General features: G+C 38.5%; 3 protein-coding genes and 2 long non-coding RNA genes across 5 annotated transcripts; 2 read left to right on the plus strand and 3 right to left on the minus strand.

Moving 5' to 3' along the window:
- Nucleotides 1-2,871: 2,871 nt before the first annotated feature.
- LOC133878684 (protein SENSITIVE TO PROTON RHIZOTOXICITY 2-like) lies at nucleotides 2,872-4,654 on the minus strand. The gene has a single exon (XM_062317268.1). The coding sequence runs from the start codon at nucleotides 4,453-4,455 to the stop codon at nucleotides 3,283-3,285; it is 1,173 nt and encodes a 390-aa protein (XP_062173252.1). The 5' UTR covers nucleotides 4,456-4,654; the 3' UTR covers nucleotides 2,872-3,282.
- A 2,281-nt stretch (nucleotides 4,655-6,935) lies between these two features.
- LOC133877234 (uncharacterized) lies at nucleotides 6,936-7,810 on the plus strand. Its single transcript, XR_009901703.1, has 2 exons — nucleotides 6,936-7,030; nucleotides 7,386-7,810. It is a non-coding gene; the product is annotated as an uncharacterized LOC133877234 (long non-coding RNA).
- Nucleotides 7,811-36,439: 28,629 nt separating this feature from the next.
- Nucleotides 36,440-41,614, plus strand: LOC133877257 (uncharacterized). The gene is made up of 3 exons (XR_009901711.1): nucleotides 36,440-36,517; nucleotides 37,372-37,414; nucleotides 41,441-41,614. It is a non-coding gene; the product is annotated as an uncharacterized LOC133877257 (long non-coding RNA).
- A 7,135-nt stretch (nucleotides 41,615-48,749) lies between these two features.
- Nucleotides 48,750-49,731, minus strand: LOC133876781 (uncharacterized). The gene is made up of 2 exons (XM_062315027.1): nucleotides 49,493-49,731; nucleotides 48,750-49,296 (listed from the first exon to the last, which is right to left on the minus strand). The coding sequence occupies exons 1-2, from the start codon at nucleotides 49,729-49,731 to the stop codon at nucleotides 48,750-48,752; spliced, it is 786 nt and encodes a 261-aa protein (XP_062171011.1).
- Nucleotides 49,732-62,609: 12,878 nt separating this feature from the next.
- Nucleotides 62,610-63,782, minus strand: LOC133876782 (uncharacterized). Its single transcript, XM_062315028.1, has one exon. It carries the CDS (start codon nucleotides 63,780-63,782, stop codon nucleotides 62,610-62,612), a length of 1,173 nt encoding a protein of 390 aa, XP_062171012.1.
- Nucleotides 63,783-72,089: the final 8,307 nt, after the last annotated feature.

Here is a 72,089-nt window from a genome sequence, read left to right on the forward strand (position 1 = left end):
TATTTTTTGTTTTTTATTTAAGTTGAGGGTATTTAGGTCATTTTTTAAAATTGAGTTATGGTATTTTAGTATTTTCACAAGTTAGGCTGACAAAAAAGGGGCAAACATATAACTGTGGTAGTTGAATACTCTTTTTTGGTCAAATTGGTAGTTCATTGAGGTATCGCGCATTTTTTGGTAATTGATGGGGGGAAAAGGTAATTACCCCTAATTAAAAATCATATGTTTAATCGATCCTTCACATGTCTATAAAAGTGTACTTTGAGAAGCCATCAATTAATCAGTGACTTGGGTATTTTGAGTAGTAAGCACCTCTATTGATGGATTATCATAAATCCATATAGTTTAATCGATCAACTAATCATATCACAAATGATCTGACTTATTAACTACGATTGATCTGATATTCGATCAAACTTTTAGTCATGTCATGTTCAACATATCATGATTGATCAAACTAATGCACTAGGATCGATCGGTACTGATACACAAGCATAGAAAATAAAAAATCCATATAGTCCGATTGATAAAACTAATGTACTAGGATTGATCAGATTTTCGATCAAACCTTTAACTGTGTCAAGTTCAATCAATCATTCGATTGTATCACAATTATTCAAACTAATGATCAATCCTTCGATCGATCATACTAATGCGTTAGGATAATACAAAATCCAAAGAGTTTGATCAATCAGACTAATGCATTAGGATCGATCAAACATTCGATTGAACTTGGAATTATGTTTAAGTTCGATTGGTCTTAAAGAAGATCATGGTTTATTTGATCTTACAATGATCGAACTAATGCATTAATATGGATTGGATATTCGATCAAACTTTTAATCGTGTCAAGTTCAATTGATCATTTGATTTGACCACGATCAATTAGATTGATCTTATAATGATTAATCAGACTAATGTACAAGTATAAATAATACAAAATCCTTATAGTTCGATCGATCAAACTACTTCACTATTATAGATAGGATGTTCGATCAAACCTTCAATTATGTCAAGTTCGATTCATCAAACTGATGTGTGAGGATCGATCAGATTGATTGAATTGATCTTATCATTATTGATCGGACTAATGTACATGAATAAATTAAAAATAAAAATTGAAATAGAAAACTTTACTAATAATATGAAAATCATTAATTTTTTATAGAGTTTTTTTTTTTGCCACCCCTTCCTTGTTTATATATATATATATATATATATATATATATATATATATATATATATATATATATATATATATATTTCCTATTTTCTTCATTTTTATGTTTTTTATGAAACATATGATCACGTGGTAGGTTTTGATTGGTCTGACATGAAATTCCATTTATGATACAAATTAAATAAAACCTAGTTATAAAAAAAATAATGTCGTTAAAACCCAAAGATTAAAATGGCATTTAACCCAAAAATTAAAAACTAAAAAAATAGAAAAACTTTTCTAATAATATAAAAAGAAGTGTTTTTTACTATAGGTTTCAATTTTATTTTTAATTTTTTTTAAAAATTTAATAGGTTTATATGTTTTTATTATGTTAGTGCATCCACACTACTTGTGCTCAATGGATATATATTGAGGTTTCTCTCAAGGAGGGTAACACATTTACTCTAATCTCATCTCTACTGTCTTCCCTACTTTGATCAATCAGAAGTCTCTACTTTCATGATTAAGATAGATCATCAAGATCACCACAAAAAAAAAACACACACACACACACACTTTAGAGTTGCTTAAATAGTGTTGTTTAAGGCAAAAAGAAAAAAATGACACTATTTGTTTAATGTCATTTGAATGGTATTGTTTACTAGACGACGCTAAACATAGGGTCAAGAATCCTAAGATGTGGCATTTATTGTTTAAATTGTGCTATTTAAAGTCATTTGAGCTCAAATGACACTAAATTATAATTTAAAAAAAATGAATAATAATAACTTTTTTCCCTCCCTTCTTTTTTTCCCTGTTCTTCTTCTCCAAACCTCTTTTCATCTCTTGCAAATCTCTCTCTCTCAAACACTGTAAACAAAGTGAGCACATATATATCTAAATTTTTCATTACAAAATTTAGTATCATTTGAACAGTAAACGACGCTAAAAAGCGCCGTTTGATACAAATGACACTAAAACAAACGTCACTAAATCCCTTTTTTCTTTTTTTCTTTTTTTTATTATTATTTTTATTATTTTGTTTATTTCTTCTTCTTTTTCTTTTTTTTTTTTTTTTCTTTTTTGTTTGTTTGTTTTTTTGTAGTGGATTGACATGTTAAAGTCTTTTTAGATGGAATGCCTAATCCCACACAATGTATCATGATTTAGTAATTTCATTAACGCACCTAAACTATATTCAATGTAACAAGACTTCTTTTTAGTAATAAAGGATTACATACATAGATATGCACAATGTTTTAATTGATCTCAAAAAATAAATAATTTTATTACTAGAAAGAAAATGTGACACAAAATAAATTGGATTTTAGTTATTACCCAACTTGTTTTTTGAGAAATCATGTATTTCCCCTTAGGACCGGAGTGTATTAACTTGATAATACAATTATTATCAATTTAGAGGAAACGTCTTCTAAGGAAAAAAAGAAAGAACAAAAGAGGAGTGGGTAATGGACATCCAAACGTCTTCTAATTAAGGAAAGAAAAGAAGAACAAAAGAGGAGTAGGTAATGGATCGATCTACATCCAATAACCAATATAGTACTGTAGCGGTTACAGATATATACTAGCAAAACTAACAATTAGTATAAGTCAAAAAAAAAAAAAAAAAAAGTAATACACGAAGTTTTGAATTCATCGATCTATTTGCTTAACATGACATCATAAAAGAGAAATCAATACAAAAAAAGTAATACACGAAGTAACTTGCTTTCATATATATATGTTACCAGCTGCACGTAAATCAATTAGTATATCTAGCTAGTCCAGAGTTCCTTTTTTCTGGATCAGTAATTAGAATTTATTAAAAACATTGAAAAAACAAAAAGAAACCACAAACAAACTCTACGAAACAAGACGGCCTAAAAGCCAACAGGAGGCTTTAATTATACAAGCAATGCCTACAAAGAGGCAAACATGCGTGGGAGCTAACTAATTTAAAGAGGACCCAAATTAAAATATAAAATCTTCGAAATAATGCACTGTTTCTCCTAAGAAACAATCTAGCACGCATTAGCTGGAAGACTTCATTATAAGTACCTCAAATTTAAAACGTATAGCAGACAAAAGGGAAGGGAACGGTGAGATGATCAATATCATATCTAATATAGCATTTGCAGTGCTTGGTGGTGGTCTTCTTTTACTAGTTTCGACAAAGGCTTGCTTGCCGGGGTGTGCCCCACGAACAAAGCAACATGCCCCATAAGTTTGTCTTTCCTAGAAAACGTTGTACCGCATACGCATTGCCACTTCTGATCCCCGCAGTGCTTCTCATGCGTCCTTAAATCCGACAGAACAGAAAACTGCTTCTGGTTGCATCGCTTGCAAACGTACATCTTCGGGCAATGGCTCCTCTTGTAGTGATTCTTCACGCAAATCATTGATTTCAGAGGCTGGAACTTGGCATGCTTTTGATTCCACCGACACCCTTCTTGCGGGCACGAATATTTCCTAGGAAATTTTATCAGATTACTGTCGTTGTTATTACCTGACGGGCTCCCGTTAATATTGTTCTTCATGGGGTTGCTTAGAGCAGCGCTTGTCTTGTATTCGTCTCCGTGGGCCCTCATGTGCATTCTCAGATTCGCGTCTCGCTTGAACCCTTTCCCACAAACTTTGCAATAATGCGTGTACTTTGCCAACAGATCCGCAGCATCCAATTCAATGATGTCGTAGTTCTTCGGCAAAAGCCCTTCTAATGTTTCGCTGTTATCACCCGCTTGAAGCACTTCTCGATCGCGATCTCTCCCTTTCACCCTATTGACAACAGTACTCCGATTATCTTCCTTGTTACTGCAGTTGTTATTATAGGCTTCACCATACAGGCAGTCGAGCGTATCGGTAGAGTAGAAACCTTGCGCCGGCCGATTGCTGCCGAAGTTGGGTGGAGGAAATCGGATTTGACGCTGGTGGTGCGGCATTTCGTCGGGGCTAGCGCTCCTTGGAGACGAACCGAGGGCTATTTGTTGGCAGGTGAACATCATGGAGGAGGCTGCCATGATGATTTCTTGGATTGCAGTGCTCATGCTGGCGACGGCTAATGATGTGGTTGACTCGCTAGTTTGAGTATATTCCGGGGAGATGAGGATGCTGACGAGGGACTGCACCTGGTGAAGCTTGTCCTTGAGAATTGAGAAACTGTAGAGGAGAGAGGTTGGATGAGATTCTGCGGCGGAGTTCGCTTCAAGAGACGAGGAAACAACGTCTTCGGTGATTGAGTAGCTCTCCACGCCTTGTGGGACATTTGGGAAGGAAGAAGTTGGTCCTAAAAGCATTTTCAAATCCTTTAATTTGCTGCTAGCTTTCTGCTTTTCCGACCCTAGCCTGCCTGCCTTTGATTAGTGTATGTTATTAGATTGTTTCTGGAGAAAAATTCTAATGGAATATGGGGTGATTATATAGGGTAAGTTTAAGCAGTCCTTTCCCTTTTGGCAACGTAACATTAACATATCGTGGCAGAGAGAGAGAGAGAGAGAGAGAGAGAGAGAGAGATCCAAGTCAAAATGCAGCTAGCTAGCTTCAACTCATCCCCACTTGGAACCTCCCTCATGTGAACCCGTAAGCAAACTTACTTGTATAGATTGTCAACCGACAATTTCTTACATGTTGGACATTATAGATTGTTGCATCGATCACGCCCAAGAAATAAATAATATGAGACTCTTTCTTTTAATCAAGATGTCAAAACTGTGAATCCTTGCGGCTATCAAATGGGGAAAAAAAAATGCTTACGCATGGGATGATGGCAACCTTTTCAATTTCGACGTCAGCTGAAAAATCTAGCAACTGAATGTCAGCCTGAACTGTCGCCAATTACAATATTCCACACTAATGATAACTCTTTCGGTCACGTAGGAGCACGTACGCAGCTCTTTTTTTTCAAAAAATAAAAAGGAGCACGCAGCTCTTGGATGAACCATGCGCGCAGCTTAAACAATTATTTAATCCCTTAATTTAATTACCGGGCTGCCAAACTTTTGTTCTTTTCTATATCTTCTGACCGTTTCTTGTAGCCATGCAAAAGGTCCAAATGGAATTTGGATCCTCTCCGGTTCAAATGAACCGGAGGAAATCCGATTAGTATTATTTAAAGAGCTAGTAAGATTGTCCATAAAAATGCTTCCCGCTGTACATTATAAGTTATTGCCACTTCCAAATCCTTCACACTGATGTTGACATTTGATCTTTCGCCTCACAGACTAATTTTTTTTAAATTTCATTCAATTTGAGCTTTTCGTATCAACAGACTTTCAAAACATTAATTTCAATATATAATTATATATACAATATATCATTTTCAAATTCCAGGTTATTGTTATGCATGCAAATCACACCTTTTATTTATTTATTTATTTTCTTGAAGGAGATCGATCGATGTTTTAAGGAATTAATTATTTCCTGTTAATTAAGGTTTTGGCCGGTATGCTTGTAAAAATCTTGAGCAGCATTAGGGATACGTAGTGCAGGAGTATATATACGACTTTGAATTGGTTTCCGTGACTTCCTATGGTGTTAAGAACTTAACATTAGAAATATTTAGTTGAAAATATAAAATAAGTAATTAAATGGCTGAAAGTCGATTATATATGAGTGCATTCTGATGATCCTCTCTTCAACCCTAACCTCAAGATTTGATATAAAGTAACGTTGAAGGAATTCCCATGGCATCTTTTAATAATATTTCCCATTTTATATTTTCTCTCTTTATTATAATAATAATTCTTTCCTAAGATCGAAGGTGCGCACGGGCGAGGACCACTGTCTGGACCACCTTTGCTATTAAAAAGGCTTTTGAGTAGAACACAATGGCAATGAATATAAAATTGGCAACTAATCATGGTTAACTTTTAAAATAAAATCCACTTCAAAAAAAAAAAAAAAAAAAACTTTTAAAATAAAAAAAGAAGACTATGATTTGCATACTTTTTATAAATAACACTCTAAACAAAAATGGAAAAATTCATTTACCTCCTTGAAGGATAACAGTCTTACAATCATAATTTTGAATTATCAATTTTTGCAATGTTGGTATCTCAGAACACGCCGCTTGGGTTTTAGTTTTTGAAAGGTAATTATATATATTTCCCGGTAGTCCTCGTGAAAACGCCCTATTTCATATATATATATATATATATATATATACTCCACGGCATGTCTTCCCAAATTCTGATGATATAATTAAGTCTCTTTCGTTTTATGTAGCACGCGTGGTTCATACCAGATTATTCAATATATTCGTCACTTTCGCTTCTTTAATTAATCAATGCTCTATTTTATTATGTAAAGAGAGGTGGGGGGTTCACTGCATGCTCACCAAAACTTTTTTTTTTTTAATAAAATTAATTAGTCTTTACTTTCACATTATTTTAATATTAATACAATATTCTATTTTCAAAAGAAACCCAAAGCGTGTGCGCGCGCTAGCTTCCATTAGAAAATACGTATAATAAGAGAGGATTGTCTTGTCCTCTAATTCTCAAACAATCATGCTCGATCATCTTAACCATTGCAATACACCATTAGTCTTGTCCTTTATAGCTTTTTTTTTTTTTTTAATAGATCTTTTTACCTATAGTTTTTTTTTTTTTTTTTTACTCGCAAGTTACTGCTGTTAGAGTACGTAAATGACCAACTTCAGATACCTCAGCCTCTAAGTTCAGATAGACCATTAAAAAAAAAAAAAAAAAAAAAAATTGAGATACCTAAGTCCTTATCCATTTGGCTCGCTTATAAGTAAAACATCACGTCCATTTGCCTCTTTTTTTCACCCCTTCCAATCCAAAAACCCTAGGAGAGAGAGAGAGAGAGAAGAACATGAGGTGGATATTTAGGTTTCTCTGATCAAGGAAGGTAACAAATTTTCTAACCTCGTCTGTACTGTCTTTATTACCTTACTCTTCCTGTGTCTGTGTTCTAGTGATTGCTTTGTAATGTTAATTAGTGTTTTGTTGATAGTTTAAGATATGCCTTGATAGATGTTTTATGATTATTTGCTTTGACTTTGCAAATGATGAGATATGCTTATTGAATTGTGTTTAATATATGATGTTAATGGTTACATGAGTATGAAAGTAATGTAAAGAAACATTTTATGGCATGCATCACGAATATATAAATGAAAAAGTAATATACACATGCAAAACAATAATGAAATAAAGATAATGATGTATGATGGATTGACAAATATAGTAAAAATTCCTGGTAGGTGTGAGCCACATCTGTCCAGCAAAGGGGTTGGACAAGCAGGAAGAAAGACGCTGGTGGGGGGTGAGCCCCATTCGTCAATGATGTAAGATATAAAGACAAGCATGGTAAAAAAATCCTGATGGGGGTGAGAACTATCCGTCCAACAAAAGGGTTTGACTAGCAAGAAGAAAGATCCTAGTGGGGGTGAGCCACATCCGTCAATATGTTATAAGATGATGTAAATGAATGAGTAACTAAAGCATGCATAGCATTGTATGCTATGTGATGATGTTTTATGAGGTGATTTAAGAGGGATGTCACACTAGATGTATCAGTATGTATATGTTTCTGGATGAGACATGGAACATATGTATGCCGTTACAACTGGAGTGCATATGATGTGTTATGGTTTCTTGCTTAGATATGCTTATATGCTTGTGTTTTGCCTGAGGTTTCAGATCGCAAGTAGATGGTTGCAGCTCAGTTATATAATTTATAAATATGTTATTACTTTGATGGGTTTGTATGTGTATGTTTTCGAGCGTGAGTTTGGAACGTGCACATATACACATAGCTAAGATAATATATTTTAAAGGTTTTCACATCTACAATGTATACTTAATTCATCAGCTACGAATTGTTAAAATTAATGTTAAACTAATGGTAGTTGATGTGGTCTTTTGTTTACCAAAATATATCAATAATAAAAATAATCATTCACAATAGAACAAATCTTTGTAGGATAATGCTATAGAGAGGGTGTCGAACCTTAAAGATTGCTGGAGTATAGTTATCAAGTTTATGAAGATTAAAAATAACTAAAGAAAATGTTGTTGATTTTGTTGTTGACTAAAGTGCATAAAATAAATGCAAAAGATAATTGAAATATAAGAGAGAGAGAGAGAGAGAGAGAGTAGAGTATTGACTTCACCGCTATCCACACATCAATGGTTAATCATATTTACTTAGAGAAATTCATTCTATGCATGTTATAAATAAACAAGAAATTACCATATTAAAGAATAAGTACAATCTATCTTCGGTTGGCACGGACCGTCCACCTAACCACTAAGATGCGGTACAACCTGTCTTCCCTAGGTATGGATTAACTATGGCTTGAATATGATACATATAATCAATGGAATAGTATAACCCATCTTCGGTTGACATAGATTGTCTACCTAAATTACATTCAAATATGGTATAGTACAATCCGTCTTCCCTAGACATGGCCTATCTAATCCTCTTGATCATATATCAATTAAGCCCATTGTATAATCATCATTTTTACAATCACATAAAATAAGAATGATTTGAGTTCAAGAAAGGTAAAAAAAACTTTCTAAGCCAAGAGAAGAATTCTACCAATATTGATTATGAATTGAAGAACAATTGCATTAAAAGATGAAGAACAATATCAAATTGTAGCAATTTTCATAATTATACAACCAATATGCATAAACTAAAATTCTCTAAATTAAAATACAATCAAACTATTGTGCTTGGATAGGGCTACATCATTACCCTACAAAGATTTTTAGCTGCTCATAGCGCTGCTGTAATGGCCTTCAGAAATGATTACTTCTCTTCAACTCTTCAAGTCTTCAAGAAGTATTCCTCTGAATTTGCTATAGGTAGCATTGTGTCTTTCTTCAATGTTTAGAGGTCTATTTATAAACATTATGAGAGGCCTAAAAGCCCTAGAAATCCTAAAAAAATAAGAACTTAGTCTTTTAGTCCAAGTAGGGGATTGAAAATTCAATCCAAGAACGAAAAGGATTCTAAATTCGTCCAGATTTATGGTCTTTTATTGCGGGGCGATTTTGACATAGTAAACGTCTGAATTAGGAAAAACAGTAAATTCACACCAGCTCTTAGATCTAGGAATGCTTTATCAATCTCACTCTGTCCAATGATACATGAAATTGTAAGGGATCTAGGATCCTTGAACTTTGGAGGAATGTTGTGCTGAATTAGGGAACTCACGTGCTCAGTAAGAAGAACTTTTTTGGGAATATAATTTCTACTTTTCCTTTTCTGGGTACACAAGTCCTTGAGGAATTTTTCATAGGCAAGTACTTGCTTGATGGCATCAAGGAATGGGAAGTTGATTTTTACCTGTTTGACTTATCTATTGCAAGGCCTGGCGATCTTGCTGAAATCCTGGATGAATCGCCGGTAGAATCCTGCATGGCCCAGAAAAGAACGAACCTCCTTCACTGTACGTGGGGGTGGAAGATTGGAAATCAGATCAACCTTCACTTTGTCAACCTCAATCCCCCGATGAGAAATGACGTACCTTAGCACAATACCTTGCTTCACCATGAAATAACATTTCTCCCAATTGAGCACCAGGTTCTTCTCCTTACACCACACCAAAATCAAAGTGAGGTGGCGCAGACACTCCTCAAATGATGAACCGAAAATGGAGAAGTTGTCCATAAATATCTCTAGGAAACGTTCTACCATATCAGAAAAGAAGTTGATCATGCACTGCTGAAAAGTAGCGGGTGCATTGCATAACCCAAAGGGCATGTAACGGTAGGCGAATGTCCCAAAAGGACAAGTGAAAGTTGTTTTCTCCTGATCTTCGGGGTCCACAGAGACCTGGTTATATCCAGAATAACCATCAAAGAAACAATAGTACTCATGCCCTGCCAAGCGCTCCACCATCTGATCAATAAATGGGAGTGAAAAATGATCCTTCCTAATGGCAGTGTTCGACTTGCGGTAGTCTATGCAAACTCTCCATCCTGATTGAATTCGAGTTGGCACCAACTCGCCATCTTTGTTTTGTGCCACCGTCACTTCAGCCCACTTAGGAACAACATGAATCGGGCTCACCCACTTGCTATTAGAAATTGGATAGATGATGCCTGCATCCAACAACTTAATCACTTCTCCTTTCACAACTTCCTGCATAGCTGGGTTGAGTCTCCTCTGTGGCTCCCTTAATGGTTTGGCGTTCTCCTTCAAATGTATCTTGTGCATCACCACCGAATGGCTGATTCCCTTGATATCCTCAATGGTCCGGCTAATAGCTTCCTTGTGCTCTCTAAGACATCCAATAACTTCTCTTCTTGAGCAGCAAGTAAATATGAAGCTATAATCACAGGCAAAGTCTCTGTTGGACCTAGAAATTTATACTTAAGATTGTCTGGTAGGGGCTTAAGTTCCTTCTTGGGAGGCTCAGGTACTGCTGCCTCTTCCTTCTTATTGCTCTCCAAAGGAGCAAACTCCAAAATGTCATCTTCTTGCTCAAGTAGCTCATCCAAGTCCAAATCCTCTCCAAACTGAGCAAAGCATGCCTCCAGGGAGTCCTCATTGCTTGATTCTTCTACAGTTTCCTCAATGATCTCCTCAATCAAGCATGCATTTCCGATCTCATCACACTCTCTTGGCTTCTTACTGATATCAAAGATGTTTAGCTCCACTGTCATATTACCGAAAGAGATCTTCATTACCCCTGTCCTACAATTGATTAGGGTGTTAGCCGTAGCTAAGAATGGTCGTCCTAGGATCACCAATATCTGAACTCCAACATTCTAAACCGGTTCCATGTCAAGCACTATGAAATCCACGGGGAAGTAAAACTTGTCAACCTTTATCAAAACATCCTTGATAATTCCCCTTGGTATCTTCACCGATCTGTTAGCCAATTGAAGTGTCATGGAGGTGGGCTTCAATTCTTTTAACCCCAATTGCAGGTAAACCGAATAAGGCAAGAGATTGACACTTGCTCCAAGATCAAGTAAAGCCTTCTCAATACCGTTGACTCCTATCGTGCAAGAGATAGTAGGACACCCAGGGTCCTTATACTTGATGGGTAGCTTGCATTGGAGGATAGAGCTGACCTGCTCGGTCAAACACACTTTCTTCGGGACATTAGTCTTCCGCTTAACAATGATCAAGTCCTTCAGGAACTTGGCATAAGATGACAACGGCTTGCACATGCTCCTGCCCGTGCACAGCATTAGACAAACTTCCACCACTGAACTGCAACTTCAGATTAGGTAGGGGCTGACTGGGGAGCTTTCCCTTCTCTCTTTCACCCAGGTGACTAGCAATTTGCTCAATCTAGGGCTCCATCTTGGTAATTGCCTGGGTGTTCACCATGGTAGCATTCTTCATGTCATTGATAGATTGGCATGTGAGCCGCATGAAGGCTTTGAGAGTGTCCTCCAAGGTAGACTGTGAATAATAGGTTGGGGCTTGAGTGGGTGCTTGGTACGCAGGTGCTGGCTGCGCTGGACGACCTTGATTGCGAACCGGTTGATGAAATCCGAGGGGGTATTGAGTGTGAGCATGATGAGTGCCCCCATTGATTCATGGGTTTGTTTTGCTTCCACGAAAAATTAGGGTGGTTTCGCCACCTAGGATTGTAGGTCTCAGAGAAAGGTCTATTGGCTTGCTTTCTAAAATCATTAAAAGTGTTCACTTGTTTTATCGGAGACTCAACAAAAGTCTGCAAAGATGGACAAGTCTGTGCTAAGTGCATAGGACTAGCACAAATGGAACAACAATCGCTATTGAATGTGTTGGCAACATTGATGGACTTTCCTACTGCTAGAGCATCAACCTTCTTTGTGAGAGCATCTATATTCATCTTCAGCTCTATGTCTTCCTTCACCTCATAGATGCCTCCTTTCTTGGGGATACAGGCAGATTTATCCCGACAACTCGAAAAATCCCACTGTTGTGAGTTGTCGGACAACTAATCCAAATTCCTATAGGCTTCCTTTCCCGTCAAACTCAAAAATGCTCCTCCATTCATTGACTCAATCATACTACGGTTGGCTTGGGTCAATCCTTGGTAGAAGAACTGCACAAGTCTCCACTTCTCATATCCACGTGGAGGGCATTTTATCAACATATCTTGAAACCTTTCCCAATTATCAAAAAACTTCTCATCCTCCTCCTGAGTAAAAGATCTTATCTCCTTTTTGTACTCATTCACTTTGGACATTGGGAAGAACTTATTATAAAACTTGTTCAACAGGTTCTCCCAAGATGTGATAGACCCAGGCATGTTTGAGTCCAACCATGCCTTGATTCTATTGTGAAGAGAGAAATGAAATAGTCTAAGGTGTACAGACTCCTCAGAAAAATTTTGAAACTTGAATGTGGCACATATGTCTTTGAACTTTTTCACATGGCAATAACGATTTTCAAGATCTAAGCCATAGAAGGAGAGTAGGAGTTGGATGACATGAGGTTTAAGATAAAAGTGAGTAGCATTGGCAACACTATACACGAAGGAGAGTTTGTCTCAACGGGTGCGAACAAATCCCTTAGTGATCTAGTATGATCTACATTTTCTCCCCTATGCCGCTCATTTTCTCCCGCATTCATGTTATCTCACATCTCAAGAGATTGTCTATGCCTTCTCCTAAGAGTCCTTTCTATTTCGGGATCTAAAGATATCAAGTCTAAGTTCAAGGATCTCCTACCAAGCATACACCAAACAAAAACTAAAGTAAAGTAAACTAAAAAGAAAAGAAAAGAAAAACAAATAGTAAAATAGTGTGAAACAAAAACAAAATATACTAAAAACAAACTGAAAAGATTTTTTTTTTTTTTTTACTTAGTTGCTTCCAATTTGCTGCTGGCTGCAAAGGGTGCTCGAGCGCAATGCTTAGAGGATCGAGCGCAGCTGCGTAATTGCTGGCTGCCCGAATGCACTCGAGTGTGCTTGAGCATGCTGGCCTTGGCTGGATGCACTCGAGCGCACAAGGCTGTGCTCGAACGGCGTTACAATGACTTGAAAATCAACAGAAAATGCAGAAACAGAACCGAAAACACACCAAAAAAAATTTTCTCATTTTTTTTTTGTTAGTTTATAAAAATAGAAACAAAACAACACCTACAGAAAGCAAAAATCTACCTAACTGGTAAAAAAAACAAAATCAATCAAACAAAAATCAATATTTGAACTGATTTCCCCGGCAACGGCACAAAAAACTTGTTGTGAGTTTTAAAGAGTACTCGCAAGCACATGAATCATTTGCAATATAGTGTGTGCAAGTGCGAGATCGAATACATAGAGAAATGGTCAAAAATCTGTTTCTTGTTTAACTAATCCCATTTTAACCTAGTTCCAAATTTTAAGGCTTAAACATGCAAAATAACAAACGAAAATTAAAGACCATGAAGATAAAAAGATAAAAAGAACTAAGGTTTAAGAATCCACCAAACCAAATCTAACAACACACTCTTGTGTTCTATTTAAACACCCAAAGAACATTTAAGCTTTACTTGTCATTCAATTCCTTAACCACATATGTTAGAACTATTCAATGAATCCAACTCAAAGATAAATCACAAAGAGTACTAATTTGAAATCAAATCATCCATTGTATCCATTCAAAGAACAAATCACAGTGGATATCCTCTTTCAAATCGATAAATCGATGTATCCATCGGTTGAAACACATTAAATGTCCTATTACTTCAATAAATACACATTCAATCTAAGACATGAAGCATTAAAGTGAATGAAACGTGAATAACATATCAATAAAAATTAGAATGTACAAATAACATAACAAGCGTGTGAAAATTATCAATGGTGAGGTTTCATCCTCAACCTTAGTTGTGGGTTTTAGCCTACCATGACTAAAAACACCACAAAAGCTTGAAAAACTAACATTAAATTAAAGGAAACTTAAAAGAGTAAAGTAACAAAAGGAAAATAGTTGCTGAACTAAGCTACAAGAAGAAAGAAAAATGACCTAGTTGCTGCCCTAATTCGTGTTCCTACAAGGAAGCATAGCTATGGCTTTATGGGGGGACATTAGGGTTAGAGGCTCAAGTAGAATGACACATCTACCCCTCTCTAGGATTCCCTCTCTTGCAAAAGACAAGCAAGAACACAAATGTTGTGTGACCTGCTGCAAAAACTAGAGAAAGAGGTGCTTTTGGCATAAGAAAATTGCTGGTTGGAGATCTTGTACGAATCTGCATTTTGCCAGTTTTGCAGCGTGTACTCGATCGCACTCGGGCATCGACAGGCACTGCGCAGCGCAACGTGCATGAGTGCTACTTGCTACTGCGCCGCTTGTGCGCTCGAGCACGACGAGGATGGGCTCGAGTGCACTCCCGTGGAGTCCAATTTTTCCAGCCTTCTAAGCATTTTTACTTGAAAAATTGCCAATTTCTCTCAATGTCTTGCAAAACACTAAGACACTAAAACCAACTAAAAACATTAGAAAATAATAAAACTAAAGGATTAGCTCATGCAAATTAAGGGGTCAAAATATGCAATATTTGGCACTCATCACAATGCTTCCTTTCTCATGCCTTTTGTGGTGGCTGACTCTAGAATCCTTGGGGCTTACACCGGTGGGCCGTGGTAGAGTACCCACGCTACTTTCATTGGTGGCAACGAAGCTTCTAGAACTATGGGTATTCTCTCCATACTGTGAACCTTTCTTCTTGCTAGCCTCACAGAACCATTTACGCATTCATTGCTTTCTTGTTCTCTGCTGCTCATGGATTAGTCATGTTTGCCTAGACCATAAAGAAAACATACCAAAATTGCTGGGAACTGGAGGGTAGTTGGGTAGGGGTTGATCTAGGGCTTCTTCTTAGAGCATTGAAGCCGGGGAGAAAATGACAACTCTTTAAAGCCTTCTGGCTAAGCCCTGAGGCCACCTCCCATTGCTTGGCTCTTCCGGTGATATCCGGATGGGTGGCTTCAGCGTGCCGGTGGATAAGCTTTACTAGTGATATCTATGCCGTCCAAATTGCTGACCTGCGAAGAAACCATGCTACTCAGATCCAAGCCTAGGTGGAGCCGCCGTACTCGATCCACACGTTAACCAAACAGCCGTTGTTGAGATCGATCTCTATGCTGTCCAAAACACCAACCTATGACAAACCCATGCTATTCAGATCCACCGGAACACACCTGATCGACGGTCTCATTATTCAGGCAAATTACAAAAGCGAGCCTGCCGTCGCTGCTGCCAATCCCCGGCCCTAAGGCCACTGGTAGGCCACCCCCTCCTGGCCAAACACCAATTTTCTTTTTTTTAAAAATAAAAATAAAAATAAATAATAATAATAATAATATATTTTTTTAATTTTTTAATTTTTTTAATTGAAAAATGATACGTAGCAAGGGTAATATGGGGATATTTTGTCAAATTGGACATTTTTCAAAGGTTTTGGTAGTTTGGGGGCTACAGTTAGAGTGTTGGTAGTTTGTGGGGCTAGTTGCAAAACGGTTGGTAGTTTGGGGGACTAAACTGTAATGTTCTCTAACAATAACAATCATTTTGAACAATTCCAATAACTCTTAAAAAACTATGTTCTAGTTTGGGTATACAATAAACCTACTCATAAATGTGCCTTCCGAGAAGGCAAAGAAACATACCCATCCTCACAATCAGGATTTATGGAGCACAACATTTCACATCTTTTTTTTTTTTTTTTTTTGTTTTTGAATCGGCACAACATTTCAGATCCAATTGAAACAAGATGAGCCTTATAACGCATCTCATGGAGCTCAGGTACAATAACCACCACCATCTTTATTTATTTTTTGATAAGTCACCATCTTAAAAATAATAAGTGAAATATGAAGTATCTCATCATAGTATAACTATAAAAGCATGTTAATTCATAACTTCAAAAGTAGTATCTCAACAAAGAATAAGCATGTCAATTTTAAGGTTGAATAAGATGGATATACTTCACAACCATGAGTTTTGGCACAACAGAGCTAGAACATCTTTGCACTTATCAAAGATATCAATTGAAATTAAATCATCATACCACTGCAGTGGAATACACATATATTCTTAAAATTATACATGATATCTAAAGTAGATTATTGCTGCATAGTTTCCCAGTAGCAATGATCCCAAAGCATTTAAACAATCATTTGATGACAGTATGGCTCAACAAGGTACAGACAGTAAAAAAGTTAAATTAAAATGTGAGATACAAATAATAATAATAATAATAAATATTCATATTTATCAATAGTTTAGAGTAATAAGAGTTAGTAAAAAGTATCTCAGGCATGCATATATAGAACTCATAAATAATTAATGCTACTTACCAAAGAAGAGATAAGTAATTTCAACTAGATGGACATAACAAGAGACATAAATTAAAAAAGATCACATAACTCAACTAAGCTTTGATCCCAACTAAATCGGAAAAATAAAAAAGGCCAAGTGAGTGACAGAAAATGTTGGTCTGAATAAACTGAAGTAAACAATTAGAGGATTAATCTCACAAATAAACATGGTAGAAACACTGAAAAACAACCTTGGTAATCAACACTAATGCATGACTAGCAACTATGAATTCCAAATAATAATATATATATATATATATATATATATATATATATATATATATATATATATATATATATATATATATATATATATATATATATATATATATATATATATATATATATATATATATATATATATATATATATATATATATTTTAAGTAATAAAAAAAAGATTCATTGAAACTAACAAGGCATGTACATTTCTTTTTATGCTATGATTCCCTTCATCCCATATTAATAGTCCTCTATTTCATTTTGGATGTCCTAAAGTATTATCTACTTCAAAAAGTCAAAAAACACAACTTCAGTAGCTTTCCTAACTTACCTTTTGCTTTATTTGAAAATTTAACACCCATTTTTCATTTGCTTTATTTGAATTTGAATTAAAGAGGATAGTTTGGAAGCAATTATAAATTTAATTTATTTATTTAATGATAGTGCATTAAATGATGTCATCACAAACAATTGGATTTTATAAACAACATCAACAATATGGGAAGGAGGAAGAATTATTTTATTTGCAAATAATGAGGCTTTTAGCCAAGTGATCCAAGCCTTAAAATGTAGATAGATAGAATGGGTAATAAGGTTTATTAAAAGGTGCCGGTTTCAAACTAATTCTATCTGCAGGAAAGGAGGCCAAGATTGTTGCATACCTAATAAATTATCAATCAATCAAAATAAATTAAGGGGACAACCAATGTTTTCAAGCAAATGGTTATTTACTGCTCACTTTAACCAAAGCAATAGTTTACAACACGCATGCATCAAACAATGATGTAATGTACATGAATGATACTTTAAGAAACACTTCCAAATAACTGAGATTAGAAAAAAGGATTAAGCACTTCAACTTTCCACCTCAGTATCCTATAATAGCCTACACAATTGACCTTGTAATTTAGAAAAGACTTAAATTATTTATGCGCTATGCAATGGACATAAAGCATATTTATGTTCCAAAACTTACCAGTGTTTCACCGAAACTGACAACATAACAACAATAGAAAGTGGTAATGAAAGAAATGATCTACAGATTAATGTTCTTTAGTTTCATCCAAAAAAAAAAAAATGCGAGAATTTTTTTTTTTCTTCTTTTTTTCTATCACAAACCATTCCATTAGAAAGTAGAAACTAAATGTAACCCAAATAAACATAACCATAGGTGAAGGCAAAGTCAGTTACTAGGTTAATCCCAGCACAATATGATTTTCAATTCTTTATAAACGAGCTAACCCCATGCCAAAAGAACCCAACTAGTGCAACTTATATTCCATCATTTTTTATAGCATAAATTTTAATCTGTCAAAGGGTCTAAACAGAATTTTTCTTTTTAATTTCTCTAAAATGGCCGCAAGTTCACAAACATCTATGAACATGAGAGTTTTACATTTTGTTGTCAACCACAAGAAAGTTACAATTGAAATGATTCATATGTTGCTTAAAGGTAGTATAACATTCAGTTATCTCTGAAATCCGGGAGTTCTAAGGTAATTTATGTTTAGCATGATGTATGACAGATGTGCAGTATCATGTATTACAAATATGAAGTAATCCTAAACATACTTGTTCAAACCGAAACAAATCAGTGTAAAATCATGAATCAATGAACTTAAAACACAATTTGCACTGAAGTCATTAACCTAAAGTACAAACTATGTGTACATGCAATAGCTTTTCTTGTGGAACGGTTGCTATGTGCTGCAAATCAGTGATTTTGGTGAAGGGACATTAAAGAATCTATACAAGGTAGAGGAGCAACAGAAGTACATTTAAGCATGTGTCATATGGAAATCATTCTAAACCAAGAGATAGTAATGCAATAGAGGACTATTAATATAGGTATGTCTCACATTGGACAAACAAAAATATCAGAAAACTTTTTTCCTTTTTCTTACTTCAGATGACAATAAAAGCTACAATTTTAAGCATATAGAAACTAAATCAAAAAAGTACAAGTTGTAATAAATTTGCCCACACAACTCTAATGCTTAAACTCCCTCACATGGATCTAATGCTTAAGTTCATAGAGATTGTTAAACTTTAAAACCGAAAACATGAACAATGTAGGAAGAAAAGAGAGATGAATCATTATTGAATAAAGTATATAGTATACAAGACCAACAATAAGTAAAATACATAATTGAAACTTTGTTTATTATCCCTACGTGTAACCTGTCAAGAATCACTTACAAAAGCAAAAAGAAAAAAGAAAAAAGAAAAAAAAAACCCTACAAAGAATATATACAAATCTGCATATCCAACAAATTTTTTATACCCTCAAATAAAAAATATGATAATACCAAACCAATTATCCACCCATCCTTCTTATTCTCCATTATTAATTACGTCCGAAAGCTTCCAGCATTGGTCGACATCAAGAAACCCTAGTTGACCAACATCAAAATCCCAATCAATTTGTAATTTGATGTTGCTAAAGAAATCATCGTTGAAAAGCTTTGGAAATTCATCCAAATGAAATATTTCATCCATGAAATTACCTGTTAGATGCTCCTCTACCATATTATTAGGCACGTAGTTTCAACAACTACAACATGTTGAGCATCGGTTCTTAATTTACCTTCTCCAGCCTCATTCTCCAAATTGGGAGAAACAAGGGTGATGTACTCAACTGCAAATAACTCATATTGGTTTGATGTAGTTGTGGAATCAAACCCCATTGGAGTTGCAGCAACTACAGAATTTTGAGTATCAGTTCTCAATTCACTTATCCCATCCTCATTCATCATATTGAGAGAAACATGTGTGGTGTCCTCAGCTGCAAAGACCTCAGAGTTGTTTGATGTAGTCGTTGAATCAAATATTGGTGGAGTTTTTATTGGAGAAATGCAGGATGAAGTTGTAGGTGAACAAGAATCTGGAAAGTTGAGGCGATCACAAGAAGTGTACAGTCCTTGCAGCTTTATCATAAGAAAAGGGCAGCTTCTAGTGCGTTTCAAAAGTACTAAGCCATATCCTCTTTCCCCATATGGCTGCCGAATTTCTGCATCCCACTTACCCCACGTCCTCTGTCTAACTCCTCTATATTAGCATTTTGAGTTTTCAGGCCTTCCCTTTCCTTTCGTGCATCCTTTCTTCGACCCAATAGCTTGAACTTTACAAATGGGTTTAGTGTCAACATTACAAGAGTCAAGCTGGGTCTAATTCTCTTTCCACTTAGCAAGAGTCTCAACCACGGACATAGATCCCTCATCTTTACTATGTGACTTCCTCTTCCTGAAAAAACAAAAGAAGAAAATATTTAGCCATCTTTGAAAAATTCTATACAATGATATTGTTCAGCAGTATTTCATAGAAAAAGCCAAGAATCAATCAAGTGATTCAAGCAATAAGGTGTTATTCCCAATATGAGAATCTAAGTATTTGTACAAATATTGGGAGCAAAATTTCACTAAAAAAACCAAAAAATGAAGAACGAAACCTTAAGCAGCAACAAAGTTACACAGATATATATATGTAGCGGGTGTTTCTATAATATATATATATATATATATATATATATATATATATATATATACATACACACACACACATATTGGTTAGTAAAACTTAAAAGAGCCATATATATTAAATGTTATTAATTTCTAGGCACCCATTAAAACAACACAATCAAAACCCTCGAAAAACAAGAAAAAATTTTAAAGGAAAGATACCTCGCAGTCGTGGTCTTTGAAGACATGGCAGTGAAAGACAAGTTTTGTTGGTGAGAGCAGAGAATGAGAATGTGAAATTCAGAAAGCGGTGATTTCAGACAATGTTTGATTCTTAGAGACCAAGAAACAGAGTAACAGTGATCAGAAAAGGAAACAGAGTAAGGGGAGAGAGAGAGAGAGAGAGGGAGAGAGAGAAAGAGAGAGAGAGAGAGAGAGAGAGAGAGAGAGCGAGTTCTTTTATAACAGTGTCTAGATAGTTGATGACGTGGCGAATGTTTATTGGCCCTATGCCCTTTGGGAACCCTAATTACGACCAAGTGCCTAGGGTAAATGGCGTGGAAGTACGCATTTCAATTGTAAAATTACTATTATGTCCTGAGTTTTGCTAGTATCTTTGTTTATGCCACTCAACACAAAATTCGCTGTTGTGGCCTGTGTCCTTAGACAATAAATAATTAGCATTTTTAGGAACAATTTAGTAGTACTAAAGAGATACGGAATCATGTCAGAAGGATTGAAACCAACATCAGTTAGATAATAATAAGACCAAGAAAGCCTTTTTTTTTTTTAATTTTATTTTCTATGAAGCTAGCTAGGAGCCTAGGAAACATAACATGTGTCTCTAAAATGCCTCCAGCAAACAAATGATAGAAGTAAAAATATGCAAAATGTATTGTGGATAACAAGCGTATGTTAGTAATGACTGAGCTGCTTTATCTTCATTTCACCATTCGAGCTTGTAGTTTCCTTGATAGTTCTTTCTCTAATTTTTGACACTTGCTTGCAATTTCTGCTGACAAATCCTTCTCTTTTTGAACATTTAACTTTAGAAAACATGGTCCTGGCTTTTGGCTTCTGGCTCCATGCTAGAGAGAGTCTAAACTCAACAACTTTGTTTTTTTTCTTTTGCAACTCCTCTAGCCAACTTCCATTCTACCTCCTTCAGCTGAAGTTGGGATGTCTCCAGTTCAATTTTCTCTTTTCTAACTCAACTATCCGACAACTCATGGATGAGGAAGAAGTTCAAAGAGCATTTGAAAAGAATGTAAAAAATGTAGCAAAAGAGTAAATGATCAAAGGTGTGTCTCGATGCAAGTGTAAGTGTGGCAGATTAATTATGATAAAACTTGGCAACTCCGATCCCATCAAATAGTTGGAAGGCACCTAATAAGCTTGAGTTTTATAAGGAATAGTTAGCGTTTTGTTTTGTATAAATAAGGTTGTGCGTTTTGTACGGAATGGTGGGCGTCTTTCTCCCTAGTCCGTAGTCCCGTTCAAAAGAGTGATGGAAAACTAAGAAGGAAAAACAAAAGAGAAGAAAGTGTTTGATAAGACATGCATGCCTCTTCATTCTTTGTCATTATCTTTTGCCATTCCAATAAAAACGTAGATATTACAATTTTTTTACAAATAATAATCGAATATTGTATTGGAACTTCACATTTTCACATTTACTTTACTTTTTTTTCCTTGTTTTCTTTATATATATATATATTGCTAAGAAAAAAAAAATCAAGTTGATATTGCAACATATCACTAAATTAATAGTAATACTTTTATTTCACCATTATTTTACTTTGGTAAATTGTTATTATTCAGTCTTTAAAAAATCATATATGGTTAGAGACTGTGGGTGGTCGAACTCCCACCTAGGCATTTTTGGGGGTGGGTCAAAGGGGGTGTCTGAGTTTTCTCTTTTCAAGTTTTTTTTTTTTGTATTTTTTTAGTATTTTTTGTATTTTTTTGTATTTTTTTTTTAATATTTTTTTTCTTTATATTTATAGGAATTTTTTCTCTAGTTGAAAAACTTTTAGAGTTATTTTTTTCTTTTTGTTACCTTTTGAGGACAATGACAACTTTTTAGTAGTTTGGAAAAAAGGACGGACATTATCTTAACCTAAAGTAAAAACTTTCTTAATTAGAGGGTAATTTGAGAGAGATATTGGATTTTTCCTTAATTGATATTTTGCATGCATCTTATGTGACTGAAAGTGGTGCATTATTTGATAACAAAAAATTTATTGATCTATTATTATTATTATTATTTTTTTAAAAAAAATTCTTACAAAATGTGTGGCTGACATCACTTCCTTTTTGCCCTCATTTTTTTTTTTTTTGGGGGGGGGGGGGGGGGGGGGGGAGAGGGGAGGGGAGGGGGCAGAGAAAAGTACACATATCCCCTCAAACTACCACTCAATTGTGAATGTCCCCCCAAACTACTAATTGTGTCAATGTCTCTCCCCTCAAACTACTAAAACATGTCAATGTCCCCCCCTAAGTGCAACAAAAAGACAAAAATAACTCTAAACTTTTTTCAATAAGAGAAAAATATCTTTATAAATTTGAAAAAAATAATGAAACTAAAAACTAAAAAAATAATTTTTTTTAAAAAATAAAATTAAATGAAAAATGAACAAAAATAATAACTGAAAAGTATAAAAATAAAAATTAAAAAAAAAAGAGGAAAAAAAAAAGAAGAAAAACCCTTATTTAATTATTTATTTTTGTATAACTTTTTGTTATTTTAGATTTTTTTAATAATTTTTTTAGTTTTTTTTTTTAAAAAAAAAATTAATAATTTTATAAATGATATTTTTGTCATTAGGGGGACATTGACATTTTTTGATAGTTTAGAAGGAAGATTGACACAATAGATAGTTTTTTTTTTTGGGAGGGGGGGAACATTGACTATGAGATGGTAATTTGAGGGAGTTATATGTATTTTTACCTTTTTTTTTCTTATTTACTTCTTTTTTGCCTTTTGTTGTTGTAGTCTTTTTTTTTTTTTTTAACAGAATAATCATCTTATCTTCATTAAAAGCAACCAAGGAAAACTTGATCCCAACAGAAGGATCTAGGGATAAACTTGTTTCCTAATAACAATACTTGAGATACTCTTAGGAATATCTTCCAACCAACATAAATCTGCCTTATTTTTTGCTGCCTCATTTGCAAAAACGTGTGCAGCAGTGTTGGACTCTCTATGAACATAAAGAAATTGAGCAGATCGAAGACCTTGTAGCTCTTGGATGATACTCTTGATAAAGTGACCGATCTTTGATAAGTAAGGAGGATCCGAATGGAGTTTGAAAACAACCTAAGCTGCATCACCTTCAAAAATAACTTCAAAAAAACCTTCTTCTTTACTAAATTGCACGGCCCAAAGACTTGCCATAGCTTCTGTAGTCATGGGATCTACCACAACCGGCTGCATCATACTTCATGCTCCCAAAAAACCTCCCATGCAATCCCATGCAACAATCCCCAAGCCAATGCACCCCTCCTCACTGTTAATGGAAGCATCCCAATTAATTTTAATAGCTCCATTAGGAGGAGGTTGCCATATAAACTGCATTGTTGTTTGTGCCACTTCTGCTATCTGATTGGCTACATTTCCTTTCGGTTGCATTGTTTGAACTCCTCAAGGGAACCAACTGCTTCTGCATAGACTTCATTGGGGTGCCTAAACACTCCTTCAAAAGCCAAAGAATTCCTTTGAAGCCATATTCTTCGAGCAATAATTGCCATTAGGTTCACATTTTCCTTACTAAACCGTTGTAGGCAATACTCAAACAGTTTCATGAAATTTGACCTCTCACTTCTGCAGTTCTGAAAACAGGAGGAGCTACCACCCCAAACATCTTGAGTCGCAGAGCATGTCCACAGAGCATGTAAAACTGTTTAAGTATCTCTACCACAACAAGGGCATGTTGATTCTTCTACCACTTTTCTTGTAAATAAATTTCCCTTCGTGGGTAGCAAATTATGGCATGCACGCCATATGAATAATTTAACTGGATTTGGAACCTCTATCAACCATATAACCTTCTAAACACCTTGGTCCTTATCCATATATGAGCTTTGACCTCCAGCCCTTTCCAGAAGTTCCTTGCCCAGGTGATAAGCACTCTGCACTGTAAAAACACCATTTTTTGTACCCCTCCACATCAACCGGTCTGGTGGCAGAAAATGGTTCAAGGGGATGTTTTTGATCACTCGAGCTTTATTTAATAAGCTCTACATTCCAGCACCGCCTCTCTGGATTAATCAAGGCTGTGATCATGGCATTATCTACAAGGACCCTGGGAGGGGACTGGACAGTATGAGTTATAGGTGTTGGTAGCCACCTATCCTTCCACACCTTTATCAATCTTCCATTGCCCACTCTCCAAATTAGACCTTGTTGAAGCAATTCATTGCCATTAAAGATGCTTCTCCAAACTAAATAAGCCGGAGACCCTAGAGAGGCCTTCAAGAAAGAGGAGTGTGGGAAGTACTTAGCTTTTAAGATTTTAGCCGTTATAGAAGAAGGATGTTGAATTAATCTCCACCCTTGTTTTGCAAGTAGAGCCCTGTTAAATAAAACTAGGTCCATGAAACCAAGACCTCCCACTAATTTGGATCGTCCTGTCTTTTCCCAACTCATCCAGTGAATCTTGGATGTTTTTGCCATATGACTCCACCAAAAACTTTGCATCATGCCATTTAATTCCTTGCATAAAGAAATGGGGAGCTGAAAAACACATATACAATAAGTTGAAATCGCCTGGACCATGTCCTTCAACAGCACCTCTTTGCTAGCTTGGGATAAGAATTTCACCTTCTAGTTATTGAGCTTATTCCACACTCTCTCCTTGATGTAGTTGAGAGCTTGATTTCTAGAATTTCCAACAAAGGAAGGCAGCCCGAGGTAAGTATCTATTCGGTGAGCCTTTGTCAAGCCTGAAAGTCGAAGAATTTCTTACTTTCTTTCATGACTTATGTTGCGGCTAAAGAAAACTGAGGTCTTTTGCAAATTGAGTTTTTGCCCCAAGCCCGCTTCATAGGTACCCAAAATCCTCAACAGCCGTCTCCATTCTACTGAGTTAACTTTGCATAAGAGCAAGTTGTCGTCAGCAAAAAATAAGTGGCTTATCTTAGGACCATTAGGGGAGGTTGGAACCCCTGTGATTATCCGCTTGTATTCAGCTTGATGGAGTAATGCACTAAGAGCTTCCACACATAAAAGGAACAAATAAAGGGAGATTGGATCCCCTTGTCTTATCCCCCTGGTAGGCTGTATGTACCACACTGGGTTATCATTAACTAAAACTGAGTAGGACACTGAGCAGACACATGTCATCACCAATTGAACCCATCTAGCTGTAAAACCCATTTGAAGCATAGTAGCCTCCAGAAAATGACATTCCACCCGGTCATAAGCTTTACTCATGTCAAGCTTAATGCTTATGTAACCAACTTTGCTCCACATCTTGATCTGCATTGAATGCATCGTTTCGTAGGCAACTAGGATGTTGTCCGAAATCAATCTACCTGGAATAAAGGCACAACGTGTACAAGAGATAATTTCTGGCAACACTACTTTGAGCTGGTTAGCAAAAACTTTGGAAATCAATTTATAGATCACATTACACAAACTTATAGGTCTGAATTCAATGACACAAACAGGGGATTGCAGCTTAGGAATAAGGGCAATATGAGTGTTATTTAACTTACTATCCATCACACCCATGTTAAGTGAAGAATGGCAGAACATACCTTAGAATGGACAATGGCCCAATTGTGTTGATAGAAACAGGCTGAAAAATCGTTCGGTCCCAAAGCCTTCAAAGGTGGCATTTGGTGCAGGGCAAAGGAGATCTCCTCAATTGAAAAATCTGCCAAAAGCTTCTAATTCATCATGGGGGTAACCTTTCTGTCAAGTGCTCCAATGCAAGCTTCCACATCCAACTCCTCTCCCACAGTGAACAGCTCTTTGTAATAGGAAACAAAGGTTGCTTCTATATCTTCTTGAGAGGTACACATTCGGCCATCCTTATCTTTGATCTTCAGAATCTGACTCCTCTTCTTCTGGTTTCCACATGCATGGTAAAATTTTGTGTTTCTATCCCCGAACTTGAGCCAATTTTCTTTAGCTCATTGCTTCCATTTTACCTCCTCTTGTTCAAGGAGTGCATGCAACTCCTCCTTGATAGGGGCATCTACAATTGGTAATTCACTATTTTCAGCCATATGCATCGAGTGTAGTTCCTTGAGTTTGTCTTGAATTTGTTGCTCCACCTTGTTGCCTTGTTTACATACCCATTGCTTCAACGTTCTTCTGCAGCCATTTAATTTGAACTGGATAGTGTGCCAAGGGTTGTCCATACGCTGTTCAACTCTCCAAACTTGCTTGATAAGATCTCCCTGGTCCTTGTGTTTTGACCAACTAGCGTCATACCTGAACATTTTGCATTTACTCCAGCATATATCTTTTGTATTGGAAAATGTCACAAACAGTGGATTATGATCCGAACTGCTACGTGCCAACACAGCTACTTCCACTACATTAAATAGAGTACACCAACCTTCATTTGCCATTGCCCGGTCCAGCCTCTCTCTAGTGTAATCACTGCCCTTTCTCCCATTGAACCATGTGAACTTAGGCCCAATGAAACCCAAATCCGAAAGTTTGCTATCTTCCAAAGCCCTCTAAAAATCAAGCATTTGAGACATGGGTCGAGTAGTGTTGCTAGACTTCTTTGAAGAAGAGGTGATCTCATTGAAATTGTCTACACATAGCCAAGGCTCTGGAGATAATTTGGCTAAGTGGCGAAGCAATGGCCAAGCTTCCGCCCTCTTTGCAGTAACTGGATGGCAGTAAAAAACTGTGAACTTCCATGGGGGCTCGTCATTTTTGCTCTGGATCACGGCATTAATATGTCTTCTATTGAAATTTTGAATCTCCACCTGGGTAGTCGCATTCCACAACAGAATGAGGCAACCACTTTTACCTTTATAATGAACAACAAACACCCTGTCAAAACCAAGCTTGATTCTGACAAATTCTACCTTCCTCTGTATCATCTTGGTTTCCATGAGGAAAATCAAGATAGGCTTCTTTGCCCTCCCCAATTGGTTGAGGGCTTAAACTGTCTAGGAGTTCCCAAGCCTCCGGTAGTTCCAACTCAATAAATTCATTGTAGTGGGTGGGGCTGGTCTCCGGCCTCCGCCTGTTCCCTCCGTGCACGAGGGGAGTTTGCCTTTATCTTCCTACCCTTCTTAATAGAATCGGCCTCGCCATCCTCAGCCAACACCATTACCTTTCGCTTTCCTTTTGCCCCACCAATCTTCTCTGTATTATTTTCCAAAAACTGAGCTACCCAGGCTCTCTTCTTTAAGGTGGAACTAGCTTCTAACGTTCTTCTTTGGCTTCCCGGCTGTGTCAAAACCATGGCCTTCTTGTCTAGAACCTTCTGTTGTAGCTTTTGAGTCAACTAACATACCTTTTTTGGAGATAGATCAATTTGTGGTGGAGAATCTACGTGGGCCTGGCCCCCAAATCCTTTCGGTCCAGCTTCAACATGTGGGAAATACGTGTACTGAGCCTAGGTCCTTTTCCAGCTGGATATTTTCTCCTTCCCCCAAGTTATGCCATATCATCCGATTTAAAACTGAATCCCAATGATCCACAAACTTTTGAGGAAGCTTTCCACTATTAGCCCAATTTGAAACCGCTGGATTTTCAACGTCCGACTTTCCATTTTGAGGTGATTCAATATCTTTGCCACCCCGTAATTCTCGTGTATATTCTTCTGCAGATCCACCAGTTACGATTCTCCCAATATGGTAAGTATCTTCCTCATTGATTCCCTCCCGTAACTTACACTTCTTGTCCATAATGGGCGACACCACCAGTCGGCTAGGGTTTCGACCTATACTGTCATCAGCGCCGCCTGCCCCTGAGTCTTCATCCATGGGGCTCATCCTAGTGTGGCAACCGACAGTCGCACCAGTTCTGTGTGTCTGAGGAACCCCTTCGTTCCCGGTTGCTCTGTTTCTGCCTGAGCGTGGGTCACCTCCCATCCCCCTACGCGTAGGGAAAATAACTCGTAGCCAAGGTCCATAAAGTTGTTCTTCTTCATTGCTTGGAGATCGACGACTCCCAAATCTACTGCACCCCAGGCGTCCATGTATGATAACACCACACTTATTACAGAACTTGGATAGTTTTTCATACTTGAAAGCTATCCATATTGATCGATTTTGGACATGCAGCATTCGTCCTCTGGCCAAAGGCTTTGATAGATCCACCATTACTTTAACTCTTAGATACTCTCCCCATCCTGGCTCATCATCATTCACGTTAACTTCCTCTACCAAGCCAACCAATGCACCTATCTTCTGCCCAGTGTCTTTGCCCATGCAAGCAAGTGGCAAATTATACATTTCGCCCAGAAAGATGCCTGTTTAAGTGTAATAGTCCCTTAGTAGCTGGATGGGCTTAATTGTGGTAATAGGCTTGGCCCATTCTAATTGTTAGAGTTAGCTTAGGGCTTTGTCTATATAAAGCCTAATAGTCTAATTGTAGGAGTATCTTGGATCATTTTGTATTGTTCTTGGAACAAGAGGAGATTAGCACTCTTGAATGTTGCTAAGGAGACCGGCAATCTCGAATTTGCCATTATTATTACTACTTGATTCTCTTTTAATTGTTCATCTTTTCCCTCTCCAATCTACTTCCATTTTCATATTTCTTGTTAAATTCCGTAACAGTTTAGGGAACTGTTACAAGTGGTATCAGAGCATTCGATCCACGGAAATTTCCACTGCTTCTGCTTGTTTTTGTTCAATTACAGAGCCTTCAATCCTACAAGAATGGATCTTCACCATTTTGATGGAAAAAACCTTTCGGTTTGGATGTTCCAGCTTCAGCAAAATTTCCTCTACTATAATACTCCCAACGATCTTCACAAATATATGATGGCCTCATATCACATGGAAGGTGAGGCTCTAACTTGGTTGGAAACAATGGAGAGAAGTGGAGTTTTTACAATGGATGCTGATTGGGAGAAGTTTGTGCGACTCATTCACCTTCGATTTGGACAAGAATCAGTTCCTGAGAAGGAAAAACAGCTAGAAAATGTCAAGGAAGGAGAAGAGGAGAAAAGAGATGGAGAAGCAACTGATTCGGTTGAAGCTCCCTACCACCTGTTCGATGAAATTTCTGGTGAAGCACTTCCAGAAGCAACCAAGGAGCACACCGACAAAGAAATACTCAAAAAATTCAATGCTGAAGACGATGAGCTGCGAGACGATGAAGCTACATCCACTTTTATTCCAAAACCAGATCCGACGGAAGCTACGGATCACACAAAAATTCCAGCAATAGTTTCGATTGAAGACGCCTATCATCTGTTTGACGTAATTCCTCCACAAATTTCTGATATTCTTGAGGTGCAGCAGTTTCCAGTTCGGAAGGGTCTGGATTATCAAATTCCAGATCGGTATGCAGAGCACTTGTTTGTTGCAAATTCTGTTGACTCTGGGAATGGAAAGCACAATCCGCGCCGGGCTGAGATTTTGGAATGGGTAGCACCGCAACAACGTGGAGGCTATACAGTATCGAGGGTGAACATTATGGAGACCTCAATTCACATGGTGAGTACCTTTATGTCTCATTATTCGTATTGGAATGGGGTGGATTTCCGGGTCCGGAAGCACAAATGGAAATGGAAAGAAAGGATAAATGTGGTTGGAGATACCTATCACCTGCTCGATGAAATCCCTCAACCAAAAAGGTCAGAATCTCTCTTGGGGAAGCCATTTCAAAATTTGGTTGATGGTGATATCAATGAGCAACACTTGTTTGATGATAAGTCGGGAGAGTTGGAATTGGTGGTCCGGAAGCATAGATGGAGGTGGAAGCAAGTGGAAGAAACTGCAGCTTGGAAAAATGATGCTCTAGTGTTTGAACAGAAAGGAGCTACTTCTAGAGAGCAGTTTTCCAAGATAAGATATGAGACTAAAGAAATACAAAATCCAGAAAATGTGCTTACGGGGGCGGTGACGGCAAAAAACTTTGGATTAAAGCAACTTGAAGAAAAATTGGAATTGTTAAGGGTTGCAGCAGATATGACAGTTGCTGACAAGCCTGGAATTCTGTTCTCAACAAAGAAGCATCCAAAAACAAAGGAACTAATGCCAGAAGATTTCTGGATTGGTGAACCAAAGCAAGGGATTGTGGTCTTAGCTCTACCAGGCGAGTATGGTCGGATTGAATTGGTGATGGACCTTAAAGTTCATTTCCATGACAGCCGAGGCAAAAGAAAGAGGAACCCGGATATTGAGCTAGAAGAAAAAGAAAAAAGAAAAGATGAGGACAAGTGGCATCCGGATATTGAGAAGGGAAGAACTTGGAAGCTGTTGTGTGTGAAGAGAGGCTACTACGTGGCAGTTGCAGAACTAATGCACCTTCAAGCACATTTTCCAAATGGCTTATTTCAAGCTGTTACGTGTCAAGAAATCCAGTGGGAGTGGACCGAGTGGTTGCCTATAGCTGGAGTCACTAGACAAAACGGTGCATATGAAGCATTGAGAAAGACGGTGCGTTTAGAGTGGCTGGCTGCACTGATGGGTAATTGTAAGTTTGCGCCAAGTCTACTCGGGTTCATGAGGTCTAAACACGTCCTGCTCGTCTCACACGAGCTCTCTTTCCTCGGTGGACCTTTACTGTTGATGGAGCTGGCTTTTCTGTTAAGAAGTGTTGGTGCTGAGGTTGGTTGGATTACAGTCCAGAAGTTGGCAGCAACAGATGAGGTGCTATACAGTTTGGAACATAAGATGTTGGTCCGGGAAGGCAAGGTCTTTCTTGGGTGCGGCTGCTGGATTTTTGATCCAGGAGGAGAAAGAGCACCACGCGCAAGAGGAAGAGGAAATGGGGCAGACGCATTTCAGTCCAGTAGTCTGAATATGATAACATGGGTTTTTATTTTTTCCCACGAATGTTTGACTCCACAGTCGAACGGCAGCTCAAATGGTGCCATCTGGGTTTTTGATCCAGGTGGAGATGTTGTCTGTTGTGAGGGAAGGTTCAGGAGGTCAGGCTGGTGCAGAATCTGAAGATTGTGTATTTTAGTCCAAACTCAACGTGTTGCAATCATGTGGTCCCATTACAGAAGCCAAGTTCTCTAACATGGAAAAGAAAGAAGTTGCTTTACATGTGGCAGCTAAAGGCCATCCATTGACTATACAATGCGTTTGGCAATTGCTAAAAGAAACCACTTGTGGTTCATGCAGTGTTGACCAGCACTTTTGCTTTGTTTTGTTCATAAATAATTCATGGCTTCCTTTTGCCTTGTTCCACCAGCACCTTGAAGGCAAGGTGCTCTAAAGGAGGGAGTATTTTCACATGTCTATTATGTGAAGTAACATGGCAGTTTCTAGAGCAAGCAAAGTGAAGTGCAGTCCAGCTGAATTCTTCTAGAAGGGATTAAACGGTGTGTTTTGGGCCAGCTAGAAATAGGACACAGTGGCAGCAGGGCTGAAGTGACGAGAAGAACCTACAAGCTCCTACGTGGCAGCAGCAGCAACGTGAAGGTTGAAGAAAATTCAATAGTGGGCTGGCTTTGGAGTTGTTGGGCCGTGAATGCAAAGTTCAGCCTAGAAGAAATTTTGCTGCAAGTGGCTTAAAGTGGGCCCAGAAGTCTATGGGTTGGCAAATAAATAAATAATGGATTTACTTTTGTTTTGTTCAACCCGCACCTTGAGGGCAAGGTGCTTTTAAGGGGTGGGTAATGTAATAGTCCCTTAGTAGCTGGATGGGCTTAATTGTGGTAATAGGCTTGGCCCATTCTAATTGTTAGAGTTAGCTTAGGGCTTTGTCTATATAAAGCCTAATAGTCTAATTGTAGGAGTATCTTGGATCATTTTGTATTGTTCTTGGAACAAGAGGAGATTAGCACTCTCGAATGTTGCTAAGGAGACCGGCAATCTCGAATTTGCCATTATTATTACTACTTGATTCTCTTTTAATTGTTCATCTTTTCCCTCTCAAATCTACTTCCATTTTCATATTTCTTGTTAAATTCCGTAACAGTTTAGGGAACTGTTACATTAAGTGCATCTCTGCTGGAGGTGTTATACCATCAAACTCCGCCAGAGAAACTAGGTTCCCGTCAAATAACCATGGTCTCCCTTCCATTATTCGTGACTTATCCCACTCGTACTCAAACTCCGCAATGAACATATTTTCTCCTATCACTTGGAATGTTACCGCATGCATAGGTCGCCATGCCCTAATCAAAGGGCCTTTGAAAAACTCCTTCGGAACAATTCGATCCGCCAACAGTTTCCCTACCAAACAAACTTTTCTCCTATGAACCATAGGTTCTATCTCTGAGGCATCCAACGATACCCCTGAGTTTTCATCTTCCATTATGGAAAACTTTCCCCACATCGCGGATAACTCTTTCTCCATCTACAAGCACGCCTTGATTATAAAAAACTCCAGAAAAAAAAAAAAAAAAAAAAAAAAAAAACAACTCCAAGCCCGAGAGGACAAGAGAAATACAGCTTCACCCCTAGGTTTCAGAGAGAAAACGTTGGGGGAAGAACTTTTACATTTGTAAATACGCAGGCCAATATTGATTCATGCCTTGACTGGTTGTTTGACTTCATCTACTTCAATATTGCCATTCTTTTTTTCTTTTTTTTTTTTTAGCAATATTACCATTCAATTTGTTAACTTTTTTTCTTTCCCCATGTTCTATTTCCAACTGTTGAAGGTTTTGAGAAAAAAGCCTCGCCCTAAGTTCTTGAAATTTAGCATTTTAGAGGAGTTCAAGACAGTATAATTACCACAAATCCCTATAGTATCAGCAAAAATTAAGGAAAAACTTTACTTACTCTCATAGTATTAGGATTGACAAATTTTACACGACTCGGGTACTCAAGAGGAACCCAACACGAAATTAAACGGTCTGTGTTGAAGAGTCTGACCCGTTTAATAAAATTGATCAGATTATGGTTGATATGTATAGTCTTAAAGCATTAACAGTAGCTTCCCTTTGATTTTCCTTATATCAATTAAATATTCTTTCTTTACATATATAAGTTTATACCTACCCTCACATTTTTTACAAAATTCCAACACAATTCCCAATAAAAGGCAAAAAGATGAGAGATGAAAGAAAAATATTTTGTATTAAAATAATGGATAGGGAAGTTTTTTTGGTTCCCTACACATTGGGGAGCACTGTAGCATCTTTTTGTGTTTTTTGTGATTTTTTTTTTTTTTTTTTGACATTTTCCCTATATTTAGAGAAGAAAACTACCTGTAGGGTATCTCCTACTAGTGTTCTTCTACTTATGTTTCGACACAACCTGAACTCGACATTCGACATAATGACAAGCAATTTTTGACATGACCCGAGAACTCGACATGAACTTAATACAAAATTAGATGGTTATGGTTTAGGGGTTTGACCCATTTAATTAAATGGGTCGGGTTATGATTGACGTATATAGTTTTATACCGTACTGCAACACAACCAAAACTTGATATGCGAATACAAATTGTCACCCCTACAAACTACCAATCTAACTGCAATGTCACTTTTCAAATTTTAATTTTTACAATGTATTCTGCTAAACTATCAAAGGGGTTGCAATTTTTCCATCTTAATAAAAATGACAAAAATATTATGTGCATAAGATTAAAAGAAATTAGGATAAAGTCCACGTACATACCCCATCAAAATACTATCTAATTGACAATGTCCCCCCATACTACAAAAAATTGTCAATGTTTCCCTAATGACAAAAATACCCTAAATAAATAAAAAAAAAATACTAACTTCTTTTTAAAAAAAAAAATTTAAAATTAAAATTAAAATTAAAAAAGAAATACATAAAAACTAAGGATGGCAAAATTTAAAAACTAAAAGAAAAAATAAAAGGTTTTCTTTTTCTTTCTTTTTTAAAAAAAAAAAAAAAAGTAAATTTTTTGTTTTTTAAAGAAATTAAAATTTGTCTTTAAAAAGAAAAAATTGTTTCTTTTTATTTTTATTTTTTTTTTGAATTTATAGGGGTATTTTTGTTTTATTGAAAAATTGTAAGGTCTTTTTTTTTCTTTTCTTTTCTTTCTTTCTTTTTTTTTTTTTTTTTTTTTTTTTCAGCCTTGGGGAAACATTGACAATATTTTGATAATTTGGGGGAGACATTCTCCTAATTGAAAGGTTGGGAGGGACATTATCAATTGAATGGTAATTTGAGGGAGGTATGTAGACTTTTCCTAAAAAATTAATTGTAGTGAAGACTTCTTCTTTTCTTTTTCTTTTTTTTTTTAATAAATATTTCTAATTTCATTCATATAAACTTGAAACAACTAAAGCATCTAAGGCTCTAAATAACCAGAGTAGGACCTTTGATAGTACAATCTCATGAACGTAACACTCACCGAAATATAATCAACCCATATCTGATATGTGTCATGATTGAGTCCCTCTTTTGCAAGCCTATGAGCCGCCAAATTTGCCCCCCTTTTGGTATGACATACTTTCCAACTCTAAAGAGTGCGGAGGACCCCTTGAATGTCTGTCACTATTTGCCCATATGTGCTCCAATTTGTACCAGCTGTGTGTACAACATTCATCACTTGTAAAGAGCCGTCCTCCAAAATAATCTTCTCAAGACCCCTGTTACGACTGAATTCAACCGCCCTCAATGCTGCAATTTCTTCGGATACTACCAAGTCTGGTAGTGCACTTAAAGACTGACTAGCGGCAGCAACCAACTTTCCTGTTGAGTCTCGCACAATGAGTCCGATTCCCATTCTCCCCACCTTGGAGTCCAAAGCAGCATCCTAGTTGACTTTGTAAACCCCTATGGGTGGTGGTCGCCATTTGACAAGTCCTGCTATTTCTGTATTCTCCCCCAGATCTTGTCTTTACCATGGCCTCTCTATAGTTGGCGATAAAGGTAGATGCTGTTTGGACCAAAATGTTAGGGTGGGTGAACTCCCCTCCATGAACCACAGTATTCCTTCTAAACCATATTCTACGGGTAATCTCAACATGAAACTCTACCTCTTCTTTTGTGCATCTTTCAACCAAGTTCTCTATAACCCCTGTAAAATTGGTATCTTTAATAGTGCTCTTTTGGACTTTCCTCCCACATGCCCCCCATACATATGTAGCCGAGGGACAATCCCATAAAACTTGCTTCATCGTTTCCCTCTCCTTATTACAAAACAATCATAAAGAGTCTGGTACAATGCCTCGCTTGTGCAGATTTTCTTTGATGGAGAGGATATTATTGCAGGCTCTCCACACGAACATTTTTACTGAATTAGGCACCTGCATCCAACAAATTGTCCTCCAAAAGTTATCCATACCTGATTTTTGAGAGCCCTCTCCGCGCTACACTTCTTGGTGGTCTTTTTCCATATGATATGCACTACGGATAGTGAATTCGCTTGTGCGAGACCCATGCCAGATCATCAAGTCTTTTTGGCCATATTTGCTAAGTGGAATGCTAGAGATGACCTCAGCTTCCTCCTTACAAAAATTTGTGTGAATGAGTGGCCCGTTCCATCATTTGGTGTCGGGATCAATAAGGGCACTGACTATTGCATTTTCTTGGAGAATCTTCCTAGAGGATTGGATGACATACGTCGTAGGCATAGGTAACCATTTATCCTCCAAACCTAAACATCTGCCCCACTCCCAATTTGCCATAGCAGACCCTCCTGTATAAGATCTCGCATAGATAAAATACTTCTCCATGCAAGAGAAGGTCTTCTACAAAGAGTAGCCTCCAAGAATGACTCTCTTGAGAAATATTAATCTTTTAAAATCTGCCTTGCCAAACTGTATGGGTTGTGTAAAAGCCTTCATCCCTGTTTTGCTAGTAAAGCTGTAACGATTCCGGTATTCCTTTAAGGAGATTTATGTACTTTCAGTAGCCATGGACAATTATTTTCTTTAAGAGAACAAAATTTTTAAATTTCATTAATTTATCAAAATATTGATCAATGAACAATTAAATGTCTAAGAAAATTTTAAAAGCTGCATTTAAAGAATTTTAATACGGTTTCACAATTTAATTTTTCCCAAATCTAAAAGGAGACAATAATTGTTTTACATAAAAAATTTCAAGCATTTACAGAATTTTATCTATTATTCTTATTTTAATTTCACTATATTAAAAATAGTCCTCATTTCATCTAAACCCTAATGGTAGGAGAGAATAATAATATAGAACCCTAAGCCTTATAAATACATCCTTTAGCCGTCGTTCGCTCTTCTCATCAAAGAAATTTTCACAAAAACCATCTCCCTATACCTCTCTCGCAAGACGGCTCGGTCGCAATCTCTTTGTTTCTAGCTAGGAAACACTGCAGGTATGTCAGCATCTCACCATGTATTATTGTTCTTCTGCCTCGATCTATTCTTTTTCTCTGTTTACCGTAGCCTTCACAGCATGATTAGCCTTGATTACTTTCTTCTTTTCTTTTGGTTATTTCATTTTGGATAGCATAGTCTCCACACCTGATTTGCTTCTTATTGTTTATTTTATTTTCCTTCCTCTTCTAAGCCGTGTACGTATCAGCATGGCCTTACCGATTTCTCTTGTTTTTCTTTTGATTGATACAGCCGAGTGGGAATTCCCTTCTTTTCTTTTCTCTGATTATCGCTTCATGTCCTGCCTATTTCTCCTCTTTATTTTGTCTCTTCTTTTCTGATATCAAGTCACAGGAATCAACATGATAGTAGTTTTTGTCCTTTTCTTTTCTTTTCTTTCTAAACCAAAGTACCGTCCTTTGCCCCTTGCTTATTATTATTTTTATTTTTTATTTTTTTCTCTCCTATTTTGTATCAACGTCAGGTATAGAAGTCGTTTGTCCTTTGATTTTTTTTTTATGTAATTGATAAGTTCTATTTTGTATTTTATGGAGCTACTTTAAAGTATATTAATTTTAATATCTCTTTTCTTGATTTTAATTTGAACTAATAATATTTCTAAGAACATTTTTTCATAGTGAACAAATATCATGTTTTATGAATACAATATAAGAATTTTCATGAAAACTAAAACACACACACTCAAATATCGTTTAATAATTTTCTAATAATAATAAAACGCATATAATCATGATATAGGTAGAGACCAGGAAGCCGGGATGTGTTAGGTCCAATTCTATTTAGGATGTGTATTCTAGCCTAAGGCTGACATAGTTAAATTTTATCAATTCAGGTAGTTGTTATTTCAGAGCAGTCTTTTTAGTAGCAGTATCGAGGTAAAAGATCCTCTACCCCTTTTCAAATTGTTTTATGTCATATTACTTTATCCTTTTTTTAAACATATTTGCAATTAATTGTTCTTGTTCTATATTTCAAATTATATTGATACATGAAAGACTATTTTAAAAATAGTTTTGAGATGAAAATTGTCGGTATAAATGTTAATCTTGAAATCACTGTTTTAAAATAAGCTTTGGTTATAAAGGATTTTCTAGTTATTCGTAAATTGTGTAGTTGGTTCCCGAGACGGGAAGTTACAGTTTTTTGAAATTAATGAGAAAAGGAGAGTAAAAACCCTCCCACACGTTGCCTCAAGAGTTATCAGAGGAATAAGAATAATTTGTGGGAATGAAATATTTTATAAATGAGGCACGTGTGTGGAGGAGACTATTATTTTGGCCCCAGAGATATTCACAGAGATTTACAGAGTTTAAGCTCGGTACCGTTGCTTGGATGGAAGCGCAACCACGGAAGGACTTAGAGAAGGCAGAATCCATCCCTATGTCATGCTAAGTGCACTTCAATTAATTAGCTGACGGGACAGGGCCTGTGGCCACAGTTTACCTGCCTGAGGTCGCAGTAAACCGCGCAACCTTAGTACACAGGGCGTAATAGTGTACATGGGCCTTATATATGAGAAGTCTTAATCGTTAACGGGTATTTTAGGTGTTAAGTAAAATGCCGAATTTTGAATTGTGTTCTAGAAATTTAGATTTCAAGTGTATTTTAATAATTGTTTTAAAGAAAATGAAGTTAACTCAATCGTTTTATGGTTGAGGGTTGTCTTACTGAGCATTTCTCGCTCACCCCTTATTTTTGTTTTGTTTTCAGGTTATGAACAGAGAGACCTAGGCGGCCGGGATGAGATCTAGGCTAACAGTAGGATATTATTTTTCTATTACCTTAATAAGTGCACTCGCACAATAAATCTAATTTTCCTTTCCATTTTCATTTATGGTATCAAACAGTATTACTCTTTTCGAAATAAACGTTCCGCAATTATTAAAGCTCTGAGTTTTAAAATTATTATTATTCTCTTTGTTTAATTTATTTAATTCAGCATATTAGCTAGGTTGTTGGCAGACCTTACGAATCTTTGCAATTTGGTGTATGAAAATGGACGAACCTAACCCTTAGCGGTTTGGGGGCGTTACAAAAGCTCTGTTAAACATCTCAAATCGCAAAACCCCATACCACCCTTTGCTTTTGAGAAGCTCAATTTCTTTCAACTCATCCAATGGATCTTGGAGTCATTTTCTTTGTGCCTTCACCAAAATTTTTGCATCATTGAGTTGATTTCCATATACAGTCCCGTAGGTAATAGGAATACGCTCATGTTGTACGTTGGTATAGCTTGTATCACTACTTTTAGGAGAATCTCCTTTCCAACCCGAGATAGGAATTTTGTTTTCCAGTCATGCAACCTCTTTCACACTCTATCTTTGCTACTTTTGAATTCCCGCACCTGAGATTTTCCCACAGGGGTAGGTAACCCCAGATACTTGTCATACCACTGCATGCTTGGGCCTCCAGATAATCGGAGTATGCAGTCTTTGGGCCTCTTGGCTTGTATTGCAGCTCAAAAAGATAGAGGTTTTTTCTTTATTCAGTTGTTGGTCCGAAGCCTTTTCATACCACTCTAGGAGTTGGGACATCCGCCCCCAATAATCTATAACATCCAATGAGTTTATTAGGTGAGCTAATAATACTTTATTATGAATAATAGTTTGAAGTGGAATTAAATATATTTGGAAAAATATATTTGATGACTAAATATTCTCAGTTTGAACTAGGCTTTGATATAAATTATGCATAGTTTAACATTTATTATTTAAATACTTGGACTTAAAATAGATTAAAATTTGTATGTAAATTATACAAAGAATACTTAATGGGTCATTAAATTAAAATTACTATTGTAATTTTAAGATGGGTTTCAAGCATGTAGTTTTTTTTAAAAAAATAATAATAATAATAATAGAGGAAGAGAAAAGTTTTAGATGGCCGGATGTAGAAGAAGAAAAGAGGACAAAAGAATGACAAAGAGAAGTAGAAGAGAAATAGGTGGGTCAACGTGTAAAGAAGAAAGGAAAGGATAAAAAAAAAAAAAAAAAGGAAACCTAAACTGAGATGGTATGTAGCTTTAGGAAATAAGAGAAAGAACAATTCGTTGAAAAGTCAAAGAATTAGACTTTTCAAAGAGTGTAAAGGCTAAAAATCTAGGAAAAGCTAAGAACTGAGTCAAAGAAAACAAAAAGAGAGAATCACGTGAACACTTGAGAAAACTGTAGAAACTTATAACACTGAAGAAACTTACGCTGAAGCGGTAGTAAATGTGAAAACGAAATGAAATTTCGACGCCTACAATATTCTATAACATATTTGCATCAACTAAACTTTCATGTAAATACCAAATAGGTCCCAAAAGTTTGCCTATAAATAAGCTGGGGAAAAGATTGGTGCACAATTTGTGCACAACCTGTTGTGCAAGTAACAAAACCCAATAAGCCGAGCTTGCAGTAGTTTTCTTCACAAAAATTTTTTTACTGCTCTCACCCTTTCTCATGAATGTACATTATACAAAAAAAAAAAAAAAAAAAAAAAAAAAAAAAAAAGAAAAGAAAAAGAAAAAGGACAAACATTTAGAATAGTGGAGGAATTTTGGAACTATTTGAAGTGAGATTGCTAGGTATAAATTCTTTTATCCTTAGCTTATGTCCATTCTAGTTATTAGAATTTAAATTATATTGATATAATGCCTAAATTGTTGGGGAAAGTGTGGTTGAATATCTCAGGGAAGGATATTATATTCAATCATTCTTTTAAAATTACAAATGCGTCGTTGTGCTGCCTAAATATTTTTAGGTATTTTACAATAGCATCGTTGTGATGCCCAAATAATTCTAAGATATTTTAGATAGACCGTTATGATGTCCAAATAATATTAAAATATTTAGATATGTCATTATGATGCCCAAATAATTTTAGAATATTTTAGATATGTCGTTATGATGCCCAAATAATATTAAAATATTTAGATATAGCGTATGATGCCCAAATTACATTTATGACATTGTAAACATGGCATTATGCTGCCCAATTTTTTTAGGATTTAAAGTAAGGCTTAGAAATGAGAAATCAAGAATATAGGCTAATATGGAGATATAATGTTAATGCAGAAAATTTACGAAGGCGCAAAGAGTTATCATAAGAGTATAACCCTGAATTATAAGTTTAAACTTACTGACCCTACATTATTTTACAAAAACATGTTATATATGTTTTCTTGAGTCCTGTTATTTTAATTACACGCATGAATATATTTTGAGATGTTTTATATATGTGTTAAATGAAAATGTGTTTTCAAAATAATATGATTGAGTTTTGGAAGGGAAACGTGATATGCAAAAAATGATAGTATTATATGAAAATTATGTATGAATATGCTTGCCAAGGCCCATCAGTTAGGTGGGGATTATGCGCCTAACACCTCGAAGCTATGAGAGGGATAAATTATTAGCACCTTGCGGTTAAGTGGGGTATCAATTAACACCTCGAAGCTATGAGAGGGATAAATTATTAGCAACCTTGCGGTTAAGTGGGGTCACACTTAGCAAACTTTTGGGGATAAGTGAGAGTATAAATTCATTTATTGAGATGTTATGTTATGTTATGCAATGTTATGTGCTAAAGTATGTTAATTTTAACTGATGTTTTACTTATCATGCTATGAACTGTTTTACTGCTTCATATTATAAAATGTGGAGTTAATTATGTAGTAAGAAAATGCAAAGAAATATTTTTATGTTTTATTATTATGTATCAAACTGTCTATCACCTGGTTTACTATTTAGCCATACTTTTATTGAAAACAACCTTGTGAAAACCCTGTATATGTGGATGTCTAGTAAGCACTAGTGATGAGATATTTTATAAACAACTTAGAGCTTAGATTATAAATGGTCAGTTTGTTTGAACTTGCTGAGCCGTGGACTCACTCTTCCACCTATAAAATTTTATAGATGCGGTTGAAGAGGAAGAAGAAGATGAAGCGGACCTGTACGAATGTCCGATCTATGACGAGAGGCGCTGACTGGAGGCCTCAGTTTTTGGAAGAATTAGTGTACTTAGTGTCAATAGTGGAAATACTGGTAGGTTTAGATGTGTGTATTTTAGTATGCCACTTATGGCAACTTCTGCTCTACAGTGTATTGTTAATAATCTTATAAAAGATGTAGCCTGCTGTCTGTGGCAGTTGTGCGTGAACTAAGTTTTTAGTTGTTGATATATATAATATGTGAAGTTTTTAGATGCTCTAGTACAATTATACTTTTTAGGAAAACTCTTATATTTAAAAAAAAAAAAAAAAAAAAGTCTACTGCTATTTTATTTAGTAGTGTTACGTGTAATTTTAGATAATTACACTTACGGCTTGTTTAGAAAGCTAAGGCGCTACACAATCTCTCGAGGTAGCCTTGAAAATAATAAACTGTCATCTGCAAAGAATAAGTGAGTCAATCATTTGGGACTCCCGTGAGAAAAACTGTAGACTCAGCCTTATAGAGGAGCGAAATCAGGACTTCTGAGCAAATAATGAATAGATATGGGGAGAGAGGATCCCCTTGTCTGATTCCTCGAGTAGGTTTAAATTTTTTTGTAGGTTGCCCATTGATGAGGATAGAAAACTGGACTGATTGTATGCATTGCATTATCAACATTCGCCATTTATATGCAAATCCAATCCTTCGCATAACCTCATCCAAAAAGCTCCACTTCACCCTATCATATGCCTTACTCATGTCAAGTTTTAAAGCCATATATCCCATTTTCCCCCACTATCAGGTCTGCATAGAGTGCAGTGTCTCATAGGCCGCAAGAAAATTATCAGAGATCAAACACCCAAGGATGAAAGCACCTTGATTTGGGGAGATGATGGAAGGGAGAATTACTTTGAGGCGATTTGCCAACACCTTAGAAGTGATCTTATAGAGTACAATACAAGACTAATGGGACGAAAATTAGTTACAAAAGTAGGGTTTGATTTTTTGGGACTAACACAATATGTGTTGTATTAACTCCTCCTCTATATGTCCCAATCTTAAAAAATTCAAAATTGCATTACATACCTCCTCCCCGATGTTGGCTCAATTCTGTTGATAAAAACCTGCCGAGTAACCATCCGACCCTGTAACACTCTAGATTTTAAGATATTAATATATTATCTTAAAATGAGATTTAGGACCTAGTAATAAGGCAAAAGAATAAATATGAATATTTATAAAAATAAATATTCATTTATTAAAAAGCGTTTATAGTTTCAATTTGATAAAAGCTCAAATGGACCTTAAACTTTAAAATAACGAAAATAGGGTCAAACGAACTTTGTTTTAGTCAATTCAAAAGCCATAACACTCTTTTTGAAGTCATCTAGCTACCCTCCGAATTTCATAATTTTTGGACTCCATTTAGGGTATGAAAACACCCGTGAAAAATACTACCCATGATTTAGACGAAAATTAACATCTAACATTAGTGGGCCCATTTTAGTTCTTCATGAACCCAACCTATGAACACAGCCCAGCCCATGACCGTTTTTATGGATACAGCCCATGACCATCCCTGCACTTTAAAGAACTAGCCCACACATTAAAAGAAAAAGAAAAAAAAAAAAAAAAACCATTCATGTGAATCACTATTCAGTGTTCTTTCCCTTCTTTCATTTGTTTTATAGGTGCAGCCCCCCAATCAACAAAAAATCCTACATTCTTGCTCCTCAAGCTGAATTCTAGCCATTAGATGAGATCAAAATGGGATGATCAAAGCCGTCCAAATCAATTTAAAAGAAGAGCAGCACCTCCCCTTCCTCCACGCCAATTCTCTTCTTCTCCCTCATATTCCTCTCTTTTGTTGCAGGAAGCTCTTTCCTCTCCTCTCTCTATTTCTCTTGTCCAAAACAACAAAGAAAAAGGATTCTCTCCATCTTTTTCCCCTCTCTGTACAGCAATTCTTTACTTGGGCTTCATCTCTCTCTTTCTCTGTTTCTTTCTCTGTTTTAAGCAGCAAAGAAAAATAGAAAAAGAAGAAAGAACTCTCCCTCAAAATCTCCCTCTTTCTCTCTGTACTGCAATAGCTCTCTCTCTTGCTCATTCTTTCCTTTCGCGTGTTTAGTCTTTTGGGAAAAGAAAAGAAAAGAAAAGAACAAAAATAATAGAGGAGAGATTTCTTGAGATTTTGGTCTGTAATGCCCAGAAAAACAGAAAATAGAATATAAGTTAATAATTCTAAGATGTTAATATACTTGCATATATATTTAGGATTGTTTATGGTTTGGTAAGTGTTGCATGTTAGACCATATATATATAAACACTTAACTAAACCATGTATGCAGGTTTAGAGTACTTGGTTTAGGTTTAGAACCAAAGCAAAAAGAACTGAAAATTGGTTTCTGCTATTATGTAAATAAATCAGTTTAGGTTTAAGTATAAAATAGAAATAGAAATTGCTATATGAGTTCTGGTGCACTGCAGGGGAGGGTCGCACAATCGACCAAGAAGTCAATCGATCGACCAGTAGCAAGAAGCAGTCGAACTATCGGCAGAATAGTCGATCGATCAACTTAGAATTTCTGTGTAATGCAGTATTCCGTCTGAGTGAGAACTATCGACTTTAATTCATTAAACCTGTAAACCCAGTTCGTTTTGTGCATTTTAGAGGATTAAAACTGATTTAATAAACTTAGTTTCATCAAATTAGTTTAAATTAAAACACTAGTTTGATGAGAATAAGAATCTAGTTGGTTAGAGATAAAATTCTCAAAGGTTGAAGTCAAGTCGTCTTCGGTTTACATTTAACTTTCCACTTGCACCTAATCTAGCCGTTAATTGAGTTTTGTGTTGGATCAATCTCGATCTACCAAGTTCCCTATATAAGGATGAAGGTGATCGATTGAATTGCACTAAGAAAAACCAAAATCCAGCAAGTTTTCTCTCTTTTCTCTTTACATTGAGTGCAGAAACTTTAGTATAGAAATCCTCTTGCTTATCTTATGTTTCCAACATTTTGAAAGCCAGAGATGGAGCTTTGATTCACCTCCTATTTCTCTCAAGAAAACATCAGAAACAAAATTAGAAACACTTTCCTGTTCTGAACCAAAAAACTGCATCCTTCAACTCATCTTTGGGTATTTTTATTTTAGACCAACAACTCTTCTTTTCATTGGATTATTTTGTGCAAGTTTCAATGAGTAATCCTTCCTTCTATTAATATTTTCTCGTCCCTTGATCCATGTTCTGTTCTCCCTCTTCTTCTTGTGAGAAGTTGCAGTCGGTTATACACATATAAATATAACTTTCTCTTTTTGTTATAAACAGAGGAGTTTTCTCTGGTCAATACCCGATCACCAACAGCAAAATCTGTAAGTATGAAGTTAGGAAAGTGATTTGAGAATGTGTGTGTTGGAAGAATAGAACTGGTTGGGTGTGAATTAAAATGAAAGTGTGTGTTAGGATTTGATGAAGACACTTGGATGTTATATATGTTGCTGTCAAGTAGTTGCTGTCAAGGAATATGTTGTTGTCTTACATGTGTTAAAAAGTTGCTTTAAATGTGTTAAAAAGTTGTCTGTGTTTTGTATATATAAGTGCAAGTGCAGATATGTGAAACAAAGTGAAGGTGAGTTGTAGTCAACGTGTGTGTGTGTGTGTGTGTGTGTGTGTGTGTGTATTTTAAGAGCATGTCTTGTGTGTGTTTTAGCTAGAAAAGTGTATTTGTCAGAAAAGAAACAAGACATGCGTCTTTGTTAAAAGATGCTAGGCAATTATGTATGACATACGTGTGCTTGTCTTAATATATATATATATAAGCAAATTCTAAAATTTGCTATATTAGGTTAATTTATAAAGGGAAAATACTTCCAAAACATTATTATGCTATCCAATTTTATATAAGAATTATTAATGAGATTCTTAGACTAAATCAAAATTAATATAACAACTATAACCTTTGTAAAGCTCAATAGAATAATAACAAAAATAAAAATATTCACGTAGTACTTTTTATTGATTTATTACATTGCATGAATATAATTATAATTATGCAGTTTTACGGATAATCTTTAAAGCGGAAACTATAAGTATCTTTATACATACTGAGGGTGATGCTAGTGGACTCTTTCCATAATATTGTGTCCACTGCTTTATTTAATTTGTTTGTGCATGTGAATTTACATGTTTTATATTTTAATTACACTGATTAATAACAAAGCTGGTGAATGCAGCGGGGCCGAAGGTATTGCCAGTGGGACCGCCGGTTCCCGTAATAATAATAATCAAATGTTGTAATCGTAGGTTTACAGGCTAGTTGGGACCTTAGGTTCCTAGCCCCATATAATTAAGCTTTAAGTGAGGAGACCATAGGTTCTCGAGACCGTAAGATCCCAAGTAACTCGTAAAAGGGAGACCGTAGGATTCCATCACGAGAGGAGTGCAAAAGATAATAATTAAACCTTGCATATAAAACTGTCATATTACTGTTTTATGGTTATATTTATATTCAATCTATGACTGTGATTAGCTACTATGGATCATATATTGCATATACATGTGATTATAAAGCCATATCTGCATTATGTTACATTTATTAAATAAATCAGCATTCATTATATTATTGGAAACAGCAGACTCATTTAGGATGTTTTGTACTATTGTTTCTCTTTATATATATATTAATACAGGAAATGAAGAGGAGGAGTATCAGGATTACCTAGATCCTTAGGTGGATCCTGTTGACAATACTTGAGGCTAGCTTGCCTCCATTTTGTGAACTGCTATGTTCCAGTCCTTTATTATATTATTTTGAGAACAATATTTATATATTTCTGTTGGTGTGTAATAATTATACTCTAGTTATTTTGGCTTGTAAATTATATGTGCCTTGTGTGACACAAATACTATCTTACGTATAATTATTCAGTTACACTTTATATATCTATTTTGAGGTATTTCAGTTAGAAGCTCTGATATGTTATTTAATTTGAAGTCTGTTGGATATATATACATTCCGCTACCAATTTATAACTCTGATGATGTTGTAATGTTACGTGGAAATCGAAAAATTTTCACTTACGCTTTTTGTAAAAGTGAGGCGTTACATGGTCCGTGTGTGTTGTGAGCAAAAACAAAAGCAAATTTCATTGCCCTCTCTAGAAGCCATCCAGAATCGTCCCCATTTTCTCTTGTAAGTCTCTTGTCTTTTAGCTACTCTCTTTTAATGAATAAAAGAAAATAATAGAAAAGAAACAAGATGAAAAGAAACTAAAAGAAGAATAAAGGAGGTAAGCCTCACTCTCTCCCTTCTCTAACTCTCTCTTCCCTGTGGGTGTGTTTTGTGGGTAAAGTAAAAGGAAAAGCTAAGAAAGAAAGAAAAAAATGGCATATAAGGAAAAGAAAATGAATAAAAGAAAAAGAACAACAAAATAAATCTTTAGATAAATGAAAGGACCTTTTAATATCTCAAAATACCATTTTGAGATATTTGGTAAGTCTGTAATTAAAGGCTTTGATTTATTTTATGTAATTTCTAAGTTATTAACTTTGTTTTAATATTTTGTGATTTTACAACTTTTATTATTTTTAGTATCTAATATTTTAAGTTGTGTTTTAACGGGGTATTTCAAGTGGTGTATTTAAATAATAAATCATGTCGTTGTGATGCTGATTAAAAAATAAATATTTTATAAAGCGCCATTACACTGCCCAAATATTTTAAAGTATTTTTAGGCATTATTAATACTAATGCCGTTATTCTACCAAATTTCATAAAATAATTAATTATGTAGTTATTCTAAATCCACCTATTTTTAAAGTATGAAACCCGTTAATTATATTAACAAAGTTATTTTGGTAAGTCATATGTTGGCTAAAATCTATTTTGATATCTTACTGTTTCAGTTAAAATAACTGAAACAATACCTGCTTTGATATTACTTAATTAAAGGTTCAAGTTATTTTGGGTTGCAAAACTCTGTTGTAAAAATAGTGAGTTTTAATTATTATACCTATTTTTATAAAAATGGTATTTTGAGATTTATTTGGATAAATAGATATTAAAAGCTTTAATAAATGCCGTGACAAGATCCGCATAAAAGATTAATAACAAAATGTAAATGGACTAATTTTATATGATGTGATAATGTTTAAGCAAAAATAGAAAATTATATTAAGGTTTAGAAGTCAGAAATGAAAATAAGATTAAAATGAATTTTTAGTAAATTATACTAATCCACTATTGTTTATATTAAATTATATTGCAGTGAATATTTGTGTGTGAACACTTTCTGAAGCAAGAAATAACTGTGAGTATTTTTTCCTCACTGAGCATGATATGTGTTGTTTAGTCTTTAGCAATGTAGTGATTGTTGTTTTATTTAATTGTATACGTGATGTTTGGCATTTAATATGTTTAACATGTTTTGGTTGAAATTATGTATATGATATTGTTTGCATGAATATATTGTGGTATGATATGAGTCTGTTAATAAAAAGACTAAAGGTTTAGGTACCAAAGCGTCAATGGATTGAGTAAACCAACAGATGAACTGAGGTTTATGTACCAAGGCGTCAAGAGGTTGGCTAGACCGATGGTAAACCGAATGTTTAGGTACCAAGGCATCAATACACTAATAAGACCGACAGATAAACCAAAGGTTAAAGGAGTAATAGTGAGATAAGGTAAGTAAGTAGAGTTACGGCTCTGGCATTGGAAGTATGGTTCTGGTAATGGGTTTATGGCTTCAACAATGGAGATATGGTTCCAGTATGGGAAGTATGGTTCCAATAAAGGAGGTATGACTCCAATAAAAGAGGTATGACTCAGTAATAACACAAATAATGTGATAAGTAGAGATATGGCTTTGAGTACTAAAGAGTTATAGTAAAAGAACGAGTATGATTGTATGTATGTAGATATAACTGTCATCATTTAGATGCATTGTATATTGTTAGATAAATCAGTGTGTCACTATGTGGTTGAGGATCGTTGACTCACTCGAACACAGCATAAGATTGTTGTGTCAACCACAATCACATGCGAGTTTTTGCGGGAATGAAGGAAGCGGCTAATACGTTGATTAAGGAAGAGACCTTTAGTTTGTATTAGAATAATATATGGTTGTGTAATATTAGTGCCGCATGTGGCACCCGTAGCACGTATGTTATCGTTTTTTAATGTAATTATTGTATCAGAAAGAAATATTATTATTTTATATATTAAGGTTATTTAGTCAACTCTAATGTGTCATTGTAAAGAAAAATATATATTTTCGCTGCCAATTATTTAACGCTGATGACGTTGTAATATCACGTGAAAATCGAAATTTTCACTTGCGTATTTTTGTAAAAGCAAGGCGTTATAGGCCTGGGGATTTGAAAGGCCCCATGTGTTACGTTGTATCGCTTCCCTGACCTCCTCAGGCGTGCAAGGCTTTAGCAACTGTTCATTCATCTCCCGTCTAATCCTTTGAGTCATGCCCGATAGACAACTGTCAACCTCTTCCAGTCTTTTGGACTGAAATAGAGTCTGATAGTATGTGAGGAAAGCCCTCTTAATACTTGCCTGCTGAGTACACAGCACCCCATCCACATCTATGATTTTCTTTATCAGGTTGGTCTTTCTCTGTTGATTCACGAATGCATGTAAGTATTTTGAGTTTTTATTCCCATAATGAAGCCAGCTTTCTTTTGCCCTCTGCCGCCATTTTAGATCCTCTATTTCTATTAGGTCGTTTACTTCAGACTGAATTTGGTGGATTGTTTCCATGTCAGACTCGTTGCCCTCCCCCTGCAGGTCTCCCAGAAGCTTTTCTTTCTGTTGAATCAACTGCCTGGTGGGATCAGCACTAACCTTACGCCAATGGGATAAAGCATACGTGTTGGCTCTTCGTTATTTTTTCCTTCAGCTCTCCCCAAGGATCTCGTCTTCGAGTTTTTACTTTCCACACTTGTTTCATAACATTCTTTAAACCTTGCTGCTTTTGGCACCAGGCTTCATATCTAAATAGCCCACGTCGTCGACCCGACCTTCCATTTGACTGGTGCAAAGACACATGCAAAGGTGCATGATCCGAGCTACGTGCATCAAGCACATCCACCGTAGGTTGAGGGAAGAACGAAGCAAGGCTGATAGTAGCCATTGCTCGATCCAAACTTTCTTTTGTAAATGTAGAATCCCGCCTCTTGTTAGACCAAGTAAATAGGGGACCTGAGTAACCCATATTACTCAGCTGGCATTGTTCCAGCGAATTTTTAAAATCTGCCATTTGTCCCCTAGATCATCTTGCTCCCCTTTTTTCATAATCTTTCGTTTTCATTAAAATCCCGTATGCATAACTGTTTGTACAGTTTCCGGTATGGTGATGTGTCGCCTGGTGATTCGCTGCTGGGTTCTGATCTACTACCTCAATCCTGCAAAAAGAACAAACAACTCATCGAGGGTGCCGACTACGCCAACTCCGATGCCTAAGTCAGTTTAAATCAATTTTCTGCAGAGTATTCTTAATCTTAATCTCAAGAGCTTAGAGAATTCGTGTCTTCCATACCTGGTGCGGCTATCGTATTTATAGGCTGGACTTGCAGTCTTACCAGATTTGCAATCTTACTAGAATTCTTGACACCTAGTTGGATTAGGAGTTGGAGTCCTAGCTTAGTAGAACTTTAACCATATCTTCAGGGAATTCGACTGGGATTGTAGAGTCCGAAGTTGATTGCGTTTGTACCTCTTTAAACTGGATTTCGTATCAATAACTATCTTATCCCGTATCAATAACTATCTTATCCCATTAATTATGGAATTGTGGTTTATCTCTGATCTTCTGGGATTCTATCCTCATTGCATTCTAAGACAACTGCGGCACACTGCAACCAACCTCCGAGGTGATGAAACCCGAGATATGTTCGCTCCGACTTGGAGATCTCGGGGTATCGCCGCACCATAACAGGTATGTATAAAGCCGAGATGTTGTCGCGCTAAATCGATATTACACCGAGGCATTATTACCCCGAGGCGCTATTACTCCGAAGCGTTATTACTCCAAGACACAAATACCCGAGATATGTTTGCTCCATCTAGACCAGGAGATCCCGGGATATACCGTTGCCTGGAATGTGAAGACCGAGACGTCGTTATACTTGCGAAATGTCTTTATATGTCCGAGACGTCTTTATACCTAGACGATCTTTCTTTGCTGGGCGAAACAAATGTCCGAGACATAACTCCGAGATGTCTTTGAATCCACCAACTGTCCGAGACATAACTCTGAGATGTCTTCGAATCCACGTGTCTCTAGGGTTGATTTTATCCCTAACAGTTACGCCCCTAATTCTCTGATTTCAGAAATAAATGGAAATAAGAGAATTGCTTTCCGTCTGCCAACCTGTACCTGCTACTGTGAAGGGCGCGTCTTTTCAACAGTTCAAACATTTAAATCTTACCGCTTCTTTTTCCAATGACGACGTCAGCTCTGTACCGCCGCTCTTTGTCATCATGAAACGGTACTGTCGAGGCAGCGCATTTAATTTTGGAATATGGAAGGCGCGCCTTTTCAACTTCGGGAATTTTGAAATGATGGCGCCTTTTGATATTTTAGACACGTAGGGGAGGGTGTATTTAAGGTTTTGAACACTTTCACTGTTCATTCTTTACCGATTCTCTCTCTTGTTTCTCCATTGTCGCCTTCTTCCTAAACTCTTTTCTTTCTCTGTATCCTCTACTTCTTCTTTTTCTTCTTCCTTCTATGGCTCCTAAAAAAGCTGCTTCGGCTGTTCCTGCTACGTCTCGGGCTCGGACGAAAAGGTCTGACGGCTTTGTGGATCTCTCTCCCCTGGAGAGTAGGGTGGAAACCGCCCTTTTTGCGAAGCATGAGGGTGTCCTTCGTCTGAACTACGAGATTCCTCCAACGGTGACGATGTTCTATCAAGCGCCTGGAGCTCGGATTATTAACGGTGGCGACGTTACCTTGTATGAGAGGATGTTTCTCGCTGGGCTACGGTTACCATTTCTGGAGATTGCTCGGGATTTTGTCCTCTTCCTGATGGTTGCCCCCAGTCAGATTATGCCCAACGCCTGGAGGTATCTGTTCGCTTCTTACATCCTTTGGAGGCTTGTGTTGAAGAAAGAGATGGATATCTTGCAATTCTTCAACATCTACAGACCAAGGCAAACTTCAGAGGGGATGATTGAACTCTGTGTTCGTCACCCACCTGTCTTCATCAAGCTCAAGAGCGGGCTAACGAACAACAAATTCTGGGAAATGCAATTTTTCAGAGTTTCTGGGGAGTGGGAATGCCCTGAAGGCACTCTTCTGCCTGAAGACCGTAGGATGCCTCGGACTTGGCAATTGTTTCGACCTGACCGAAGCGACCCCCCTTCACTCAGTGTATCCGACCTGGCAGATGTCAAGGAAATAAGTGGGTGGTCTGCTGCTAGGGTCAAGGCTGACAAGTTTGAAGAAGTTGATTTTGATAACCTTGTCACCGAGGAGAATTTAAGGCAGTTTCTCGGATATAACATCCCGAGAGACAAACAGCTAATTACCAAGAGAGGGGCTATTAAGAAGAGGAATGACGCCCCTCCCTCTCCGAGGCCTGTTACTAAGAAGAGGCCATTCAAAGGTTCCGAAGAAGTTCCCAAGGATGTCCCTTTGCGGAAGAAACAGAACATCCCTTTGGCTGCCTTGGGTGCCAGGAGAACTCCCCCCTCGATTCCGTCATCTGGAATGAACGTTGAAGAGGGATCTGCAAGTTTTCGGGGTTTCATTCCAGAAGTTTCTCCTTCACCAGAAGCTAGTGTTGCTCCTTCCTTTGTTTTAAGGGATGAGTCTGGCTCTGAGGCCTCGTATCAGGGTGAACAGGGTGCAGAAACTTCTTTTGCGGAACCTCCTCTCGGAGCTTCGACAGCGGATCCCTCGGAACCCGAGAGATTTGGAGAAGGAGATGAGACTGTTCCTGAGGCCCGAGACATACAAGTCACGCGCAGAGTGAAACATCCGGCCCGGAAGCGGAAGTTCACAGCCCAGGACCGAATTGCTGCGAAGCTCTTGGAGGCCGAGCAGATATGGGGCAAGGCGTTTATAAGACCTTCTGATGCCGAGGAAGTGCGTCAGGAGCCTGTTGCTACGTGTGATGAATCTTTTGAAGAGAGGGATGAGGAAGCTAGCACCCCCCCCCCAGCTGAGCCTCTTGTTGAGGAGTTTGAAGTCGAAGCTACTCCCCAAACTCCTTCTTCGGAACGTCCAGAGACTCCCCCACCTCCCGAGGAAAATCGTGAGATGGGGCATAGCACCCCTCAAGCTCCATGTTCTGCAGCTGTACAACTTGAAACTCGCAGCGGAGTACCTGAGGTTGAAAATATTGAAGAACCTAGAACTTCTCGGGAAGTGGTTGATCAGGAGATGCCGGGCTCTGCTTTTGAAGTTCAGGGTGTAAGCCAACCCGAAGTGGCTCCCAATCTCAGAGTGCCTGAGGAGTCTCGGATCGACTCCGAGAACGTCATTCCTGAAGCGAGTGTGCTTCCCGAGTCTTCCACTAGGAGTGGGTCTCGTGTTAAGGCCAGCCCTTCTAGATTAAGATCTGATGCGTCCGAAGCGGCTCCGAGTGCAGGGGATGTTCCTCCTGTGGGTCCTAGCTCCTCTTCTAGGGTCTCAGCTGGTTTCGAGGTCTTGGGCAGTGGCCTTCTGGGTCATCCAATGTAAGCTATAAAGAACCTGATTCCCGAGGGGTATCTGGGAAATGCAGGGGTGTCTTCTCCCCAGAAGATTGCTCAAGGCATTCTTATTTCTCATTATCAGGTAAGTTTCTAAAACCAGGCTTTTTCATTCTATCCGTATCTTGATTCTGACTTTGCTTACTTTTCTCTTTAGCTTCTTGTGAAGATGACCGCCCTTTGGCAGAAGTATGAAAATCGTCCGACGCCCCCACCTGCTCCTGCTCCCGAAGTGCAAGCTCGCATCTCGGGCTTGGAGAATGAAGTTGCGGCACTGAAGGCCCTTCTTCAATCTAAGGACGAAGAACTCGCGTCTCGGGACTCGACTATATCCGAGATGCGTTCTGCCAATGCTCGTTTGAAGAAAGAAATTCTAGAGGCCAATGAACGGTACATACGTTCTGTTGCAAGTCTTTCTACCGAGCTGGATCGTGCAGATCAGTTGTCCCTTCGCTTGTCAGCCGTGCAAAACGAATGCTCCGAAGTGTGTAAAAATGCTATGAATGTCGAAGCTGAAAAGGACAAACTGAAAGATGAGGTTGAAAGACTTGAGGCCGAGAGAAATAAAGCTGTTAAGGCGCAGGATCACTCGGAGAGTCTCTTAATTAGGCTCAGGGCTAGATATGACACAGATCGGGCAAAGCTCAAGCGTTATCTGAAGCAGTTGAGCTATGCACCCTACGTTCGGGATCAGAGTTGGGCTCGGGGTTGCCATTGGGGTTTCGAAAATTTTCGAACCTAGGTAACAAATCCCCAATATAAATTCGACCCCGAGACGGTTGGGCCGATGCTTGTGGGTTTTCCTGAAGAAGCCATCTTAGAGATGGAAGAATTCGGTAAGGACTTCTTGCCCAATGTCCCGAGTTGCAGCGATGACGCGCCAGATCCTCGAGAAGATCCCCTTGATGGTGTCGCAAGCTAAAAGCTTCTCGGGCTAATGCCTGAATTTTTCTTTTTCTTTCTTTTTATCAACCTGTAATGAACCTCAAATATGAAATGAAATCTTTGGAATGAAACTTTTACCTTTTAAATCTCTCTTTTCTGATCATAGCATTTGGAGGAGCCTTTTACTTTGATATTCTTTCCAAGTCATCTGAGGAATAGACTATCTTGAATGCTCTTTTCCTTTTCCTGCTCTCGGCTTTGGACTAAGAGAGAGGCTTTTCCTGCTCTCGGTGTTGGACTAACCGAGAGACTTTTCCTGCTCTTGGTGTTGGACTAACCAAGAGGCTTTTCCTGCTCTCGGTGTTGGACTAACCGAGAGGCTTTTCCTGCTCTCGGTGTTGGACTAACCGAGAGACTTTTCCTGCTCTTGGTAATGGACTAACCGAGAGGCTTTTCCTGCTCTCGGTGTTGGACTAACCGAGAGGCTTTTCCTGCTCTCGGTGTTGGACTAACCGAGAGGCTTTTCCTGCTCTCGGTGTTGGATTAACCGAGAGACTTTTCCTGCTCTTGGTGTTGGACTAACCGAGAGGCTTTTCCTGCTCTCGGTGTTGGACTAACCGAGAGACTTTTCCTGCTCTCGGTGTTGGACTAACCGAGAGGCTTTTCCTGCTCTCGGTGTTGGACTAACCGAGATACTTTTCCTGCTTTCAGTGTTGGAATAACCGAGAGGCTTTTCCTGCTCTCGGTGTTGGACTAACCGAGAGACTTTTCCTACTCTCGGTGTTGGACTAACCGAGAGGCTTTTCCTGCTCTCGGTGTTGGACTAACCGAGAGGCTTTTCCTGCTCTCGGTGTTGGACTAACCGAGAGGCTTTTCCTGCTCTCGGTGTTGGACTAACCGAGAGGCTTTTCCTGCTCTCGGTGTTGGACTAACCGAGAGACTTTTCCTGCTCTCGGTGTTGGACTAACCGAGAGACTTTTCCTGCTCTCGGTGTTGGACTAACCAAGAGGCTTTTCCTTTAACTCCTAATCGAGGGATTTCTTTCTATCGCAACCTTTCCATGACCATCTCGGGTTGTTTGAGGAAAGGATGCGAGTGAGTTCTTTTCTGAGTATAATTCAGATTGATTCTCGTATTTCTGCAATTGTCAATATATACTGGAAGTAGAAATTCTTTATTGAATATGAAATTGTTTGAAAAAAGCTGGAAAAAGCAATAAATTACATAAAATATTTCTTCAGGTGCTCGACGTTCCATGATCTCGGGAGTATCTTCCCTGTCTCGGTCATTAAGCGATAAGCTCCCTTCTGATGACATCCTATTACCTTATAGGGACCTTCCCATCCGGGTCCCATTTTGCCTTCTGCTGGATCTTTCGTCATTAAGCTCACCTTCCTGAGTACCCAATCTCCGAGCTGGAACTTTCTGGGCACCACCTGTTTGTTAAAGTACCGAGCCGTTCGATTCTGATATGCCGCCCATGTGACATGAGCGTCGTCTCTTTTCTCCTGCAAAAGATCCAGGTGTACCTTAACATTTTCGTCGTTGAGTCCTGGATTATAGTGAGCTACACGGAAGCTTGGAGATCCTACTTCCACAAGTATCACCGCCTCGGTTCCATACGTAAGTGAGAATGGTGTCTCGCCCGTTGGAGTTCTTCTGGTGGTTCGGTACGACCACAGCACCTCTGGAACATATTCAACCCATGCTCCTTTCATCTTATCAAGCTTTTTCTTCAGAGTCTTTACCAGGGTCTTGTTCGTTGCCTCTACCTGACCGTTCGCCTTTGGGTATAGCACCGAAGCATAATGGTTTCGGATACGGAGCTCCGAACACCACTTCCGAAATGGTTCACAGTCAAACTGCTTCCCATTATCTGTGACGAAAGCATGAGGAATCCCAAACCGGCACACCACCGACTTCCAGAGGAAGGTTATAACATTCGCTGTAGTTATAGCTGCTAATGCTTCTGCTTCCGCCCATTTAGTAAAATAATCTACAGCTACAACCAAGAACTTCCGTCCACCTTTCCCTACCGGCATTGGACCGACTATATCCACCCCCCATTTCGCAAATGGCCATGGAGAAGTGAGGGGGGTGAGCTTCTCGGGACTTGCTTTCATGATTCTTGCGAACCTCTGGCACTTGTCACAGGTTCTGACGAGAAGAGCTGAATCTCTCTTGATCGTAGGCCAATAGTAGCCTGCTCGGATGGTTTTTTGTGCCAGCATCCTTCCTCATGAGTGGTCTCTGCACACACCTTCATGAATTTCCCTGAGAACATAATTCGACTCTGCCTTGGAGAGGCATTTGAGCAGGGGTTCGGAATATCCTCTTTTGTACAGTATCTACCCGAGAAGGCAGAACCGTGCTGCTTGTATCTTCACCCTCCGAGCCGCGACCTTATCTTCGGGCAGCAACCCATTTCTGAGGAACTAGATGATGTCCCTTGCCCATTCTGGCTCATCTTGTGCTGAATCTACTTCCATAACCTTGGTCCTCGGGGCTATCGAAGGCTCGGTCAGAACAATAATTTGCCTTCTTGATGCTTCAATCTCTTCTTCCGTTCCTGATGCAATCTTTGAGAACCCATCGGCTCAGATGTTTTCCTCCAGAGGTATCTTTGTGATGACGAACCTTTCGAAATAGGATTGGAATCGCTGTACCTCTTCCAAATACCTGGCCATTCTATCTTCTTGTGCTTCGAATTGCCCTTGGACTTGGCCTACGACCACCTGAGAGTCACTCCGGATTTCGACATTAGTTGCCCCCATTTCTCGGGATAATGCCAAACCCGCTATCACCGCTTCGTACTCAGCTTCATTGTTCGTTGTAACAAAGTCCAGTTTTACAGCAAAACCGAACTCTTGTCCTTCGGGATTCCTGAGGAGGACTCCTACTCCGCTTCTGCCCTGTGTGGAAGAGCCATCTACAAACACAACCCAGGTTGACTCCTTAGGAAGTTCTTCTGCTTCAGGAATGTTGCAGAATTCTACCAGGAAATCTGCTAGAACCTTTCCTTTGATAGCCGTCCGAGGATGAAACTCGATATCAAATTGTCCGAGTTCCACCGCCCAGTTGACTAATCTTCCCGAGAGGTCAGGTTTTTGCAACACCTTCTTCATCGGATACTTGGTTAGAACTCTGATAGCGTGAGCCTGAAAATATGGCCTCAATCTTCTGGCTGAAATAATCAAAGCGAACGCCAACTTCTCGATCCGAGGATACCTCCCTTCCACGCCATGCAGTGCTTTACTTGTAAAGTAAACCGGTTTCTGAACCCCTGAATCTTCTCGGACTAGCACCGAGCTTACTGCTGAGGGAGAGACTGCCAGATAGAGATAAAGAATCTCCCCTTCGGTTGGGTGGCTCAACAGTGGTGGGTTGGCTAGATATTCCTTCAACTTCCTGAAAGCCTCCTCACACTCCTCACTCCACATAAATGCTTTTCGTAGAATTTTAAAGAAGGGAAGGCACTTATCTGTCGACCGTGATATGAAACGGTTCAGGGCTGCGTTTCTTCCTGTCAGTCGTTGGAGTTGTTTCGTTGTTCTCGGGGCCTCCATCTCGAGGACAGCTCTGACCTTCTCTGGATTAGCTTCAATGCCCCTCTGCGACACCATAAACCCTAGAAACTTGCCTGAAGAAACTCTGAAAGCACACTTCGCAGGGTTGAGCTTCATGTTGTATTTTCTTAGAGTCCGAAAAGTTTCTCGGAGGTCTTCTATGTGTTTGTTTGCCCGAACGCTTTTAACCAGCAGGTCATCTACATATACTTCAACGTTTCGGCCAATTTGACTTTGAAACATCCGGTTCACAAGTCGCTGATACATGGCTCCCGCATTCTTCAGTCCGAAGGGCATCATCTTATAGCAGTAAAGTCCTCGGTCTGTGATGAAAGCAGTTTTTTCTTGGTCTGCTTCCTCCATGTAGATCTGATTGTATCCCGAGAAGGCATCCATGAAGCTTAAGAGCTCGTGTCCGGCCGTTGAATCAACCAATAAATCTATTCGAGGCAGAGGAAAGCTATCCTTCGGACATGCTTTATTCAAGTCGGTGAAATCTACGCACATCCTCCACTTGTCGTTAGACTTCTTCACCAGCACCACATTGGCCAGCCATTCGGGATAATCTACCTCTCGGATGAATCCAGCTTTCAGCAACTTCTGTACTTCCTCCGCTACAGCCGCATTTCGTTCGGCAGCAAAAGCTCTCCTTCTCTACTTCACAGGGCGATAATTTGGTTCCACATTTAACTTATGGACAATAACCGAGGGATCAATCCCCGGCATATCTTCATGGCTCCAGGCAAATACATCTTTGTTGCGCCTCAAGAATGCCACCAGATCTTCCTTCATAGGTTGAGGGAGTTGTGAACCTATACAAACTTTCTTTTCTGAGTCACCTATTTCGAACTCCTCCAAGGCTTCCATAGGCTCCCCCAACGGTGATTGCTATTTCCCATCTTCCCTTGTTTTCTCCCCCCTACTGTGCTGCCTTGGGTTGTCTTTTAAGGACAGATTATAGCATCGCCTGGCTTCCCTCTGGTCTCCCTTCACCTCTCCAACTCCTTCTTCGGTCGGGAACTTCATGCTGAGATGCGGTGTTGAAGTCACAGCTTTGAAGTCGTTGAGAGCTGTCCGTCCGATAATAGCATTATAGGCCGAGACTTTGTCAACAATCAGGAACTTCACCATTATGACTTTCTGCCTCGGATAGGTCCCTGCTGTCACAGGAAGATCAATAGAACCGAGAGGCAACACCTTTTCTCCAGCAAAACCCTGTAACTGGCATAAGACCGGGACCAGCTTTTCTCGTGGGACGCCCGTGCAATCGAAAGCTGATTTAAACAGAATATCAGCCGAGCTCCCTGTGTCAACGAGGATCCGCCGAGTCTGATAATTTGCTATGGTCAAGGTGACCACAAAGGCGTCTGTGTGCGGAAGCGAGACCCTAGCATAATCATCATCAGAAAACTCTATAACCAGAGGGTTATATTTCCGAGACTTTGGGGGTTTCTGGACTGAGTATACTTCAAAATCGTCCAGCTGCTTGGCATACGCCTTCCGAGCCGAGTTGGACTCGCCTCCTCCTCCAAATCCACCCGAGATAGTGTGGATGATTGGGAGATTACCTTGCTGCGCCACCCGAGGTCTGCTCCTACTTCTCTCCCTTCCTTCATCCCTCCGAGGTCGAAGTGTTGGCTCTCGGCTTCTTCCTCTTCTATCTTCTTGTCTCGGTTGATAATTCCTCCTTTCATTCCGATCCTCTTCCCTCCGAGGCCGAGGATAATGGTCTCGCTCCTGATGATTCCTCTCACTGGCAAGAAATCGGACTAGTTTCCCATTCTCGATGAACTTCTCAATCAACTGCCTCAATGATACACACTGCTCGGTCAGATGACCGAATGAATCATGAAAGGCACAGTATTTGTGAGCCAAACGCGAGGGCGGATCTCCTGGAATGGGTCTCGGTCTCTGGTAATTCGGATCTTTTTTGAGTTCCATGAGCACCTCAGTGAGGGAGGCGTTCAATGGTGTCCACTTGTAATCTCCAAAATTCTTTTTCACCTTCTTGTATTCTCCGGGACCGGTGTCCTATACAGGCTCAGAATTCTTCTTCTTCTTAGGCTTCTCGGTGGATGGCTGCTGTTGTTGCTGGGAGTTATCGAGAAGGGCTCGGAGCGTTTCTTCCTGATTGATGTACCTGTCCATTTTTACCATAAAGGTATGAAGATCTTTCGATGGTTTCAACACCAGTTCTGCCATCAGAGGCCCATCCTTCTTCAAGCCTTGGAAGATTGCTCCATAGATGAAATCATCTGGCGCACTCTCTGTGTCCAGCTTCTCCTGGTTGAATCTCCATAGATAGTCTTTTAGAGACTCGTTTGGCCCTTGCTGCACAAAGAGTAGGTATCCTCGGGGTTTTCTTCTAGCTCTCCCGGATACGAACTGGGCCAGGAATTTCCTTCCAAGGGTGTCGAAACAATCAATCGACCTTGGTGTGAGATTCCTGAGCCAGTCTCGGGCCTTTCCTGACAAGGTGAGAGGAAAAGCTCGGCATGCCACAGCATCTGGTGTCTTGTGCAAGGAGACATGGGATTGGAAATTGTCCAAGTGCTCCACCGGATCTTCATTGCCTGAAAAAACAGGGATATCAGGTACCTTGAATCTTACAGGTAGATCGAAGTTGGATACTTCTTCGGTGAATATCGACTCCTTGTGCTGAAAGAGGTTGTCTACGAGAGACTCCTTCCCACCACGCTTCTGATCAATCGTCTTTGACAGCACGTCATATTTGGCGCCCAGGTCCTGGACCATCTTCTGCAACCTCCTTTCTGCTTCCGTCGGTGGAACCAGGTTGATGGGCTCTCCATGATCTTCGTTCCGCGGCCCTGCTTTCTCTCCTGACCCTTCTGGGTTGCCACCAAGGTTTGTCCCTTCTACTGCATCATGATTGAATGGCGGAGGCGTCTGAGCAACTTGGAGCAGAGCATTTTGAGCCAGCAAATCCTCCACATTCTTCTGCGCCTGGGCCAACTGTTGACTCAGTTGGTTTATTCTGGCCTCCGGTCCAGCAGATTCTGCTTCTCCACGAGCATCGTCTCGGCTGGTCGGTGGTGCATCGTTTTGGATTGACTTGGAACGTCTTGTAGTCACCATCGCGGATTTGTTTTTCGTAAGAACAACTTATTGTTCCCACAGACGGCGCCAAACTGTTGGTACAGTTTCCGGTATGGTGACGTGTCGCCTGGTGATTCGCTGCTGGGTTCTGATCTACTACCTCAATCCTGCAAAAAGAACAAACAACTCGTCGGGGGTGCCGACTACGCCCACTCCGATGCCTAAGTCAGTTTAAATCAATTTTCTGCAGAGTATTCTTAATCTTAATCTCAAGAGCTTAGAGAATTCGTGTCTTCCATACCTGGTGCGGCTATCGTATTTATAGGCTGGACTTGCAGTCTTACCAGATTTGCAATCTTACTAGAATTCTTGACACCTAGTTGGATTAGGAGTTGGAGTCCTAGCTTAGTAGAACTTTAACCATATCTTCAGGGAATTCGACTGGGATTGTAGAGTCCGAAGTTGATTGCGTTTGTACCTCTTTAAACTGGATTTCGTATCAATAATTATCTTATCCCGTATCAATAACTATCTAATCCCATTAATTATGGAATTGTGGTTTATCCCTGATCTTCTGGGATTCTATCCTCATTGCATTCTAAGACAACTGCGGCACACTGCAACCAACCTCCGAGGTGATGATACCCGAGATATGTTCGCTCCGACTTGGAGATCTCGGGGTATCGCCGCACCATAACAGGTATGTATAAGGTCAAGATGTTGTCGCGCTGAATCGATATTACACCGAGGCGTTATTACCCCGAGGCGCTATTACTCCGAAGCGTTATTACTCCGAGACACAAATACCCGAGATATGTTTGCTCCATCTAGACCAGGAGATCCCAGGATATACCGTTGCCTGGAATGTGAAGACCGAGACGTCGTTATACCTGCGAAATGTCTTTATATGTCCGAGACGTCTTTATATGTCCGAGACTTCTTTATACTAAGACAATCTTTCTTTGCTGGGCGGAACAAATGTCCGAGACATAACTCCGAGATGTCTTTGAATCCACCAACTGTCCGAGAGATAACTCCGAGATGTCTTCGAATCCACGTGTCTCTAGGGTTGATTTTATCCCTAACAATAACCATGCTTTTGGGGAGAAAGATTCAAGGTGGTTTAATAAAGCCCAGATCTCCTTATGCTTGCTAACGTCCGGGTGTCCATAGAATCCCGTGAATTTCCAATTTTTATCATATTCTACAGAATAAACCAGCACATTTATATGCCTTCTACTATAGTTTTGAATTGTAACATTGAAATCATCTTTCCATAACAAAGCCAGCCCCCCACTCTTGCCTTTGCTGTCAACTACAAGCATGCACTCATATCCCAGTTGGGATTTTATTCTATCAAATCTACCAGTCTGTAACTTGGTTTCCATTAAGAAAACCATATTGGGTCACTTCTCCTTTACCAACCGGGAAAGGTCTCGAACTATCTGAGGGTTCTCAAGGCCCCTGGCAATTCCAGCTTAAGACACTCATGAGGATTGGTGGGGCTGATTATCAGCCTCCGCCCTTTGGATTACCTTAGCTTCTTTTGTCTATGTTGTCCATCTTCCTTTCTCCCCCGAGCCACCCCCTGCCTCTGTATCACCAGCTCTATTCATTTGGCTTCTTTTTCCTTTGCCACCTTGAGTCTCTATTGCCATGGCCAGTGGCTCCCTCGCTGAGCGAGACTGCCGTTTCCATTTGGAACAAGTTCCTAGTGGGCTGCCTCCCTGTGTTTCTGAGCTAAGAACAGCAGTCGGGCTAGTATGGGTTGTAGCCATATAATCCAAGCCTGCCCCGCTGTCCACCTGGCTAATGGGTATATTAACCCAGCCCGTATTTGGTGTAGCGCCTGGGCCTCCTTGTCTGTCACTCCTAGTTGGGCCCCCCCTTCTTTTTTCCCCTTTCTTTATCAGTGCCTCTAATATCCAACTCAGCATATTGACTTGCAGAAATCCAGCAGCTGTCCCATAAATACCCCGTTGTTGCCGCCAGAAAATCCTCCCAGCTTTGAAGTTTCCTTTTCTGTTTTTTCGCCATAGCTCGTTTGTAACGGTTCCTTCATTAATACCTCCCCTTGATTCTCGCTCGGGCTCACCGCCTTTGCTGTCGCACTTTCCTTCTCAGTGTACCTTCCCCTGCCTCGGACCTCCGTGTTGTCTGCACCCCACCGTCCTCCTCCAGTCCTGTCCGCAGTGTGAGAGGAGCCAGCTTTGGTCCCGGAGAGGCCCAAATCCTCTTGTCGGTTATCACACGGTCTGCTACCTTCCCCTGTTTGACTGCCTGTTTCCTCCAAGTGTGCATGTCCGGGAGCCCCGTACTCAGTATCCATGGCATTTCTGTCTCTTCCATTACCGGGTCGTTTATAGATTGGGGAGGCTCTTAACCAAGTCCCAAATTGCACCTTTTTTGGTTCTCCCTGGTTCGGATTCCCTCTCCTGCTCAAGCACCCAGCAGCCCCATGTCGGATCACACCACACTGAAAGCAAAATTTTGGAAGTCTTTCGTATTGAAAGGAAATCCAAGTAGTAGAACCATTGAGGTTTAAGACTCGACCCCTTGCCAGCGGCTTTGAAAGATCAAGACGTATTTTGACTCGGAGGTACTCTCCCCAGACGACCCCATCTTCTTCAGTTTCAACGTCCTCCACCTGTCCCACTGAGGATCCGATTTGGATCCCCATTGCCTCACTCATACACACCAATGGCAGGTCGAACGTACAGACCCAAAACGAAGCCTTCATAAACTCCATTTGTGAGGGTGGTGTGGAGCCGTTGAAGTCCTCTACAGAAAACAGGTTTCCTTTGAAGACCCATGGCCGGCCCTCTAACACTCGTGCCTTATCCCACACATGTTTGAATTCCACTAGGAATAGATTTTCGCCCAAGATTTTGAAAGTGGCCGTCCCCGTTGGTTTCCATCCCCTAATCAGAGTGGACTTAATGGCATCTTTGCCGATGATCTGGTCTACAATCGACTTTCCGACCAGACAAGATCTTCCACGCATAGCAAAAACATTCATCACCAGAACAGTCGCCTCCACCTCCAAACTTTCCTCCTCCGAAAGCGAAAAATTTCTCCATAACGTAGATAGATCATCCGCCATTGTCACAACCAAAAAACTGTAATTCCGGTGAAGGGGACACAAACAGCGAAACGAAAATTTCCTTCTCAATCCAAAGGGACTAGAAGATGTCTGCTTTCTCCTCTACGGTTTCACGCCGCCTTAGAGAGAAAAACTATAGCAGAGAAGACTTCTAGAGTAAATTGAATTACAATTATAATTTTACAATTTTATTTGTTGATTCGTTCAGTGTAAAAATAAAAAAATAAAAAAAAGGTGCCACCATATAAGATTGTAGTACTAATATTCCATGGATATTGCCTTTGAAATTGAGAAACCAAAAGTGCGCAATCTCATTAGAAGAAAAATAAATTTAAAAAAAAAGGTGCAAAATCAGATATCCTGAATGAACAATTGTCCAAGTGGAAGTGAAAGTCTTTGTGAATGGATGAGCTACACCATGTTCTTTTAAGTGGAGAATAGTGCTGCTCCAATAAAAGAAGAAACGTTCCCTCTCTCTTCTCTCTTTGAGTAGAGCTTTTCCACTCTCTCTATAGAGTTTGTTGCCTTTCTTTTTCTTATGGAGCATCTAAATCAAGAGATAGAGAACCTGATTCATCAAACTAGCTCTTTGAGTTGGTATGATAAATCTCATGTTTTGGAATATTCGTCTCTTGATTCTCCTTCCTCCCCTTCCCCCAAACTTGTTGGTAAGTTGGTTTCTCTTAAACCGTTTTCTAAGGTAGCTATTAAGAAGAATATTTTGTTAGCATGGTCTTTTCTCAAGTTTTTATCTTCTGAAGATAAAGAGAATAATAAGATGGTTTTTACTTTTGAAGATATGAAAGACCTCTCAAGGGTGCTAGATTATTCCCCTTGGAATATTAATGGTACCCTCTTGTTTTTTAAGTATTGGGATAATGCCTCCACCTACTCAGATATTGATTTCTCTACTAGTGCTTTTTGGGTGCAAGTTCGTGGACTCCCACTCGATATGATGTCTGAGAAAAATGTTCATAGTATTGGTAGTTGTTTGGGTGATTTGTTGGAGATTGATAATGCGGATTTTGGTCAACTCTGTCAGAAGAGTTTTCTAAATAAGATTGAGAGTTCATATTAAACTTATGGATCCTCTTGTTCTTGGTTTTACACATCGTTGTCCTCCTGAACACTTGTAGCAGTCTCCTTATATTGGTTCCCTTCCCTAAATATAGGAAAAATTTCACAAAAACTTTCAAAAAAATTCCACAATAGTCACCCTATATTTAGATAATTCGGTTGAGTAGCAACAGTGCTACCCAATTTAGATAATTCGGTTGGGTAACAACAGTGCTACCCAATACATTGGGTAGCACTGTTGCTACCCAATCGAATATTTTATTCACATAATCACTGCAACGGATGTTCTCACTCCTCATTCATGCTTTTCTCTGTCAATTCTCTCTCCTCCCGATACTCGTGCGACTCCTCCCGCCGCCGCCACCAACCCATACCCACCTCCTCCATACCCACCACCGCCACCATATCCACCCCCGCTACCTCCTCCCCCACCAAATCTCTCATTGCCGACCCATACCCACCTCCCAACAATCATTTTTCACACAGGACGCTCGGAATCGCCCCGCCAAGAAACGGTGTCGTCTCCTAGTGCCTGATTTTGCATGCTGAAATCATCATCACCGACTCATAGCCATTTGATTTTACAGAACCAAAGAGAGATAGGGAGTGTGTATGTGTGTGTCGTAGAGAGAGAGAAATGGAGAGGATCCTTTGTCATATTTGGTAATTAAGCAAATCATCGGCTCCGCAGGCCATTTAGGCAAATCATCCTTTGCCGTATGGAAGGCAATCTTGGTCAAGGTCTTGCTCATTGTGGAGCCTTGGGGACGAGCTTGGCAATGAGGTCGCTATCGGAGATGGAGACGTGATGAGGTGAGGATTGGGCTGAGGTGAAGACCCAAGGCGACGATGCTTCTGGAATCAAGACAAAAACAAAATAAAAATAAAAATAGGAAAGAGAAAAAAGAATAAAAAATAATATTTAATTGATATAGGAAAAATTAAGGGAATCTATTATGGGGTGTTTTTTATGGGAAAGTAAAAAATAGTTTTGTTCCCTTAATATAGGGAAAATGGTTGGGAGACTACTGCTAGTGCTCTAAGGAACCAACTTGGATTCAGTACAAATACGAGAGGCTTTCCAATTTTTGTTTTGCATGTGGCAAACTAGGGCATCTCTCCTTTTCTTGTCCTGTTGAACCCAGACCTCCTGATTCCGGTTTCTATGGTCCTTTCTTAAAAGCTACTCCTCTTAGTTAACCGTGTCGATGTTTTGATTTCGTCCAGACCTCCTCCGGCCAGGTTAGCTTCTTCGGCTTCTAATCCTTCCCCTAGCTCTACTTCTTCATTTACCACTTTTGGTTTGAAGAGCAGTATTCAAGATACTGATCCTATCTTGCGGTCTAAAGCCTTACCTTCCTTATCGTCACCTGTTGTACCTAGCCCTTCCTCAACTGTCGAGTCTCCCCACACAATCTTGATAGGAAAATCTTCTTCTCACGCTACATTTAATGAAAAGTCTCATTTTGTCTCCAAAGTCGCTGGCCCACTTGCTGTTTCCACCTCCAAACCTGCTCTAGTCACTAATCTGCTTGAGTTTCCTGCCAGCTCTCATTCTCCTATCCTTTCACCCACTTTCCCCAAAAACACGTGGCCTCCTGTTTCCTCTTCTTATTTTTTTTCTTTTTTTTTTTCGGCCAACCCCTCCCTATAGTCTCAATGTAACCAAACCGGCTTCTTCCCTAGTTTCCCCTACTAAATACTCCCTTGTTCCTCTTTCAAAAAAACGGTTCCACCCTTATCATAAACCAAAAGATCCTTCCTGCCTTTTCTATTCTTCTGACATACCTCTCCTTAATAAATCCAAATCTGAGTTGACTGTGCTTGAACAAGGTTAATGTCTGGCTGTTTCAGTGGAGGGTGAAGTTCAGAATGGCATTTCTTTCAAGATTGCTTATGATGTCGCGGTTCCTATTTCAAGGATGGTGGGTGATATCCCACCCCCTCTGTCGCCATGAAAATTTTAGCTTGGAATTGCCGTGGGTTAGCTTTGGCCCCGACAATTCGTGTTCTTCGGGCTATTATTCGTTTTCATTGCCCGAATTTGCTTTTTCTGTCTGAGACTAAGGTGCCTTCTTCTCGTTTTCGGTTTTCGTTGCATGGTTTGGGTTTTGTTGATATGTTGGAAGTTCCTCCAGTTGGTTCTAGATGTGGAATTTTTCTGACTAAGATGGAGTGGATTTGGAATTGGTCAAGCTCGATAGTCATTCGATTTCCTGCCTGGTTTTCTCGGAACCTTTGTCTACTTTTTGGTTGTTTTCTTTTGTATATGCTCCTCATTTGATTTCAGAAAGATCTGATTTTTGGACTCGGATGTCTAAGTTGGGTAACTCTTTTGGTGGTACGTGGCTCCTCATGGGAGGTTTTAATTTTGTTCTCTCTTTTTCTGAGAAGAGTGGTGGTCGTTCTTTTGGTTCTCCTTCTCAATTAGAGTTCTTAGATTTTGTTCATTCCAATGCGTTGGTTGATCTCAGTTTTGTTGGAAACTGTTACACTTGAAGTAACCATAGATCCGGCAGGGATAATATTCGAGAATGTTTGGATCGCGGGTTGGCTAATCAGGATTGGATTCAGATTTTTCCAAATTCTCTGCTTAATCATTTTCCTGCTTCTCACTCTGATCATTGCCCTATTTTGCTGTCGTCTGCTGGTACTTATATGGATTTGCCTAAGCCTTTTCGTTTTGAAGCCTTCTGGACTAAGGATTTGTCCAGTTTTTCGATTGTGACTGATGCTTGGCATGATTGTGTTGTGGGTTCTCCAGCTTTTTCTTTAAGCAAGAAGTGGAAGAACACTAAATCTGCTTTGAAGTTCTAGAATAAGCATCACTTTGGGCATATTCAGACCTGTATTAAATCCCCAATGGTTGATATTGTGTTTATTCAATCTGCTCCTCATTTTGTTGTGAATGCTGCTCGCGAGACTCTTCTTCAAGGGGCCTTACAGGAGCAACTTTTGAGAGAGGAAGTGTTATGGAAGCAAAAATCTAGAGAAATTTGGCTCTCTTGCTCTGATCTTAACACCAAGTTCTTCCATGCTACTGTTGCATGTCGTAGGAGGTATAACTCTATTTCTTGTCTTAGAGCTACTGATGGTTCTAATCTTTTAAATAGAGAAAATATTGGTTCTTTTTTGGTGGATCATTTTAGTACCTTATTTTCTTCTTCAAATCCTATTTTAGATGATTCCCTTTTTGATTTGGTGAGTCCTGTTATTACTGCTGATGATAATGTAGTCTTGTGTTCTATCTTGAAGAAGCTGAAATTTTCCTTGCCATATCTGATCTTGGCCTTAGTAAAAGTCCTAGTCCTGATGGAATGATTGGCTTGTTTTACAAAACTTATTAGCAGATTGTTAAATCTAGTGTTGTGGCTTCGGTTCAGTCTTTTTTTCGGGGTGGGTTTATGCTAAAGGAGTTCAATCACACCAATATTGCTCTTATTCCGAAGTTGTAGAATCCCTCTAAGGTGAACCATTTTCGTCCAATTAGTCTCACCAATTTCAATTACAAGATTATCTCTAAAATCTTATCCAATAAGTTTAAGCCTCTGTTGCACAAAATTGTTTCCTCCATGCAGTCTACCTTCCTCAAAGGTAGATCCATTCAAGACAATTCTATCATGGCTCATGATCTTTTTCATATTATGAAGTATAAGAGAGGTAGGGGAAGTTTAATTGCTTTGAAATTGGATATGGAGAAGGCTTTTGACTCTATGGAGTGAGCCTTTCTTCTTAAAATCCTAGCTTTTTTGGGTTTTCATCCCACTTGGATTAATTGGATTGGTCAATGTATTACTTGATAATAGCTTAAAAGTACATATTTTCTTTATTAAAATAAGCATTATCATACTACGTTTTATCATAATTCTTGCATTTTATATTTAATTGGGGAATATTGTTTAATTATTAAAGTTGAGCTTAAATTGGTATTAATGCAATGAATTGTTATTTTTTAGAAGACTAAAAGGAGAAAGAGGCGTGGAGGACCAAGGAAATAAAGAATAAATTCGTGGGGTCCACGTAGAAGAAAACAAAACATGAAAAATAAGAAAACATCTCTTTCCATAACAAGGCAATTGATTTTATTTCCTTACCTGGCAGATTTATGGGGACCTAACTCACACATATTTCCTACCATGAAGGGATCAGCACCTAATCAGCTCTTTCCATACATAACTCACCAACACATGTATGGAGATATGGAAAAGTCGTGAGCTGCATTAATTGTCGAGATACGTGATTTGTTTTCCATGAAGAGCCAAACTTGCAATAATTCTTAAATAAGGAAAGAATCAAGAAAGCATGTGTGTGGCATCGAAAGACCTAGCAAATTAGTCTATATATATCATGCTTTGCTTGTGCTAAAAGGGGGGGAAGCGAAGAAGGAAGAAGGAGAAGAGAGGAGAAGAGGAGGAACAAAGAAGGGGGCAGTTATGGAGGCTCTCAACTGGTTTTATTGTTTGTTATTCTTAAACCTGAGTGGCTAAATCTCTAGCTATGGCTAGGGGTGAAGCCTAGTATTTTTATTATGTATTCTTGAGACTATGTTATTCGTTCTTCATAGATTAATGATTAAATTTGGGGATGATTTTCATTTGAGAGTAATTTAATGAAACAAGTTTATTTTGATTCATTATGATTTTTGCTTATATCAAATGCTTACTTTGTTTGATTTGATATGATTCGAAAATATATTGAATGCTTAATTTATTGTGTCATGTTTATGAAATCAAATTCTCAATCAACCCATGTTTGATCTATTTTATATTATGTCTCAAGAATATGTAATAAATTGCTAGGTGGATCCCTGAAGTCTTAATGTTTTCTTTTAATTTTTCTTTTTATTAATTTAGTTTAGTTAATTTTATGTTAGTTTATCATTTATCCATTGCTCCACTTTTTAGTGGAAAAATCCATTCAATTTACTTTTTTGCACAATAATAGGAATTTTACTTAGTATCTACCATTCCATGTGGATCGACCTCATACTTACCGAGAATTTATTACTTGCGAAAACCTACACTTGGGTTTGCACCCTTTGTGGTCCAACATTACTACTTCCTCCTTCTCTATTCTTTTGGATGGATCTCCGTATGGTAACTTTAAGCCTACTCGGGGTATTAGACAAGGAGATCCCCTCTCTCCTTTTCTTTTCATTTTATGCTCGGAAATTCTTTCCAGGTTGATTTTGAGGGTTAAGGCTTTGGGTTCTCTTCAAGGTATTAAGGTGGCTCCCTTGAGTCCTCCCATTTCTCATCTTCTTTTTGCAGATGATGTTAATGATTCTTACTCGGGCTAAGCTTCAAGATGGTAATGATGTTCTCAACTGTCTCTCTACTTACTCTAAATGGTCTGGTTAGTGCATTAAAAATTGTCTAAGTCGGCTGTTTTCTTCATTAAAAAATTGTAGTGTTAATGCCATCTTAGAGGTCAATGGGATACTCAATCTCCTCCTTATTCCTATTAAGGCTAAATATCTTGTTATTCCTCTTTTCTTGTCTCATAACAAGAAAGATGCTTTTTTGGACATAAAAGATAGGATATGTTCCAAGATTATTGGTTGGAAAGCCAAGCTTTTATCTCAAGCTGCTCGTACTACTTTGCTGAAATCTGTGGCTAATGCAATCCCTACTTACTTGATGTCTCTTTTCTTAATTCCTAAGTCTTTTTGCTCTGAAATTACTGCTATTATGAGGAAATTCTGGTGGAGTTTTCCCCAGGATAAGAAACATTCTCTAGCTTTTCTCTCTTGGGATACTATTTGCCAACATAAAGCTTTGGGTGGTCTCGGGATTCGTCCTTCGAAGTTTCTCAATCACTCTTTATTAGCAAGGTTGGGCTGGAAACTTACTATTAATGATCTTGCTCCTTGGGTTGCTGTTCTCAAAAGCAATTATCTTAAGGATAATGGTTCTTTTTTGGAGACTTCTTCTTCCCCCACTTCCTCTTGGCTTTGGAAGGGTTTGCTTAATAATAGAGAGGTTGTCAAAAAAGGAGCTTGTATTTCTATTTCTAATGGTGCTCATGTGGATGTGTGGAGTTCTCCTTGGATTCCTTTGTTGCCTGATTTCAAGCCTAGACCTAAAGTGAACTTGCCTGATCTTCCTGAATTTTGTGTTGCAGATCTTATTATTCCTGGTGCTAGAGTTTGGAATAAGTTGCTGTTGCAAGATCTCTTTGACCCATTCACGGTTGAGTGCATTCTCAGCATTCATTTACCTTTCTCAAGGAGTTTTGATAAGTGGTTTTGGGATCCTGCTTCTTCAGGTATCTTCTCAATTAAATTAGCCTTTACTATTGCTTGTTCTACTTTGGGTCGAGTCTCTTCTTTTCCTGCTAAAGTTTGGCACAAGCTTTGGGATTTAAAGATTCAAGCAAGGTTAAAGCATCTATTATGGAAGATAGCTTGGAATATGCTTCCTTCTCGGGCTAATATTGGGCGTTTTGTAGTCTCTCTTATAGATGGAGCTTGGCAGTGTCCTTTTTGTATTCCTTTCCTTGGCCAAATTGTTATGCAGGTTTTTCTAACCAGCCCATTTCTGATTGGGTGTTGGCTATTCTTTTTCCGTGGGAAAAATTGGCCATTCCTATTCATGATGCTAGAAGATTCCAATTATTTGGTTCCATTACCATGCATCTTGTTCGGTTTTCCAGAAATAGGTTGATTCATGATGCTGTGATTCCTTCTCCTTCTAAGGTTTTGCATCAGATTTTGTTCACTTTGGATAAGCACATTCTAGCTTGGAAGGATAGGTCTTCTCCTTCCCTTTGGTTTCCTCCTTTACTTGGCTCTTTTAAAGGGAATTTTAATGTTGCTATTAAGGGCTCCTTTTCTGTTGCAGCTGCCACCATTTCTGATTCTTCTGGCTCTATTATTTTGGCTGCAACCCAGCACCTATATTCCTCTGATGTTCTACTAGGTGAAGCAACTGCAGCTTTACTTGCTACCCGGTTAGTAGCTACCTTGGGTCTTGTTGATTTTACTCTAGAGGGAGACTCCATGTTGGTGACCTTAGCTATTAATAGTCCTTCTTCTTTTTCTTCTTGGTGTTTTTGTAATTTTGTTTCAGACATTAGTGTTCTTCTTTCTTCCTTTTCAAAGCTGGAAGGCTTTGAAGGTGTCTCGTAGTGCCAACTTTAAGACACATGCTTTAGGTAAGTGGGCCACTACCAATCATGTTTTTGGTAGCATTCCCAAGGGTTCCCCCATTCTCTCTCCCATTCGGATCC

This window comes from Alnus glutinosa, chromosome 9, assembly GCF_958979055.1.
Source record: "Alnus glutinosa chromosome 9, dhAlnGlut1.1, whole genome shotgun sequence".
In the NCBI taxonomy this organism is placed as follows: Eukaryota; Viridiplantae; Streptophyta; class Magnoliopsida; order Fagales; family Betulaceae; genus Alnus; species Alnus glutinosa.

Bases quoted from the DNA above. Each gene is read 5' to 3' on its own strand.
- LOC133878684 (XM_062317268.1), bottom strand. From the start codon at position 4,455: ATGCTTTTAGGACCAACTTCTTCCTTCCCAAATGTCCCACAAGGCGTG.
- LOC133876781 (XM_062315027.1), bottom strand. From the start codon at position 49,731: ATGGCAGATTTTAAAAATTCGCTGGAACAATGCCAGCTGAGTAATATG. The intron at 49,297-49,492 runs GTCGGGTCGACG...TGATCCCACCAG, and splicing joins TTGCACCAGTCAAATGGAAG to GCAGTTGATTCAACAGAAAG.
- LOC133876782 (XM_062315028.1), bottom strand. From the start codon at position 63,782: ATGGCGGATGATCTATCTACGTTATGGAGAAATTTTTCGCTTTCGGAG.